Raw genomic sequence first — 72,089 nt, forward strand, 5'->3', positions numbered from 1 at the left:
AATTGTCTATATAAAACCTATTTCAATTAATCAAGTCTTAACAAGTTTGATTGCTTAACATGTTGGAAACACTTAATCATGTAAATAAAAATTTCATTTAATATATATAAACATGGAAAAGTTCGGTTCACTACAGTACCTACCCGTTAAATAAATTTCGTCCCGAAATTTTAAGTAGTTGGAGGTGTTGACGTATCTTCTGGAAATAAGTGCGGGTATTTCTTCTTCATCTGATCTTCTCGTTCCCAGGTGAACTCGGGTCCTCTACGAGCATTCCATCGAACTTTAACAATTGGTATCTTGTTTTGCTTAAGTCTTTTAACCTCATGATCCATTATTTCGACGGGTTCTTCGACGAATTGAAGTTTTTCGTTGATTTGGATTTCGTCTAACGGAATAGTGAGATCTTCTTTAGTAAAATATTTCTTCAAATTTGAGACGTGAAAAGTGTTATGTACAGCCGCGAGTTGTTGTGGTAATTCAAGTCGGTAAGCAACTGGTCCGACACGATCAATAATCTTGAATGTTCCAATATACCTTGGATTTAATTTCCCCCGTTTACCAAATCGAAAAACACCTTTCCAAGGTGTAACTTTAAGCATGACCATCTCTCCAATTTCAAATTCTATATCTTTTCTTTTAATGTCAGCGTAGCTCTTTTGTCGACTTTAGGCGGTTTTCAACCGTTGTTGAATTTGGATGATCTTCTCGGTAGTTTCTTGTATTATCTCTGGACCCGTAATCTGTCTATCCCCCACTTCACTCCAACAAATCGGAGATCTACAATTTCTACCATAAAGTGCTTCAAACGGCGCCATCTCAATTCTTGAATGGTAGCTGTTGTTGTAGGAAAATTTTGCTAACGGTAGATGTCGATCCCAACTGTTTCCGAAATCAATAACACATGCTCGTAGCATGTCTTCAAGCATTTGTATCGTCCTTTTGATCTGCCCATCAGTTTGTGGGTGATAGGCAGTACTCATGTCTAGACGAGTTCCTAATGCTTGCTGTAATGTCTGCCAGAATCTTGAAATAAATCTGCCATCCCTATCAGAGATAATAGAGATTGGTATTCCATGTCTGGAGACAACTTCCTTCAAATACAGTCGTGCTAACTTCTCCATCTTGTCAACTTCTCTTATTGGAAGAAAGTGTGCCGATTTAGTGAGACGATCAACTATTACCCAAATAGTATCAAAACCACTTGCAGTCCTTGACAATTTAGTGATGAAATCCATGGTAATGTTTTCCCATTTCCATTCCGGGATTTCGGGTTGTTGAAGTAGACCTGATGGTTTCTGATGCTCAGCTTTGACCTTAGAACACGTCAAACATTCTCCTACATATTTAGCAACATCGGCTTTCATACCTGGCCACCAAAAATGTTTCTTAAGATCCTTGTACATCTTTCCCGTTCCAGGATGTATTGAGTATCTGGTTTTATGAGCTTCTCTAAGTACCATTTCTCTTATATCTCCAAATTTTGGTACCCAAATTCTTTCAGCCCTATACCGGGTTCTGTCTTCCTGAATATTAAGATGTTTCTTCAATTCTTTGGGTATTTCATCCCTTAAGTTTCCCTCTTTTAAAACTCCTTGTTGCGCCTCCTTTATTTGAGTAGTAAGGTTAGTAGCTTTTACTTGAATAGGTTCTCTGTCCTTTCTGCTCAAGGCATCAGCTACCACATTTGCCTTCCCCGGGTGGTAACGAATCTCAAAGTCGTAATCATTCAACAATTCAATCCATCTGCGCTGCCTCATGTTCAGTTGTTTCTGATTAAATATGTGTTGAAGACTTTTGTGGTCGGTATATATAATACTTTTGACCCCATATAAGTAGTGCCTCCAAGTCTTTAATGCAAAAACAACCGTGCCTAATTCCAAATCATGCGTCGTATAATTCTGCTCGTGAATCTTCAATTGTCTAGACGCATAAGAAATTACCTTTGTTCGTTGCATTAATACACAACCGAGACCTTGCTTTGAGGCGTCACAATATATCACAAAATAATCATTCCCTTTAGGTAATGACAATATAGGTGCCGTAGTTAACTTTTTCTTCAACAATTGAAATGCTTTTTCTTGTTCATCCTTCCATTCAAATTTCCTCCCTTTATGCGTTAATGCAGTCAAGGGTTTTGCTATTTTGGAAAAATCTTGGATGAACCTCATGTAATAACCAGCTAGCACTAAAAATTGGCTTATGTGTTTCGGATTTTTCGGGGTTTCCCACTTTTCAACGGTTTCAATCTTTGCTGGATCCACTTGAATACCTTCTTTCTTCATTATATGACCGAGGAATTGAACTTCTTCCAACCAAAATGCACACTTTGAAAACTTAGCGTACAGTTTTTCTTTTCTTAACAACTCTAGCACTTTTCTCAAATGTTCTTCATGCTCTTGGTCATTCTTTGAGTAAATAAGTATGTCATCGATGAAAACAATGACAAACTTGTCAAGGTATGGTCTATACACTCGGTTCATGAGGTCCATGAACACAGCTGGTGCGTTAGTAAACCCAAATGGCATAACCATAAACTCGTAATGACCGTAACGCATCCTAAAAGCAGTCTTTGGAATATCATCCTCCTTCACCCGCATTTGATGATACCCAGAACGTAAATCAATCTTCGAGTAAACCGACGAGCCTTGTAGTTGATCAAATAAGTCATCGATTCTCGGTAGTGGGTAACGGTTCTTGATGGTAAGTTTGTTCAACTCTCGGTAGTCGATACACAACCTAAATGTACCATCCTTCTTCTTGACAAACAAAATAGGAGCTCCCAAAGGTGATGTGTTTGGTCGAATGAAACCACGCTCTAAAAGTTCCTGTAACTGACTTTGTAATTCTTTCATTTCGCTGGGTGCGAGTCTGTATGGAGCACGAGCTATTGGTGCAGCTCCTGGTACAACGTCTATTTGAAATTCAACGGATCGATGTGGGGGTAATCCCGGTAATTCTTTCGAAAATACATCAGAAAATTCTTTTGCGACGGGAACATCACTGATGTTCTTTTCTTCAGGTTTAACTTCCTCGATGTGTGCTAGAATGACGTAACAACCTTTTCTTATTAGTTTTTGTGCCTTCAAACTACTAATAAGATTTAACTTCGCGTTGTTCTTTTCTCCATACACCATTAAAGGTTTTCCCTTTTCACGCATAATGTGAATAGCATTTTTATAACAAACGACCTCTGCTCTCACCTTTTTCAACCAGTCCATACCAATTATTACATCAGAACTCCATAACTCGACTGGTATTAAATCAATTTTAAACGTTTCATCCCCCAGTTTAATTTCTATATCCAGACATATATTATCTGCTGAAATGAATTTATCATTTGCTAATTCGAGTAAAAATTTACTATCTAAAGGCGTCAATTGGCAACTTAACTTAGCACAAAAATCTCTACTCATATAGCTTCTATCCGCACCCGAATCAAATAAAATATAAGCAGATTTATTATCAATAAGAAACGTACCCGTAACAAGCTCCGGGTCTTCCTGCGCTTCTGCAGTATTAATATTGAAAACTCTTCCGCGACCCTGCCCATTAGTATTCCCCTGATTCGGGCAATTACTTCTAATGTGGCCGGGTTTTCCACATCCATAACAAACAAAGGCGGCATTACTTGTTTCGCCACTATTTGTTCCTTTAGTTCTGTTAAACTTTGGTCCGTAGACCTCACACTTTTTTGCACCATGGCCAGTTCTTTTACACTTGGTGCAAAATGTCGTACAGAACCCATTCTGGTGGTACTCTTCACACATTTGGCATTTTTGGTTTTTGTTGCCATTGTTGTTATTGAGGTTGTTGTTGGGATTATTATTGTTGAAGTGCCCCATTCATATACAATATAAATGATTCACAATAGTTGATTACATCACGAGGTAATTGACCTCTATATGATACATTTTACAAACATTGCATTCGTTTTTAAAAGACAAACTTTCTTTACATCGAAAGTTGACGACAAGCATACTATTTCATAATACCTCAAACTATAATTGACTTAATAATAATCTTGATGAACTCGACGACTCGAATACAACGTCTTTTGAAATATGTCATGAATGACTCCAATTAATATCTCTAATATGAGCAAATGCACAGCGGAAGATTTCTTTCATACCTGAGAATAAACATGCTTTCAAGTGTCAACCAAAAGGTTGGTGAGTTCATAGGTTTATCATAAAACAATAAAATTCATCATTTTGATAGACCACAAGATTTAAATCCTGCATGGTACAAATGGGCCCAAATCTTATACCCACCTGTAATGTACATACGATATCTTTTAAATACAGTACACCTTTCTTGTGTACGAAATCATCTTCATAAATCTTAGTAACCGTACACATATCTTGTGCACAAAAATAACATACACATAACCTGTGTATAAAATCATTCTCTCAATACATAACATTCACTTTTCATTGCTTTCATAGCTTGGCTTGGTAATCGACCTTAACATATAATGCGCATAATAATATCCCCAAAACAGAACATCTCGTCTGTATAATAATCATATAAACTTCGAAGTATTAAACACCATGCCCACTAGCCCTTCCGTCTAGTGAACATTCTGGGTGGGGGTGTTAAACCCGATAGCTACCTTTAGGATTCGCGTGAATTAGGGCCATACTCGATTCCAATTCTTAGGTTACCAAGCAATAATAATCAGGGAAAAATATTCATATCAATTGTGGCAATTATCACGTCCACATAATTCGATGGTGGCAATTATCAAGTCCACATAATTCATTCGAGGAATGTTTAGCTTGTGTCTATCTCGTCAAACATTTATAAAAGCATTTCATGTATTCGCAGTTCAAAAATGTATTTCAAAAGCATTTATTAAAGTAGTTGTAAAAGTAGCGCATGTATTCTCAGTCCCAAAAATGTAAAGAGTAAAACGGAATCAAATGAACTCACCATACTGTATTTTGTAGTAAAAATACATATGACGTCATTGAACGAGTATAGGGTTGGCCTCAGATTCACGAACCTATATCATGTATATATATATTAACACATATAATGGAAATCACATAATTTCATTTATTAATATATATTACTTATATATTTGTAGTTATATAGAATTTTAATTAAATTCCATTTGAAAACATATACTTATTTTTGTATCTTAAATTATATTTTATATATATTTATTTTGTATATATATTTAAAATGGTTAATATCTATATATTTAGTTATATTAATATATGTATATAAGTAATTAATAATTTGTTATATGTAATATTTTTATAATTAATGTTAATATGTTTATTCTAAGATTTTATGTAATACTAATATAATTATGTATCAATTATGTTTTTTTGTATTTAATATTTTTTGTAAAATAATGTTAATAATAATAATTAAAATCATGTTAATGATAAAAAATAATAATAATACTAATAATTATAAATAAAATGATAGTTTTAATAAAAATGTTAATTTTTAATAATAATGAAAATTTTAATAACTAGAATATTAATAATCTTACTACTAATGATAATAATTTTACTAATAATGATCTTCATAATAATAATGATAATAATAATAATAATATCTATAATAATAATAATTCTAATACTTTATAATAATAATAATAATAATAATAATAATAATAATAATAATAATAATAATAATAATAATAATAATAATAATATTAATACCTAATATATATAAAAACACGCGTTTTTATTAGGGTTTCCCCAAATTTAGATCGGGTTAACAGAGCAAAACCCAGAGAAGAATCTCATCATCGAATCAATCGATCAATCGTCGTATTTATCATTAACAATTTCATCAACAGTAATCATCGATGACTAGCAGGTCCTCGATTCGTAATCACTCTCGTTCAATATCATCATTAGTCTCCTTCATCATCGTCAATCATCATCCTTTATCAATTGATTCATTAATTGATTAATCAATTTGTGATATAGGTAATTGATTCATTATATCCATTTAATTCTTCATCTCACTATATATATATATATATATATATATATATATATATATATATATATATATATATATATATATATATATATATATATATATATATATATATATATATATATATATTCTGTATATGTATATATATTCTTATGTTTATTTATTTATTTATTTATTTTCTTAGATATGGATCAAATATGAACAATAATAAATGATATTCCTGGTGAGTTTGGATTTAGTGTATTAACACCAAAGGTCTTGATTCCTTCTCATTCTATCAATTTAAAAAAAACAAGCAGTAATATTTTGTTATGAATTGGAGGTGGTTATTGTAATTTAGTTCTTGATTGTTCTTGTTAATAATAGATATAGATGTTGATGATTAGGGGTATTTTGATGTTTTGTCACAATTAGAAAATAGAAACGTACCGCAATAGTTGGAATATTTTTGTTTATGATGCAGGTTAATAGAGATATATCTGATGGTGGTAGCAGCAGGTAACAAGCATTAAAATGGGTTGGGTTTGGTTTGGTTTTGGTATTGTTTGAGCAAAAAGTGTAGCAGTAAGTGGATTTGTTCATGAGGTTATGGTATTGAGCAGGACATTTGTCAATAGGTAGAGGATGATGTATTTAAGGTTGATTCTTGAGTTTATAGGTTATGGCTTGATAATTAAATAGTAGCTGCAACCAGTGAGTAGCAGGTTGGTAATTTGTGGTTTAATGGTGACAGTTGTTTTTGTATGGAATAGAAACAGAAAGACCAAGCAGTAGCAACAAAACAGCAGCCTTTAGCTGCTTTGGACGGCTGTCCTTGAACAGATACATCGGCAAAAATATGAGTTGCATCAGTAGGTTGCAGTAATGGTTGACTCGTGGTGGTGTTATTTAACAGAAAGTAGTAACAAGAGTAGGTGGGGGTCGATGGCATACATCATCAGCAACATAGAGTGGTAACATGATGGTCTTTGTGTGAGGATTAGACATAAAGGAACATTGTAGCTGCTTATGGTGGTGGTTTTGGAAGTGTGATGGTTTATGTTAGTTCAAGATGGTGAGGGTGAATTGAAGGAGAAAAGTGATTAAGTTTGATGATGGTCATGGAAGTTTATGTAAGTGTTTGTGTTATGTATATGTATATGTATATATTATATAAAGAGAATGAATGATTGTGTAGGTATTGGTTTCTTTCTTTTATGATTGAAATATTCAACATAAAATGATTTTTGTGATTTAGATATGGAACGGAAAGGATTCTTGTGATGTAATTGTTTTTGGTTACTTGTGGGAAAATGAGATAGAGATAAAGTAATTGATAGATGGTTAGTGGGTTTGGTTTGATTTATTACATGTGTATATGTCTAATATATGCATATATGTATCTATATAATAGATAGCAGAAAGATATGAATGTAAATATAATACTATGATATTACTAAATAAACAATCACACAATATAAAGCCATCTCAATTATCAATTTGAATTCAATTAATCACATTATAGCAAATGTTTGTTTGGATTTTATGTTGACACTTATTTGATATCATTATTTTCGATAGAAATTTAAAATAATATAATCATTGGTTAAGTCATAAACTGTCTAATAATTTCTCCTAATAATATTAAGTGGATGTGGACTGTTGCCATCCCATATACATACTATCATTATTATTATTAAGGATAAAAGGTTTTACTTTATCTATCAACTGTCATTTTACGTTTAATTGAGAGTCCACAATTTAACCGTATGATGATGTTATTGGGTTTTGTAAATTGGTGAGCAAACATGGGTTAACGCATGTATACTCTCATGTATACACTTAAATCCTCATATTAGTTTTTGTTATATATTCATGAACAGTTCAAAATTTTTGTTACTCAACCTATCATACTTTGCTTATCGTGTCGGGAACATATAAAGATTAAGTTTAAATTTGGTCGAAAATTTTCGGGTCGTCACAGTACCTACCCGTTAAAGAAATTTCGTCCCGAAATTTGAGTGAGGTCGTCATGGTTAACGATAAGAATGTTTTCATGACGAAAATGAATTGATAAAATAAAATTTTATCCTCGTTGCGTGATATAGGTAAGATAATTCGATTATTCGAAGAGTACGAGTGAAGCTATTACAAAATAGTGAACTGAGGAAAATAAGATTCTTCTTGACTTTTGATGTAGTCAGGGTTGAATTTAGAAAATAGGGTGTGTCTTAACTTTTGACGTTGTTTTAGTTGAATTCTGGAATTCAAGAGATTTAAAGAAAATCTTCGAAATCTAAAAGATTTTTTCTACGAATAAGAAAATTAAGATCTCTATAATTAAATACGGTGATCTGCCTCGATTACTCTGTCTGATATTTCCATTATAAATTAAACTGTTCCATTATTCTCACCATCCCTATACTTTCTTTCTTAGTTCATACATTCAAAAGATTGTGAAAATGCTTAATCCAGTTCTAATCCTTGTCCTTATCCTAATTATCATTTCTGTCATCCTTCTTTTCAATCTTCCATCAGAAAAATCTGTTTACTTTTACTATTACCTTGACACTATTCTTAATTCTACTTATTGGGCTTTATATTTTCTCTTATATTTTGGAGCTCTTTGCCTTTTTATTCTCTTCTCGTCCTCTAGTAAAGCGAGTATCGGTCCAGAATTCGTAAGTATGGAACTTCGAATGAACTTAATGTTCTAAACAAGAAAGAACGTAATAGCACGATTTGATTTGTCAAATTACCAGAATCACTGAGAATAGAACTATCAAGAATATACTTTCTTGATATGTTCAGAAGTTAAGCAGAACGAAAGAGTTATGTAACATGGCACATGATGACGTTATGATCTGTGAATCATCAAGTCCCCTTAGAAACTCAGCATGACTTACTGTAATATAATCACGTTGATCAAGTGTCATTATATTATACTAATTCATGCATCAATTTCTTTACATTTCTCCAGAATTCATTCATAACTTAAACTTAGATTTTACAGAAGTTTCCAATATAATGAAACACGGGAAGTAAGAAGAGGTATATAATTTCGAACTAGATTATTTATGAAAATATCCTTAGAAATATCGAAGATATTTATGATGATATTTTGGAATTTCTAAGTTCGAAGGTTGATGAAGAAGGATTTTTCCACAAGATTTAATATGAGTACGGAGCAAGATATTTTTTAAAGATTTCATCGGATATAGAATCATCTAGATTCTTTATGTACAAGTTTAGCCCTTGTGATTTGTTCAGAGTCTCCTTCATGGTTTCGCATAATTCGCTTTTCGGTACTAAATTTTCTATTGAGCGTTTCCAACATTCCATTCTTTATCATCATACTTTTGACTGTTAAATTCATCAACAGTTTTCGCTGCTTTATCATCTTTCTCAAAATTCAAAGAACTGATTCGTAGACTAGAGTGTTGTACAGAATTTCAGAATGGGAGATCATAATTCTAAGAGATAAATGTTATATGTATACATATAACTGTTGATGTAGGAACGCTACGAAATCTGAGAATAATGGTTGATGATTCCCGGTAGTCGGTATGGAAATTATTGTTACAAGATGTAGATGGATATATGATAGGGTTTTAATGAATGAATATATTGATTTTTCATAAAGTCAAAGATTAATGGAGTTGCTCGTAAGTTTACTGCTAATGTGGTAGGATATAAACGGTTCGCCGGTAACGATGACGAAAGGGCAATCGTATACATCAAGGTTATAATAAGACTAGTACGATTGAAAAGTCGAAGTTGACTTGCTGGAGCTGTGACAAAATTGGCTAATTTGAAAAGGATTTGCATTGTTATTTTCGAAAATAACAATGCCAAAGGATCTAGCACAAATACGTGTTAAATGTTTACTCAGATTCTGAATGTTTTTAGGTGCATAACTATATGCATCAATCTTTTCTTCCATAGATGATGTGTGGTTGGTTCATTCACTCGCTTGAGGTGTTTTCAAGAATCATTAAAGGGTTGAACGCAGATTGTAATCGTCAAGATACAAATGAGGTTTAAGATGAAATCAAGTGGCAAACTTGAAGAATTGTTTAGTTTCATATGTTATAATCAATATTTTAATTCATTTTAATTGTCCAATGTTGGTAGTCCTCAGTTGATAGTCCACAGTTAGCAATTCAATAATTCATATATAGTTTATAATATTCGAATTAATTAATACGTATCGTGACCCGTGTACGTGCCTCAGACTCGATCACAACTTAAAGTATATATATTATTATAGAATAAATCTCAACCCTGTATAGCTAACTCCAGCATTACTACATATAGTGTCTATGGTTATTCCAAATAATATATATAGATGCGTCGATATGATATGTCAAAACCTTGTATACGTGTCCCGATATTTAAAGTGCGTAAAATAAATAACAAAAATTAAATGACGATAAATAAAATTACGAGAATTTAAATTGCGATAAAATAAATTGCGATAATTAAATGTACAATAAGGAATTAACAGTTAGCTAGGAACAGTTAGCGTGGATTCTTAACAAAATTTCTCATAGTTAATTTGTTTGTTTCTAACAAATTTTATTTTTGTCCAATGTTTTCTTCATTATGCCACTTGTTGGATTCTGATAGGTCAAAATCCAAATATGAAATTGAATGAAAATGGTTATTCTGCGGTGAACGGATACGTATATCTGTGGGTGTAAATAGGATAGTAAATGACTTTTGAATCAGATTCGAAGAATGTACAGTGTAACTTATTAATGTGAAATCTAAATATTTCTCGGGTATTACCTAATCATATACATAGCATTGTATATGTATATTTTATTGGCTAAAGGCCAAAGGCAAAGCTATGCAACATTCGCTGAAAATAAGTGCAGCGGTTATGTTTTCGCATTAATGCAAGACCGCGGTTTAATCCGCTGAGTTTCTGCGAATAGTTAAGTAACTCGCAGACCGCGGATATTTCGAATCCTATAAATAGGGAGCTTGGCCTCTCATTTATGGGTTGTTGATTCTCTGCCATTTTGCCTAAGCCTTTGTAATTTCCACTTGTGATCTTGCCCAAGGGATTTTTACACTGCGTAAAGGTGAATTAAGCTAATTACAACCAAGACCGGGTCAGGGTGGTTGATCACTTGATAGTTAAAGTGAAAGACGATCATCGGGGCCCAAAATAATCATCAAACATTCCATCCTCCATTATAATCTTATTGCACTCAATCTGTAATTAAGTAACATCGCTAATTAAGGATTGATCAATTGGCGCCATCCGTGGGACAAGTTTTAGAAATTAACCTGAAAATTTTTTGTTTCATGCCGTTAAACAATTAATTCGACGGTTTAATTGCAATCGTGTTTTTGTTGTGATGATTTGCAGGTGCTTTTACAATACGCAATCAGTCGATCTGCTCGACAATCATGATGACAAATGCAAAGCAAACTGGTAGTTCTGCGAATGCTGATGCACTGCCTGGTGATTCGCAGAACGTTGTGATATTTCCATTACAAACAAATGCTAGTATAACCGCGGGAAAATCGGTTCAAGAAGCGATCACTAAAACATCTGCTGAAAATAATGCTAGTGACTCGCAGCCAGAAGTTGCTGCTGAAAAATGATTGCGCGAAGAACTTTGCTGCAAAATCGCAATGAAATAATCGCTGATGGGAAGCGACCAAAACCTTTGTCTAGAAAATCTAGTCTGCGAACTGACAAAATTGTTGGTACTACAATCGAGCAAGCTAAGAGAGATGCTAAGCGTAATTGTGAATCTCGCATACCGCCCACTTACTTATGGCCATTGAATGATTCAGGATCACAAGTTGATCGTCTAGTTCTTGAGCATAATGATAGCGACAGTGACAATGCAGAAGACCGCATTCATTTGAATTCTACATATAAATCAAAAATGGCAAAAGCACCAAGAGAAGAGAGCGAATTTTCTGATGATTCGGACAGCGTAGGCGAGTTTGTTAAAAATCCACAAGTTAAGTGAAAGCGACCACCAACACCTTTCCCTCGCTATGGGGGAGAAGTTGACACATCTGACGCTGCTCGCAGAGAGAATGCTCAGAATTTTTTGGCGGATGCTTTTAGAAGCATTGCGCCAAAGTCCATGCAACATAAGTTTGATCAGCCAAACTTTTTGCAAGATATGCTTACCAAGTTTTATGTGGAGAACGCAGATACTCGCACAAAGAAGGCAACAGAAATCACTACTGCTGCGGACAAGTTTGCCCAGCATATTTCTGACTATCCAATTGTTTCTCCGCTGATCGTGCCAGCAACTCTGGGAGTCTATTCAGGTCTAACTGATCCTTTGGATTTTCTACAATGCTTCGAAGGCGTAGTAAGCACTTATAACTGGGATGAACCAGTCGCGTGTAGAGTATTCCCCATGGCCTTGCAAGGGTCAGCAAGGGAATGGTTTCATAGTTTGCAATCTCGCAGTATCGTTGGCTTTGTAGATTTGCGCGAATTTTTTTTGCTGCAGTTTCAAAATCTATTACCGCAGAAAAAGACGCACATAGAATGTCATGATATTAAGCAAGGCAACAAGGAGACTTTGAACGCATTACTTACGCGGTACATTTATGAGTGCCAAAAAATTCCCCCGTTGAATGAAGATCATAAAATTTCTGGTTTTTTGCATGCTATTAACCCACAGCGACATCCTACTCTTGTGCGGAGATTGCGAAGAGACGTTCAGCCAACTTTTTCAAAAGTTCAATAGGAAACATATGATTATCTCCGTGGTGGAGAGGATAGAAATATAACCCCTGCGTGTGGATGGGGTAGAGACAAAAGTTGGCGAGATGACAATGACTCTTTTCGCGATGGTAACAGTGATAATTACCGCGGATCAGGTTTTCCGCGAAGAAATGGCGGCGGTGGATACCCGCGAAATGAGAGGTTTCAAGGCCAAAATGATAACCATGGATATGGCCGCCGTGATCGCTATTCTACGCGAAAGTGGAGCAATGAATCATTCAACATCATTCAGACGTTAACAAAAACGCCCAAGGAAATTTTGTTGCAAGAAAGAGTTGCTAAGTCTTTTCCTGCCGCAGCCTTTGGGAGAAAATAGCAGGCGCGATAGATCAAAATTTTGTGTTTTCCATGACGATTAAGGTCATGACACCAATCGTTGCAGAGATTTGGCGGAATTCATCGTAGAAGCGTACGAGCAAGGCAAACTGGACCATTTAATCGCACAAAACACCACGAATGCGATTATAATGCCTACAGAAGCTAACACCTCGAATGCGTCAAATGTGGTTGAGCGAAAGGCTCCCGCAGTAAAAAATCTGGGAGTAAAAATGGTGAGCAGAAAAGAAAATCAGCGCGGAATACAGGTAATCAATGTGGTAGAAGTGCAGGGCGAAACGTCGGTAATGCAAATTTTAGAACAGATTGTCAGTTGGAAATGTCCTTCTATTAAGTTTCCTCCTGTAAGTTTGACCGCGGATGATGGTAAACCTGTAGTGGTTTCATGTCGCATTGCAAATACTGGAATAATGATAATGAAGGTACATGTGGACACGGGTAGTAGTGTCGACGTCATGTACGAACAATGCTTTAGCAAGTTGCCCGCGAACATTCAAGCTTTGATGAAACCTACTGCGGTTTCACTTGCCGGGTTCTCAGGAGAGTCATCCTGGCCCGTAGGGCAGTTAGAATTACAAATGGAGTTAGTTGATGATAGCGATGAGTCGCTAAGGCACCAAGCTTTATTAAATCTGTACATAATGTGAAATCAATCGTGATTCAATATGATACTTGGGCGCACAGCTTTGCGCATGTTTGGCGCTATACCATCTACCATACACGGTATGCTAAAATTTTCTGCCAACAAGGGCATTGGCACGCTGATTTCTGCAGAAGTGGAGTCATTCTACGCCATGATTATGGCAAATGCAAATTTTTGTATTGAAGGACGTTCAGTTAATCCTGAGTAGTATGAAAATTTAAAAAAGTTGTAATAAGATGCTAAGGCAAAATTCATAAATGCATGGTATTAAGTTGCGAATATCATAGTCGTGTTTATGTTTTGAATGCAAAATAGTAATGAATAAAGCAAAGTTAATTTCTGTGTTAGTAATTGTTTCTTTACAAAGCGAAAACACTGCGTGTGGCCACGCGTAGTGTTTATTTCGCAGAATGCGATTACTTGCCTTTTACAACACTAAGTTAATGTTTGTTCTGCGGATATTTTAAGTAAGGTGGCATGATTTTCGCAAAGCATAGCCTACTTAAGTGTTATGAAAATGCAACACTGCATTGCGGAATAGTTTGCTAAAAACCAAGTGATGAAATTGCCCACTTGTGTTAATTTGAAAATAATTGCGAAAGGATAACACTTCCTATGTATTTGATCTTGCCAATACTTAGATGATTCGCAATGCTAAATTTGCCTAAGGATCGTTATGGCGGACTTAGAAGATTCATAACGTATAAGTATATACGCATACAGATTGTTTCGCAAAAGTACACATTTATTATGTGCACAACAATAAAAGTTGGAAATTGCAAAGGACAAATCCGTGTTATGAATATTGATAATAAAGCACTATATAAATAAAAGAAGTTGCAACTGCAAACTGTGAATAAGTGATTAATATTAAGCGTGTACGCAACGCGGATTCTTACAACAAACGCAATTCGTAATTGCGAAAATACATTCAAAAACAAATTAGTTAAGGAAAAACTAAATTTCTAATGCTTTAATATCTGCAAATGAAACGCCTTCGCGCTGGCTGAGCTCCTCAAGGACAGGTATGCTAATTTTCTCAACCTCCTTCTTCGCCCTCTCGAGTATTTCGCGAGCATCATCGGTGGCGCATATTTCTTTCGCCATGTCAGAAGGAAGAGGTTGCGAAAGATCGCCAAGTTTGCATAATAAATCATACCACTCACAGCGAGTGGCAAGCTTTGCTGCTTGAGCATATGTTTGAAATTTTTCAGTGACTGTCTCGGAGTCTATCACTTTATCCGCGAATGTTGGGAGATACTTGACTAACTGTGCGAACTCATGTTCCGCGACTTCTGCCCTTCTTTTAAGTTTGGCGTTCTCTTCCATCACCTTTTCAAGGCACGTCTCAGCCTTTCACACCCTTCTCTCTTGTGCATTGGCAGCTTTCACTGCTTTATCATACTAGTCTGACATCTCAGTGAAGCGCTCCATGCTGTCGACTGTCAGATAAATTGCATTGTAGCAATTATGTAGTCGTTGTCTGGCAGCCTCGGGATAAGACAATTTGCGATATTGCTCCCTTGTTTCTTTAGGAACAAATTTATAAAGCCTTTGGTATAGTCTAAAGGCCCGATTTGCTGCGGCAGTTTCTTCCGCATCGTCTTCTCCTTCCTCTTCCTGGTTGGACGATTCTGCGTCAGATGGAAGAGATAAATCTTCATTCCCGGGTTCATTAAGAACATTTGTAGGGATTCTCCCTCTAATGTTGTAAAGCGGTGTAGCTTCAGTGGATGACTCTGGAAGAATAGCTATAAACAGATAAGCAAATATTGCAAGTTTATGCTAAAACAAACCATGTGTAATCAAATAAATACTGTGAAATAGCATTTGCTTACTTGCTTCTTGTTCAAAATGAGAGCGTAGACGTTTCTTGCGTGGAGTGGGGGTAGTTTCTGCAACCTTACGCTTGCCGCGGTCCTCGCCTCTCGCAATATAACATGTATTGATGATCGGTTCATCAATAAGAATAATGTCGCCGTCGCCATTCTTTAGGCGACGGGCAGGGCTAATCCTGCTTATATCAGCGGACCTCATGATAAGGTCAAGTGCAACCGCTGCAAAAATAAAAGCGCATAGTATTATGCAAAGCGAAAATATTGCGAAAAATGTAAGTGTATTACGTTAATATACTGCGATAAATTTCAGCGACATACCATTTTTTGATTGGTCAACCAAAAGCGCATCATGGTCGCTCCATGGCCATTGAATTGACACTCTGCCAATGTACAATGGTACATTCGAATAAGTTCGTAGAAATATGCCTGCGTTTTTTAGTGTCTTGAGAGTGTCATTCTCAAGATCATTGAGTACAGGCCTCTCATTAAGGTCAGGATTAAGCTCTGTACAACACGTTTTTGGTATGTTGCTGTCCACATACGCGGTGTCGTTGATGTAAAAAACGAACTGCGCCAATTGCCTATTGAGTCCTTGGGTGAAGTCGTTATGCCAAGTTTACTGCGAAAAGAAAACCACCCAAAATCGTATAGCACTAGGCTATTTCACATACGAAAAACATTCAGCAGTAGTGGTTGGCCAGTGGCATTGCAGTACATCTCGAACAGCACAATTTTGTTAATCGCGTTAGGATGCAACTGTGCCATAGCGATATTATAGTATTCGCAAACACTGCGGAAAAAGGGGGTAAGTGGAAATCGAAGGTTGCCTTGAGAAATGGCAGCCTCGTAAACAGAAATCATTCCTTTAGGGGGAGTATCGGCTCGCTGTTCTACCGCAGGCGCGGTAGGAACAAATTGAGCAAGTGGCGGATACCATTCTTATAGGGTTTGAAGTTTTGTTTCCGTCATATAGGAAACATAGCCTCCTGGAGTGTGCATAGATGAAGAGGAAGCCATTGATGGTAAGAAAAGCTAAATCGGAGGTTGAATTGATGAAATTGAAGGTTCAATTGGCTAATTGCAAAGTACGATTGTGATTGGCAGAATACGATTGAATGCGAATTTGGGAGAGAAAGGTGTAAAGTTTTTATGCGGAATAACCAGCTATTTATAATAAGGATTAGGGCGAGCAAGTTAAAAGGATAATCATTGCATTTAAATGGTTGAAATTACTGCAACGTGTAAACGGTAATTTTCTAACCGTTACAGCGTGCTGATTAGACAGATTGGCGAAAGTTACCGTTGTAATTACGCGTTGAGCTTAATAAAAACAACGGTAATAAATGGGCGGTAAAAAATATAAAATATTGGTTGCGAAATATTTTACGGAGCACTTCTTTATTTTTAGAGTTTATCATGATGCATTTGCTTCGCGAAAATGTATCATAATAAAATGGGGGGACTTGATCATATACATAGCATTGTATATGTATATTTTATTGGCTAAAGGCCAAAGGCAAAGCTATGCAACATTCGCTGAAAATAAGTGCAGCGGTTATGTTTTCGCATTAATGCAAGACCGCGGTTTAATTCGCTGAGTTTCCGCGGATAGTTAAGTAACTCGCAGACCGCGGATTTTTCGAATCCTATAAATAGGGAGCTTGGCCTCTCATTTATGGGTTGTTGATTCGCTGCCATTTTGCCTAAGCCTTTGCAATTTCTACTTGTGATCTTGCCCAAGGGATTTTTACACTGCGTAAAGGTGAATTAAGCTAATTAACAATCAAGACCGGGTCGGGGTGGTTGATCACTTGATAGTTAAAGTGAAAGACGATCATCGGGGCCCAAAATAATCATCAAACATTCCATCCTTCATTATAATCTTATTGCACTCAATCCGTAATTAAGTAACATCGCTAATTAAGGATTGATCATTACTTACCCTTCACCATTAATCGTTTGTACAAAAGAATTTTTAATTACAATCTTTATGAAAATATACTTACATATATATTCTCTTCAGATGTAATCATGGATTTAATGAGTCAATATGATATTAAACTCATTTGATTTACTGTTAAAACAAGAATATATAATCTCTAAAACATTAGAGATTACATAATTGCTATGTCGAACGAAGATAAATGATGTAGAACGTCATGTAGAATGATGATTATACTCGAGGTACAGAATGAGATGTTGAAGCTGGTGATGCGGATGTTGTTGTTGGTGGTACTAGTGCTGAGGCTGGTGATATTACTGGTGTTGGTGATACTGCTGGTGCTTGCAAATTGTGTACCGTGCTCTCTAAAGTTAACACTCGAGCTCGGAGTTCTTTAACTTCTTCTACTAACCCTGGTTGGTTATCAGTGTGAGGTAGAGGTCGGATATCTTCTGTAGTTCCGTTAATGGTAGCCTCAAGACGAAAAATTCTTGCAAAAAGGGTATAAACGGTGTTGCGAACAGGTTCGCCGGTGAGCGGGTCGAGTACTCCAAGGTTAGGTGGTAGATTCGGTTCATGATATGGAGTACCTTCTTCCCTTCTCCATAAGGTGAGTATGTCGCGAACCCACCCCTATTTTATCCAGTAATCACGGTAGTTGATTGGTTGGTGTGCTCCTGTCACGCTGTCTTTAGAGTCAGAGGAACGTGGTCGATTCGTAGAGGCCATCTTACGTGATCACAGAAAATATTTTTGATATGAAGAGTTTAGTAATAGTAATTGATAGTTAGATGTATTCTCAATGCATAATATGCATAAATATATATAGTACCAGGGTCCCTTAAATTACATAAAAATTTACGAGAGATATCAGGCAAGGTCTACAGTAACAGATACACTAAGATATGAATTGTCAGATACGCTAAGATATGAATTTTGTCTATACACTATTCATGCAGTCAATGCAGTAAAACGTATCTAGACTAAGAATAATGAGCAGATAATTTTCTAAGGATGATAAACAGATGATTTTCGACAAAAATGATAAACAAAACTTTTCACATGCAGACACGGTCGAAGTCCAGACTCACTAATGCATCCTAACAACTATCAGTTATACACACTAATGCAAGACCTGGTTCGCTAAGACCACCGCTCTGATACCAACTGAAGTGCCCCGTTCATATACAATATAAACGATTCACAATAGTTGATTACATCGCGAGGTAATTGACCTCTATATGATACATTTTACAAACATTGCATTTGTTTTTAAAAGACAAACTTTCTTTACATCGAAAGTTGATGACAAGCATACTATTTCATAATACCTCAAACTATAATTGACTTAATAATAATCTTGATGAACTCGATGACTCGAATACAGCGTCTTTTGAAATATGTCATGAATGACTGCAATTAATATCTCTAATATGAGCAAATTCACAGCGGAAGATTTTTTTCATACCTGAGAATAAACATGCTTTCAAGTGTCAACCAAAAGGTTTGTGAGTTCATAGGTTTATCATAAAACAATAAAATTCATCATTTTGATAGACCACAAGATTTAAATCCTGCATGGTACAAATGGGCCAGAATACCCACTTGTAATGTACATGCGATATCTTTTAAATACAGTACACCTTTCTCGTGTACGAAATCATCTTTCATAAATCTTAGTAACCGTACACATATCTTGTGCACAAAAATAACATACACATAACCAGTGTATAAAATCATTCTCTCGATACATAACATTCACTTTTCAATGCTTTCATAGCTTGGCTTGGTAACCGACCTTAACATATAATGCGCATAATAATATCCCCAAAACAGAACATCTCGTCTGTATAATACTCATATAAACTTCGAAGTACTAAACACCACGCCACTAGCCCTTCCGTCTAGTGAACATTCTGGGTGGGGGTGTTAAACCCGGTAGCTACCTTAAGGATTCGCGTGAATTAGGGCCATACCCGATTCTAATTCTTAGGTTACCAAGCAATAATAATCAATGGGAAAATATTCATATCAATTTTGGCAATTATCACGTCCACATAATTCGATGGTGGCAATTATCACGTCCACATAATTCATTCGAGGAATGTTTTGCTTGTGTCTATCTCGTCAAACATTTATAAAAGCATTTCATTTATTCGCAGTTCAAAAATGTATTTCAAAAGCTTTTATTAAAGCAGTTGTAAAAGTAGTGCATGTATTCTCAGTCCCAAAAATGTAAAGAGTAAAAGAGAATCAAATGAACTCACCATACTGTATTTTGTAGTAAAAATACATATGACGTCATTGAACAAGTATAGGGTTGGCCTCGGATTCACGAACCTATATCATGTATATATATATTAACACATATAATGGAAATCACATAATTTCATTTATTAATATATTACTTATATATTTGTAGTTATATAGAATTTTTATTAAATTCCATTTAAAAACATATACTTATTTTTGTATCTTAAATTATATTTTATATATATTTATTTTGTATATATATTTAAAATGGTTAATATCTATATATTTAGTTATATTAATATATGTATATAAGTAATTGATAATTTGTTATATGTAATATTTTTATAATTAATGTTAATATGTTTATTCCAAGATTTTATGTAATACTAATATAATTATGTATCAATTATGTTTTTATGTATTTAATATTTATTTGGTAAAATAATGTTAATAATAATAATTAAAATCATGTTAATGATAATAATAATAATAATAATAATAATACTAATAATTATAAATAAAATGATAGTTTTAATAAAAATGTTAATTTTTAATAATAATTAAAATTTTAATAACTAGAATATTAATAATCTTACTACTAATGATCTTCATAATAATAATGATAATAATAATATCTATAATAATAATAATAATAATAATAATAATAATAATAATAATAATAATAATAATAATAATAATAATAATAATAATAATGATAATAATAATAATAATAATAATAATAATAATAATAATAATAATAATAATAATAATAATAATAATAATAATAATAATAATAATAATAATAATAATATTAATACCTAATATATATAAAAACACGCGTTTTTATTAGGGTTTCCCCAAATTTAGATTGGGTTAACAGAGCAAAACCCAGAGAAGAATCTCATCATCGAATCAATCGATCAATCGTCGTATTTATCATTAATAGATTCATCAACAGCAATCATCGATGACTAGCAGGTCCTCGATTCGTAATCACTCTCGTTCAATATCATCATTAGTCTCCTTCATCATCGTCGATCATCATCCTTTATCAATTAATTCATTAATTGATTCATCAATTTGTGATATAGGTAATTGATTCATTATATCTACTTAATTCTTCATCTAACTATATATACTTATATATATATATATATATATATATATATATATATATATATATATATATATATATATATATATATATATATTCTGTATATGTATATATATTCTTATGTTTATTTATTTATTTATTTTTTTTCTTAGATATGGATCAAATGTGAACGATAATAAATGATATTCCTGGTGAGTTTGGATTTAGTGTATTAACACCAAAGGTCTTGATTCCTTCTCATTCGATCAATTTCAAAAAAAAAAAAAATAAGCCGTAATATTTTGTTATGAATTGGAGGTGGTTATTGTAATTTAGTTCTTGATTGTTCTTGTTAATAATAGATATAGATGTTGATGATTAGGGGTGTTTTAATGTTTTGTCACAATTAGAAAATAGAAACGTACCGCAATAGTTGGAATATTTTTGTTTATGTTGCAGGTTAAATAGAGATATATCTGATGGTGGCAGCAGCAGGTAGCAAGCATTCAAATAGGTTGGGTTTGGTTTGGTTTTGGTATAGTTTGAGGAAAAAGTGTAGCAGTAAGTGGATTTGTTCATGAGGTTATGGTATTGAGCAGGACAGTTGTCAGTAGGTAGAGGACGATGTATTTAAGGTTGATTCTTGAGTTTATGGGTTATGGCTTGATAACAAAATAGTAGCTGCAACTAGTGAGTAGCAGGTTGGTGATGGGTGGTTTAATGGTGACAGTTGTTTTCGTATGGAATAGAAACAGAAAGACCAAGCAGTAGCAACAAAACAGCAGCCTTTAGCTGCTTTGGACGGCTGTCCTTGAACAGATACATCGACAAAAATATGAGTTGCATCAGTAGGTTGCAGTAATGGTTCACTCGTGGTGGTGTTATTTAACATAAAGTAGTAACAAGAGTAGGTGGGTGTCGATGGCATACAGCAGCAGCAACATGGAGTGGTAACATGATGGTCTTTGTGTGAGGATTAGACAGAAAGGAACATTGTAGCTGCTTATGGTGGTGGTTTTGGAGGTGTGGTGGTTTATGTTGGTTCAATATGGTGAGGGTGAATTGAAAGAGAGAAGTGATTAAGTTTGATGATGGTCATGGAAGTTTATGTAAGTGTTTGTGTGATGTATATGTAAATGTATATATTATATAAAGAGAATGAATGATTGTGTAGGTATTGGTTTCTTTCCTTTATGATTGAAATATTCAACATAAAGTGATTTTTGTGATTTGAATATGGAACGGAAAGGATTCTTGTAATGTAAGTGTTTTAGATTACTTGTGGGAAAATGAGATAGAGATAAAGTAATTGATAGATGGTTAGTGGGTTTGGTTTGATTTTGTACATGTGTATATGTCTAATATATGCATATATGTATCTATATAATAGATAGCAGAAAGATATGAATGTAAATATAATACTATGATATTACTAAACAAACAATCACACAATATAAAGCCATCTCAATTATCAATTTGAATTTAATTAATCACAGTATAGCAAATGTTTGTTTGGATTTTATGTTGACACTTATTTGATATCATTATTTTTGATAGAAATTTAAAATAATATAATCATTGGTTAAGTCATAAACTGTCTAATAATTTCTCCTAATAATATTAAGTGCCATCCCATATACGTACTATCATTATTATTATTAAGGATAAAAGGTTTTACTTTATCTATCAACTGTCATTTTACGTTTAATTGAGAGTCCACAATTTAACCATATGATGATGTTATTGGGTTTTGTAAATTGGTGGGCAAACATGGGTTAATGCATGTATACTCTCATGTATACACTTAAATCCTCATATTAGTTTTTGTTAAAATTTTACACTTATACATTCATCATATTATATATATACGTTTTATGATAAGTTTAATTATATCGTAAGTTATTTTACATATCAACTACATCATATAACAGTTTGGTAATGTATTTCAAGTTGTTATATATGCATATATATATATATATATATATATATATATATATATATATATATATATATATATATATATATATATATATATATATATATATATATATATATATATATATATATATATATATATATATATATATATATAAATACACACACACACACATTTAATTACAATTAGTTGTTCGTGAATCGTCGAGAAAAGTCGAAGGTCATATTGAATTCATGAACAGTTCAAAATTTTTGTTACTTAACCTATCATACTTTGCTTATCGTGTCAGGAACATATAAAGATTAAGTTTAAATTTGGTCGAAAATTTCCGGGTCGTCACAATTGTTGTTGGAACGGTTGTTGTAGTTGTTGTTGTTGGGACGTTTGTTGTAGTTATTGTTGGGATTGCGGTTATTGTTGCGATTGTTGCTGCGGTTGTGGTTGTAATTGTTGTTGTTGTTGTATTGGTGACCATTGTCACTGGTTTCTTCCCACTTTCTCTTGAGTTGTTTCGTGTTAACTTCTTCTGTCGCCTGCTCTTTAATTCTTCCCTCAATCTGATTTATGAGTTTATGAGCCATTCGACTTGCCTTTTGTATGGAAGCGGGCTCGTGTGAAATCACATCTTCTTGAATCCTTACTGGTAACCCTTTTATAAACGCGTCGATCTTCTCTTCTTCATCTTCGAACGTTCCTGGACATAATAAGCACAACTCTGTGAATCGTCGTTCATATGTGGTAATGTCGAACCCTTGTGTTCGTAACTCTCTAAGCTCTACCTTGAGCTTATTGACTTCGTTTCTAGAACGGTACTTCTCGTTCATCAATTGCTTGAATGCAGACCACGGTAGTGCGTAAGCAGCATTTTGTCCTACTTGTTCAAGATAGGTGTTCCACCACGTTAACGCAGTACATGTGAAGGTATGCGTAGCGTACTTAACTTTATCCTCTTCAGTACACTTACTTATGGCAAACACCGATTCGACTTTCTCGGTCCACTGTTTCAATCCAATTGGTCCTTCAGTTTCATCAAATTCCAAAGGTTTGCAGGCAGTGAATTCTTTGTAGGAGCATCCTACACGATTTCTTGTGGAATTAGTTCCACTGCTAGATCCATAGTTATTGTTATTTTGCATCGTAGCCTGTACTGCGACTATGTTTACTGCAAGGAAAACACGGAAGTCTTCCTCGCTCATGTTCAAATTCTGACGAGTCGCCGGTGCCATTGCCTTCAAAAATAGCCAATTCATTGTCACAATCGGATCGCGATGACCCGAATGCTCAGAGGGCTTGCAGTCCATAAACTGCTTGAATGTACACTTTTTCTTCTCCTTCACCACTTGCTGAAACATAGGAGCTTGAAATGGATTCGTTGTCGCGTACTGATATTGAAGAGGGTACTGATATTGTTGGGAAGATTGATATGGCACTTGAGATATAACTTGAGGTTGAGACTGGAATGGTTGAGAAGCACTACCCGATGTGCCAGATGTATACTGAGTACCAGTAAACCCTGAAGGTATCGGTGGATCATTAGCTTCAGACACCACAGCTGAATGCCTAATGTGGGCCTCTAATTCCTTTACCTTTTCTTGAGTTTCCTGTAATTGACTTTCCAGCTGATGAACATATTCATCTGGATCACTTTCGGGACTATGTTCCACTGATGACGCTCTAAATATTTCGGGTTCGGGAGTCACAGGGGCATTGTTATTTCTGGTCTGGTCAGCCATACCTATCTGCAAACACATCATCTCACAAAAGCTTAGCTGATAACCTGTTAGCACCTATCACTAAGCACAATCACCTAGTCACATATCTCTACATTCACTTATTCCCCACTCGGATGTTTGACACGACACATTCATAAGTTTGGTAGTAAGTCACGTACACAGTGCACATACTGCCAAACCTATGCTCTGATACCAAGTTTTAACACTCAGATTTTTTTTCTTATAATAATACACAGCGGAAGTTACATACATATATTAGTCACATATAAAGTCGTATTACACAAAATCACCGGTGTTACTTAATTAATACAAACTATTTAACCATATTGTTTATTACAAAACATCAGAGTTATACACTGTGTCAAACATCTTCACTTGCCTTGCAAAACCCACCAAAAGCTGTTAATCTATATCTGCAGAGCAAAACACGGTGGGGGAATTAGCATAACGCTAAGTGAATGACAATATCTAGGTGGACATCACTACAAGCATCAAGCACAGCTTAAAGGCACTGGTCACTAATCACTTAAAGCCATAAACAAGAGGACCGGCAACCCGTAGCTGATCAAGTTGGAATATACCGATAGCCCTCATTACTGAGTCACTGGTATAGTCTTCCAAACGTGACGCACTCGTCATTCACACTATAACACCAATCAGTAATGCTTGGACCCAATACTACTGCCCGATACCAAGGTAAATAACATTGACCTCTTACGTCGCACAAAACACCTCGACGCACGTCGCACAAAACACCTCGACGTTCACTGGGTGCGCACATAGTCACATATAGTCACTGCACTGGTCACAGACTCATTACATAGTCTAATTGTAAGCATGACACGGATCACTATAATTGTCACTGTATAATCATATCCATAAAGATAATCCCACTCACCTGGAAGCACAAGCACTCAGTTGTCTTATATCACTGAGTCTTCACCTTTTCGTTTATCACCTGAGAATCATCACAAATATCTCAAGTTAGTATAGTTTTCAAGTGTTGAATTGCGCTTCACATTTAACAGAAAATATTCACGAAACATATATACACATATTCCTTACTCAAAATCACTAAGATTTAATACTTATACACAAGATTTAGGGTCAAAGTACCAAAATCCCCAATTTATACCAACATGAACCCTAAAATTTAAATCACCATTTTTTACATATTTACACAAATCAAGCATACCCGAATCATGTATATAGCATAACCAAGCTATAACTACTATCAATTTAAGCATATACACATCAAATCATAAGATTTGATCATTACTCCTAATCATATACAAAGTAATAAAACTCAATATAAATCAATATAGTTCAAATTGATAGAGCTCGTTCACATATGGTTGATTAATAAATTAGATCACAGTTATATTTAATAATCAATTGTAAAAATAACCGTTATGTAACAAGATTTAAGCACATAGCTTTAAGTTCATAAAACATACAAAATCCTAACTTGATCAATTAAAATCATAAGAAATAAACCTTGTAATAGTCATGGAGTCTCAAGAAGATATTCGCATCATAATTGTAAAATTCATAGCAAGAGATTTAGATGACTAGAATTTAAGAATGAGAGCATGGATGTGTTTGTATGCGTGTGTTATTGTCACTATATTCAGTAAAATGAAAATAAGAACAAATTAGAAATATTAGTCAACAAGTAGTAGGTAAGTGAATTGTAGCTAATAAGGCACGCGTACATAACCGCCTTACAATTTTAGCACTTATATTTTAATAGGTATTTTATCCGAGATCTGAAACACAACGTACCTCGTTAAGCAGTCCTAACGAGGTCCAAATCACTCAAACAAATATTTTCCTTGACCGTCGTCATAAGCACATTCACAAGTTCACATAATAAATTATCAACTCATAAGTTATTATTTCACTCCTTATAATTAAATCATATAAATTACTCATAATTTAAATATCATATCTAAATTATAATAATAAAATACCACGATATACCTATTTCATTTAGACCCATAACTAGGGTGTTATAAATCTACCCCCTTAAAAAGATTTCGTCCTTGAAATCTGGCCACGGTTAAACAGATGAGGGTATTTAGAGGTCATCAACTCCTCGGTGTCCCATGTCAGATTGGTGCCTAAACTATGCTTCCATTCCACACGCACCATGGGAATCTGCTTTTTACGTAAATTAGTTACTTTTCTGTCGACGATCCTCACTGGTTCTTCCACCAATTTCTTACTTGAATCTACTTTCAGATCTTGGAGCGAAAGAATTTGATTTTCATCGTCCACTTTACACTTACGAATATAGCAGATGTTGAACGTGTCAGGAATACCAGCTAACTCTGGAGGAAGATCTAACACTACGGTTTGATCGTTTAGCACTTGACGAATTCTAAAAGGACCAATGTACCTTGGAGCTAATTTTCCTCGTTTGTCGAACCGAATTACACCCTTCCATGGCGACACTTTTAAATACACACGTTCACCCACGGTAAACGTCATTAGTCGTCGACGAGGATCTGCAAACATCTTTTGTCGATCTCTAGCAGCTTTCAGCTTTTCACGTGCGATAGTCACTTTTTCCGCAGTCAGCTGCACAATTTCTGGACCCGCAAACTGTTTCTCACCTGCCTCTAACCAACACGATGGAGTTCGACACTTTCTACCATACAACATTTCATAAGGCAGCATTCCAATACTTGAATGATAGGAATTGTTGTAAGCAAATTCGATCAATGTCAGATGATAATCCCACGATCCACCATACTCTAACACACAAGCAATTAACATATCCTCTAAAGTCTGAATAGTTCGTTCACTTTGACCGTCAGTCTGAGGATGATAAGCTGTAGTAAGGTTGACACGAGTACCCAAATTTTGTAGTAGACTATTCCAGAAACTAGACACAAATCGGTAATCTCTATCTGACACAATAGACAACGGTATACCATGTCGTGATATAATTTCATTTAGGTACAACTGAGATAATGTGGTCAATGAAGCTGTTTCACTGGTAGCTAGAAAATGCGCACTTTTGGTTAAACGATCCACTATTACCCAAATCATGTCATTTCCTTTCTGGGTTCTGGGTAGTTTTGTCACAAAATCCATGGTGATATTTTCCCATTTCCACTCTGAAATCTCTAATTGACGCAAGGACCCATACGGTTTCTGGTGTTCTGCTTTCACTTGGGCGCAAATATGACACTTTCCAACGTATTGCGCGATGTCTGCTTTCATAGTTGGCCACCAATATAACACTTTTAGATCATGGTACATTTTCGTACTACCGGGATGCACAGATAATTTCAATTTATGCGCTTCATTTAAGATTAAATCTCGCAATCCACTAAGCAACGGTACCCAAACTCGTTCACGGTAAGTCTTTAATCCTCGAGAATCATTCATCAATTCTTCTTTTCTTTTCACCATTAACTCAGATTTCAAATGTTCATCTTGTAATGCTTCGAGTTGAGTTTTCTTTAATTGATCCACTAAATTAGACACAATCTCAATTCGCATAAACTTTACACTGTCAGCGGATTTCTTACGACTTAACGCGTCAGCCACAACATTTGCCTTGCCAGGATGATATCTGATTTCACAGTCGTAATCTTTAATTAGTTCTTACCATCGTCTCTGACGCATATTCATCTCTTTCTGTGAAAAGATATACTATAAACTTTTATGATTGGTGCAGATAACACAATGCGTACCATAAAGATAATGCATCCACAACTTTAACGCAAACACTACTGCAGCCATTTCTAGGTCATGTGCTGGGTAATTCTTTTCACTTAGTTTTAACTGTCGAGACGCATACGCAATTACACGATCTCTTTGCATTAATACACAGCCCAAACCGGATAAAGACGTGTCGCAATACACAACGAAGTCATCGGATCCCTCGGGTAAGGCTAACACTGGCGCTTGACACAACAAACTTTTCAAAGTCTGAAACGGATTTTCCTGTTCATTACCCCACTGAAAAGACACATCCTTTCTAGTTAACTATGTCAAAGAACTTGCAATCTTTGAAAAATCTTTAATAAATCGTCGGTAGTAACAGGCCAATCCTAGAAAACTCTTGATTTCTGTCGGATTCTTTGGTGAATTCCAATTCATCACAGCTTCAATTTTAGACGAATCCACTTTTATACCATCTGCACAGATAATATGACCCAAAAATTGAACTTCACGTAACCAGAACTCACACTTTGAAAACTTTGCATACAATTATTCACGTTTCAAAAGTTCCAACACTTTTCTTGAATGCTCAGCATGCTCGGATTCGGTTTTGGAGTACATTAAGATGTCATCAATGAACACGATAACAAACTTATCCAAAAACGGTTTACACACTCTATTCATAAGATCCATAAAAATTGCTGGAGCATTGGTTAACCCAAAAGGCATCACTAAGAACTCATAATGACCATAACGAGTACGAAATGCAGTCTTAGGAATGTGAGATTCAGCAACACGAACCTGGTGATATCCCGAACGTAGATCTATTTTCGAAAAGAAGTAAGCTCCTTGAAGCTTATCGAATAAGTCATCTATCCTCGAAAGCGGATACTTATTCTGCAGTGTTCTTTTATTTAATTCACGATAATTCATACACATTCGGAGCGTACCATCTTTCTTTTTCACGGATAACACTGGTGCACCCCACGGTGAAGAACTCGGACGAATGAACCCGCGGTCCAACAATTCTTGAATTTGAGACATCATTTCACGAATTTCTGAAGGAGCTAATCTATACGGAGCTTTAGCAACCGGCGTAGCCCCTGGCACTAACTCGATCTTATATTCAACTTCCCTGATTGGCGGTAAGCCTGGAAATTCATCTGGGAACACTTCTGGATATTCAGACACCACAGGAATATCGGACACTACTTTATTTTCTTTCTTTACATCGATCACATAAGCTAAGAAAGAATCACATCCCTTAGACAAAGATTTCCGAGCTTTCATCATCGACAATAATGGACAACGGAACCCACCACGAGCCACTACTCGTTTCCCACCAGCCACCGAAAAAGAGATAACTTTCCTATCGCACTTAATACTGGCCTTATGGTTACTAAGACAATTCATGCCTAGCACTACATCAAAGCTTGGTATAGGCATCACTAAACAAGTCACGGGGAAAAGACTACCCTCTATGTCAATAGTAATTCCAGACACAAACTTTGTAACTGGAACTGTCCTACTGTCACCCACATCGACGCTTAAGGGTTCATTTATGACACTAACAGGCACATTTAACTTAGCACAAAATGTAGTTGACACAAACGAGCAATTTTCTCCACAGTTAAATAGTACACGAGCCGGCACATAATTTACTAAGAACATACTAGTGATTGCATCATCAGTAGCAGTGGCAGCGTCTATTAACATCTGAAAGGCTCTAGCTTCAGGTTGTGGAGGATTCTTGCGCTTCTGCCCTACAAAGGAAGCAGATGATCCCCAGCTGACATAGCACGTACCCTTGACCCGAACCCCACCCCGGAATAACTCTTTCTTGCAGCTGGACACTCTGCAGATCTGCGACCCTCTTTTTGACAATTCCAACACATATTATTCTTAAATGAATAATCTTGAGGCTCATGTCCCACTGTACCACAACGCAAACAATGTTTCGTCAAGGTTGTACACTACCCACTATGCGAAGACTTACACATTCTACACCATGTCTTCTGACTGCTTGACACTGCTCCACCCTGGCTAGATTTCCCTTTTGGCTTAAACCGACTTGATTTCTTTAATTACTGGCTAGACTGACTTGCCGCTGGTTTCACTTGCGACACACTTTCAGTTTTCACACTTCTGGCTGCCTTAATATCACTTTCAGTTATCTTTGCCAACATATGCGCTTGTGACAAAGTCGTAGCAAGTCTTGCAATCATGCGATACTCAGGTCGCAAAATTTCTACAAACCGTTGCACTCTGGACTGTTCGTCAGGTATCCACTGATGCACGAACCTTTACTTGTCCATAAACTGCTCAAACACTTCATCGACTGTCATTTCTTCAGTCATCGTCATTTGCATGAACTCTTGCTTCAATCAATTGATATCAAATGCGGTGCAGTACTGCTCCTGGACCTTTGCAGAAAATTTTTCCCACGTGACCCGATTGAGTTGCTCTTCGAACAACGGAGCAGTAATTGTATCCCACCAAATCATAGCTCGATTCTTTAACAGACAGCTGGCATAAGTTACCCGCAATTCTGGTTCACATTGACAGGCTTTCAATGCCCGTTTAACTTCCCTTAGCCAATTCATTGTCACAATCGGATCGCGATGACCCGAATACTCAAAGGGCTTGCAGTCCACAAACTGCTTGAATGTACACTTTTTCTTCTCCTTCACCACTTGCTGAAACATAGGAGTTTGAAATGGATTCGTTGTCACGTACTGATATTGAAGAGGGTACTGGTATTATTGGGAAGATTGATATGGCACTTGAGATATAACTTGAGGTTGAGACTGGAATGGTTGAGAAGCACTACCCGATGGGCCAGATGTATACTGAGTACCAGTAAACCCTGGAGGTATCGGTGGATCATTAGCTTCAGACACCACAGCTGAATGCCTAATGTAGGCCTCCAATTCCTTTACCTTTTCTCGAGTTTCCTGTAATTGACTTTCCAGCTGATGAACATATTCATCTGGATCATTTTTGGGACTATGTTCCACTGATGGCGCTCTAAATATTCCGGGTCCAGGAGTCACAGGGGCATTGTTATTTCTGGTCTGGTCAGCTATACCTGTCTGCAAACACATCATCTCACAGAAGCTTAGTTGATAACTTGTTAGCACCTATCACTAAGCACAATCACCTAGGCACATATCTCTACATTCACTTATTCCCCACTCGGATGTTTGATACAACACATTCATAAGTTTGGGAGTAAGTCACATACACAGTGCACATACTGCCAAACCTATGCTCTGATATCAAGTTTTAACACCCCAGATTTTATTTTATAATAATACACACCGGAAGTTACATACATATATTAGTCACATATAAAGTTATATTACACAAAATCACCGGTGTTACTTAATTAATACAAACTATTTGACCATATTGTTTATTACAAAACATCAGAGTTATACACTGTGTCAAACATCTTCACTTGCCTTGCAAAACCCACCAAAAGCTGTTAATCTATATCTGCAGAGCAAAACACTGTGGGGGGAATTAGCATAACGCTAAGTGAATGACAATATCTAGGTGGACATCACTACAAGAATCAAGCACAGCTTAAAGGCACTGGTTACTATTCACTTAAAGCCATAAACAAGAGGACCGGCAACCCGTAGCTGATCAAGCTGGAATATACCGATAGCCCTCATTACTGAATCACTGGTATAGTCTTCCAGACGTGACGCACTCGTCATTCACACTATACCACCAATCAGTAACGCTTGGACCCAATACTACTACCCGACACCAAGGTAAATAGCATTGACCTCTTACGTCGCACAAAACACCTCGACGCACATCGTAAAACACCTCGATGTTCACTGGGTGCGCACATAGTCACATATAGTCACTGCACTGGTTACAGACTCATTACACAGTCTAATTGTAAGCATGACACGGATCACTATACTTGTCACTGTATAATCATATCCATAAATACGATCCCACTCACCTAGAAGCACAAGCACTCAGTTGTCTTATATCACTGAGTCTTCACCTATTCGTCTATCACCTGAGAATCATCACAAATATCTCAAGTTAGTATAGCGTTCAAGTGTTGAATCGCGCTTCACATTTAACAGAAAATATATATACAAAACATATATACACATATTCCTTACTTAAAATCACTAAGATCTAATACTTATACACAAGATTTAGGGTCAAAGTACCAAAATCCCCAATTTATATCAACATTAACCCTAAAATTTAAATCACCATTTTTTACATATTTACACAAATCAAGCATACCCAAATCATGTATATAGCATAACCAAGCTATAACTACTATCAATTTAAGCATATACACATCAAATCATAAGATTTGATCATTACTCCTAATCATATACAAAGTAATAAAACTCAATATAAATCAATATAGTTCAAATTGATAGAACTCGTTCACATATGGTTGATTAATAAATTAGATCACAGTTATATTTAATAATCAATTGTAAAAATAACCATTATGTAACAAGATTTAAGCACTTAGCTTTAAGTTCATAAAACTTACAAAATCCTAACTTGATCAATTAAAATCATAAGAAACAAACCTTGTAATAGTTATGGAGTCTCAAGAAGATATTCGCATCATAATTGTAAAATTCATAGCAAGAGATTTAGATGACTATAATTTAAGAATGAGAGCATGGATGTGTTTGTATGCATGTGTTATTGTCACTATATTCACCAAAATGATAAAAAAGAACAAATTAGAAATATTAGTCAACAAGTAGTAGGTAAGTGAATTGTAGCTAATAAGCCACGCGTACATAACCGCCTCACCATTTTAGCACTTATATTTTAATAGGTATTTTATCTGAGATCTGAAACACAACGACTGCTTAACGTGGTCCAAATCACTCAAACAAATATTTTATGTGACCATCGTCACAAGCACATTCACAAGTTCACATAATAAATTATCAACTCATAATTTATTATTTCACTCCTTATAATTAAATCATATAAATTACTCATAATTTAAATATCATAGCTAAATTATAATAATAAAATAACACGATATACCTATTTCATTTAGACCCTAACTAGGGTGTTACACGTTGGGACTCACGCTTCTCTGACCATCGCCCTGTTTGTGCAAAATTTTTTGTATTTTTTACGTAATTAAATAAAGGTGAGTAATTTTGAAATATTAGCTGATGTCGTCTGGGTTCTTGATTATCACGATCTAAATGAAGACTAAAACGCATCGTTTTAGGCAGACAATAAAGACCGAAAGAGAAGCATGATAATCAACTTTGAAGTTCTTTTAACTGTAGATAGCAGTTTTGCAAGTATAACAGAAGAATCAAGAAATGAAAAGAAAAAAGTACTCCATAACATCTTTTTGAAACTGTATCTAAAGTAGTTTATATATGACTATTAGCAAGTTAGCTCAATCTGTGCTTAGAAAAATCTCAACCTTTATCACAACAATACTACATTACTCTTTGCATATTTGTTACAAGTTCTTTAAACACCAAGGGTTTATGGTGTACCGTTATGTAAGACTGCTAGCAACGGTAGCATGGTTGGGGCTCTGTTGCAGCGCCCTTCCAACGGCGCCGTTTCTAGCCAAAGCGGTTGTGGCCGCCGTTGAGTGGCGGTGATGGATTATACCACCCTTTGACAGATTGAAGCACGCGGTGAAATTTTAAAAAAAAATGAAATAAAAGTACCTTTGGGACTACACGTTTGGCTTTTTTTTTCTTTCTTTCCTATATATACTAGAACTATTTACTCATAATTTTCATACTTAAAACTACATGGATTTGACATTCCTTTTTTGGTCCTGCATATTCATACAACGGCATAGACGTTTTAAATCAATCGGATTTATTTAAAGATTTATTAAAAGATGAGTTACCTCCATGTAACTATACTGTTAATGGGTTGCAATTTATTAGAGGATATTATTTGGCGGATGATCAAACATATTTTCACGGGGTCAAGGTGAACTTACGCTTGAGTGTAATAAGGAGGTTTAAGGACTAACAATATTCGAACCTCCGACGCTTAGTCGTGGATAACCCACATCGGTATCATTTCGATCTCGACAGGGTGGCCGATTTGAGAGTCCATCAACAACCTAGCATACGAGGTTGAGTGGCCCAAAGAAATGAAGGTTTCATAGTTCAATACATACCTGAAAGTCTTAGAGAAATCGTAAGAAGCTTTATTCGTATGGTAGAGATTTGTATGCTTTTAGTTTACATATTAGTAAACGAATGAATGTATGTGTCTAGGTTTTTATGAGCTATGTATTTATAGGCTCACGAATTAGGGTTTTGGTAGAATCTCTTCCCTAATTAAATGTAATCTCATCCTTAACTAACTTTCGTTATTTAAGGAATAGAATCCGTATTGATTATATCGTACATTCCTCTAGAATGTACCGGACCCATATGCAAGTAAACGAACTCGCATAAGATGGTATAGGGGCATAATGTGCGGCTATACCCGTGACACACGCCTTTGTGTGTGATTTAATGCCTTGATGCGCATCCGCACAGCCTTGCGGATATGCGTATCATTAAGTCCCCCCAGTTCGATGTTATATACAAATGAAATAAAGTGTATGACGTCGAACTAGCAAGAAATAATGGTTATACAATTGAGCTTTGCAAATTCGCTAAACCAGATAAGCATGCTTAATAGTGCCAATATAAGTATTAGTCAGATTTTAATTGTAACCGGACTGCTCTGTTAGAGTATTTAAATATATTTGCGTAACCGGATACTGTTGTAGCATTTAATGCAATGTATGCGTGCAGTCACCAACATGTCTTTTCGGCTGTAATACCAATGACCGAGGTGACAACTGTCACTGCTTACTGAAAAGGTAATGATTGTAATTATGCAACCGCCTGTTGATGCTAACATGCACCGGACCTCTTAACAAGGTAATTAGCCTTAGATTGATACACGTGTACGGCTATTATTATACCCGTGTTTCCTTTTAAGTCTTCAAATTTGCTCTATAAATAGCCTTTTGGCTTTTTCATATCTCACCATCTTTTTCCTTTTTGAGACAATCTTCTCTGGTCATCTTCTCTGCCAACACTTTGAAAAAGGTAAATCTTATATTTTTATGCTTTTGCATATTGCATCCCTATCCAGCAAATCTTTCCTAACACGTGGTTTTGACCATTCGTACAGCAGATGAAGTTGGAATCATACACGCTTAACCCGACTGTTGACTCGGGTAACCAGTCAAGTTCACCAGCCACCCGGTCAGATTCAATACCGTCATTGTATCATACACCCGATACAGGGGGATTTTGTAACCAAAAAAGGTTACCTGGCGGAGGTATGAATTTCATCCGACGACCGTTAAATTTTCCTAAAACATTATGGCATTATATACCATGTTTATTATTTTTGCAGGTCCAAGCTGTTCAGCTCCGCCATCAAAGCGTGTATGTACCAACCCAGATGGTCTTTCTCAATTAATTCCGAATGTCGATGAACTCCTGAAGGTGTCCCTACCAGCATTCGCCCAACAATTTTCCTTCCTTCAATCGTGTGCCCCCCAATCGTTGATTCAGAAGCTTTCATCTCTTTCTCCTATCGAGGAGCTATATATCGACACACACAAAGTCTACCGCCTTTGCACATCCATCTCAGCCATCACCCACAGAGGTTATGCTGCAACAGGAGAATGCCAAGCTTACTGCTCAACTTGCGGTTGCTGTGACCACACACAAGCAGGCTGAGGAGCGAGTTAATGTCATGATGTTCAAAAGGAATCAGGAGGAGGACCAGCACATGGCTGAGAAGGATTTCATGGAGTCTGAGATTGCGGCCCTTTTTGCGAAGCTTAAGGAGGCAGAAAGCGATGTCGTGTTTCTGAATGAAAGCTTCATCGATTGGATTTCGGCACAGGAGTTCTGGGGCGCTAAAAACGGTGTTATTAAAGCACAACACGACATTCTCTGGCAGGGCATTCTGACAATTGTTCAACACGCTCTTGACTGCCAAGCGATCGAGCAGCGTTTTGGTGCAGCCATGGTTGCTGCCCGCGCGTATGAGCGTACCCTGTTTTGGAATGTTATTTGCCGGGAGATGTGCGTACCTCCAGTAACTCCCCCTAATATTGCCGAATTGCTTGTTGATAGGGCCAAAGAAAAGTGTGATGAAGCCTGTTCCCAACTCCAACATATTCCAATCCCCCGCCTTGAAGCTCTTGTTAATGATCCCAATGTCTCCTCTCCAGAGATAGTGTCCTACAAACTCGATTGAGTTTGTTAAGTCACCTTGGGTGGTTACTTCCTACCACCCATGGTGGCTTATTTTTTGCCAGCGAGGGATGGGCCTTGCAGTCTCGGAGGTTTCGCATCCCTATAATATATTTTCTTTTTTCCGTTTACAGCGGGGTATGCTTCTAATCGCTGCGTGCGAGGATGGCATATCCTCCTTAGTGTAGGGCAAACGTTCTCGCCAATTGCCCCCCCTTTTTATTTTTTAGCTTATAGCTTATATTAGGTTGAATTTTGGTATGTATCCCGCTTTTATTCTAAGCGGTTGATTTTACACTCTCCGATTGTAAATGATATCTTTTGATTTAATATAATTTTATATTTCTATTACTTTTATGGTTAAGTTGCATTTATTGTGTTTTTACGAAATCAAAATGGCGGTTATAATGATTTGTTACAGTATGATGCATTCAATAACTCATATGTAGAATAAATGCCATGATTTCATGACGGGAGCGACCCTTCAATCATTTCATGATCTTTTTACTCTTGCGCCAACAACCCAATGTTGCACGCGTACTAAAGCAAACCAATGCTTATAATTTTATACTCAAGACTTTTATAAATTTTTTTTATAAGTATGTGCGCATATACAATCCAATGTAACCTACCCGCACTATAGACAAACCAATGTCTATACTCAAGAGTCTTCCGGCCACGCCAATGTTCGGGTTATTCAAACAAGTAACCAAACTTGTAATTTATAGTCTAGACTGTGCAAGTCTCCGTCTTGCGTGGTGTACAAGCGTTTGAAACAACCCAATGTTTTACTACTGTAACCATTAAAAATGGTATTAGTAACCAAACTAAACTATGCCACTTGAGACTCGGAGTGCGTCCCTGTGCAGCTTAAGGGGCATGCAATCAACAAATGTAAGAATATATAAGTTATTGGCTTAAATTGCATAATTCAATTTATTTCAAACATATGTTTTGATCAGCACTTAGCTGTCATGTTTACAATGGAAAAAAGAAAATTCACATGATAAAAACTTTAAACAGTTGTCTGGGGTGATCAATCCCTCTGTGAGTTTTTACATGTAGCACCGTTTCAGTGTCTCCGCATGCCAAGTGCGTTTTATTACTCTTCCATCCAAACTTGCTAGTCGATACGTCCCTGTATCGCTTACGCCAATAATCTTGTAAGGTCCTTCTCACTTAGGTCCGAGCTTACCCGTATCTTCTACCCTGCTTGCTTCGTTTTTTTCGCCATACCAAATCGTCCAATTGGAAAGATAATGGTTGAATGCGCTTGTTATAGTAGCTTGCGATTTTTTGCTTGTTGATTGCTTCTTTTATTGCCGCCATTTCTCTGCTCTCTTCAACTAAGTTTAGATTTTCACACAGTTCTTCACTGTTGCTACTTTCATCGAAGGAAGCAATGTGCATTGTTGGCACATTTATTTCGGCGGGTATTACAGCCTCGGACCCGTACACCAAACTGAAAAGTGTTTCGTTAGTTGCGCCTTTTGGAGTTGTGCGGTGCGCCCACAAAACGTTAGACAGTTCGTCTATCCAACCCCTTCGGTACAATCCCAATCTTGCTTTGATTCTCAAAATGATATCCCGATTCGTAACCTCACACTGACCATTAGCCTGAGGGTGTGCGACTGACGTAAATGTTTGTTTTATATTCAATTCTTGGCACCAGTCACTAAAAGGGTTTCCCTCAAATTGCGTACCATTATCGCTCACTATTTCATTTGGTATTCCAAACCGACAGACGATGTTTTCCCATACGAAATTTCGAATTTGCTTGCCCAAAATTGTCTTTAGTGGTTTGGCCGCTACCCATTTCGTGAAATAATCAATGGCCACTACCAGAAATTTTACACCCCCTGGTCCTGCGGTAAATGGCCCTACTATGTCGATTGCCCATTTGCAGAACGGCCGTGGGGATGCATCCGGTATCATAGGATGTCGCGGAGCCTTGCTTACTGGTGCATGAAGCTGACACGATTGACACTTGCGAATTACCTCTGCGGCATCTCTATACATTGACGGCCAGTAATATCCAAGCCGCATTATTTTGGAAGTGACTGTTTTGTGTCCTGAATGCAAAGCGCACATTCCCTCATGTACTTCCCGTATGATCGACTCCGCTTGAGTTGGATTGAGGCACCGCAAATGAGGCCTCAGAAAAGATTTTCTGTATAGGACTCCCTTGTCTAACAGATACATTGGTGCTTTCATCTTAATCTTTCTTGCTTCACTTAAATCTATCAGCAACGTACCTTTAGTTAGAAATTCTATTATTGGTGTCATCCAACTTCGCTCTTCTTCTTCAACCGTAGCTGAAATACTATTCTCTTAAATAGATTTTATCTTAACTTCCTCAACCCAAATTTCTTTCTTAAAATGACTGAATGTTAACGCGGCTAACTTGCTTAACGCATCCGCCTTTTTGTTCAGCGTCCTTGAAATCTGAGTTATCTGGAACAAATCGAAGTCAACTGCTAACTCTTGCACTAGCCCCAAGTATTTTTGCATCGATTCATCATGTGCTTCAAATATTCTGTTAATTTGGTTTGCAACTAACTGCGAATCAACGTATACTGAAAATTATTTAACTTCCAGATGTTTTGCTACCCGCATCCCAGATAACAATGCTTCATATTCGGCTTCGTTATTTGTGACGGGGAAGCTGAATCGCAGTGCGAAGGTATATTCTTCCCCCTCTGGACTTTTTAGGACTATTCCTTCCCCTGCGCCTTCTGGACCACAAGCCCCATCTGTGTGCATTTCCCACAGTTGTTCGGGCGGAGGTGGTATTTCTTTTGATTCATGCGAGACTTCGATATCTCCGGCTATTTCAGCCAGATAATCTGCTAGGACGTGTCCTTTTACCGCACTTCGTGGTGAGAAGCTTAACTCATGTTCTCCCAATTCAATAGCCCATTTGGCCATGCGACCAGAATTTTTTGGCTTATATAGCACCTGCTCAACAAGTATCAGCGAATGTGAATTTGCTAGAACTTATCAAGCAATTTCGTATTTATTGACAACAACAAGTTGTGTGTCATACCTGCTTTATCGGCTGATCTGTTAGAACCCTTATTGGGTGCGCTTGGAAATATCTCCACAAGCGTCTAGCCGTATGCACGAGTGCATAAACTAATTTTTTGATTGCAGGATAATTTAATTCGCTCCCTGTCAAAGCTTTGCTAACGAAATACACAGGCATTTGCACCTGTCCACATAGCATAATTATATATTTGAATGCCTATTGATGGAAAGTTAGCTATATTTAATTTTATAGTGCGTACCTGTCCTCTGTCCGCTATCAACACTGAACTTATTGCTTCTTTTGATGCCGCCAAGTACAGTATCAACGTTTCTCCAGCAATTGGCGCAGTCATTGTAGGCAGCTCCTTCAGCAATTTTTTCATTTCCTGAAACGCCGTTTCTGCTTCCTTCTTCCACTTGAAATCTGTTTTCTTTAAGCAATTCTTTAATGTCCCAAAAAATGGGAGTGATCGCTCTGCGGACTTTGATAAAAACCTGGTTAGTGCCGCCAGCTTACCTGTTAAACTTTGGACTTCTTTTTTATTTCTTGGTGATGGTATATTCTCAATTGCCTCTATTTTCTTTGGATTTGCACGTATTCCGCGCTCAGTTATTATGTGACCAAGAAATTTTCCTTCTTCTTCTCCGAAACTGCACTTCGATGGGCTGAGCTTCATATTAATCTTTCTTAACGACGCGAACATTTCTAATATATCCTCCAACAGACCTTGTTCTGTTGTGCTTTTTATTACTAGGTCATCAACGTATGCTTCCAAGTTTCTCCCAATCTAACCTTTGAAAGCTTCATCTATTACCCGCTGATATGTTGCTCCGGCATTTTTTAAACCAAATGGCATCTTTGTATAGCAGTATATGCCTTGACTTGTATGGAAAGCAGTTTTGTCCTCATCATCCGCTGCTATCTGTATTTGATGGTATCCTTTGTACGCATCCAAAAAACATTTGTATCGGAAGCCGGATAAAGATTCAACCTTCCAGTCTATTTCTGGCAGCGGATAATTATCCTTAGGACATGCTTTATTGATATCCGTGAAGTCAACACACATACGCCAGGACCCATCGGGCTTTTTTACCAGCACCGGGTTTGCTACCCACGTTTGGTACCTTACTTCTCGCAGAATATTTGCTTTGACCAACTTGTCGACTTCTGCTTTCAGCCATTCACTCCTTTCGGGGGCCATACCGCGTTTCTTTTGATGCACCGGCGTCAGACTAGGATTTGGATTAAGCTTATGCTCAACAATTTCTCTTGGTACACCCGTCATATCTGCTTCTTTCCATGCAAATACTTCCGTATTGGCGGCCAATATATTACTAAGCTTAAACTTCGTTTCATCAGACAATCCTCCACCAATTTTAATTTTTTGCTCTGGATGACGTGGGTTTGCAATGATCATGCAGCTTCTAAGTTGTTGTGCCTCACTCGGCTGTTGCTCTGCATGTTCAACAGCTGCAACGCTTGCATCTTGCTTTTCTGACCTGATAGTTGCAATTCCCAATGGTGTTGGGAACTTGATAAGGCCATGTATCGTGGATGGGATTGCCCCTAATTTTTGCAAGGTCGTGCGCCCCAAAAGCACATTATACTTCGAGTATGACCTTACGACGGAAAATTCTACCGTCGTGCTCCTCATTAACTCTTTATTGTCATCATCTACCAACTCCAGCTCTAACTCGATGATTCCGACTGGCCATGCGGACTCGCCAGAGAATCCTGATAACGCAGTGTTTGGAGCCACTAGTTTGGCTTGCACAGTCCCTAGCAACAAGCGGAAGCAGTGCTCGTACATAATATCAACACCGCAACCGGTGTCTACATGTAATCTCTTGATGATATACCCACAACTTTTGACGTGCCCTTTGATTTTGATGGGCGCATCAGAGGGTTCCTGTACTACAGTTGAGAATGTGATGGGTGTGCTTTCCCATTTTTCGGATACTTCTAACTTGCGCTTCTGATTTGTCTGCACGCTTGTCACCATGTTTATGGTTTTATCTGTTTCTTTTTCATCATTCTTCTTTTGCCATGGGTATTCTTTTTGTTTATCGCCCTGCGATATTGCACTTTTCTTCAAGTGTTGTATCCTTCCTTTTTTGAGTTCAGCATCCACTCTTTCAATTAAGTGTCGACATTCGTTAGTCTCATGACCATAATCATCATGAAAATCACAAAACTTGCTTTTGTCTCAGTTTCCATATTTTGACAAAGGCACTGTGGGGTCGAAACTCTTACTCACTGCTTCTGTGGCCAAAATTTCTTTTGGTGTTTTTGTGAGGTCTTTTATTAACGTCACATTTTCATTGTGGCCGCTTTTAAACTTCTGGCTTCCTCCCCCTTTATTGTTGTTGAACTTGCGATACTTGTCATTGTGATAGGTACCACCCCTGAGCTGGCCGTTACCGCCATAATGTTTACCCGACTCCGGACCTCTTCCCTGCACCCGATAATAATCATCATCGATGTCCATGTTTGAAGAGGTACCTCTGCAGTTCTGCTTTATATCTTCTTGTGCCCGCATGTAATCATGTGTTTCTTTAATGGCTTCCGAGAAAGTTTCTGGCACTCTTCTCTGTAACCTTTGCCATAAAGACAGGTGTCTGTCCGTATCTATGCAATGAATAAAGCCGAATATCTTCTGGCTTTTTGGTAAATCTTGTATCTTAGCCACCTCTTTTGTATACCTGTCTATTATTTCCCCCAACCTTTCTTTCGATTTTTGCTTAATGTCGTGATATTCGACATGCGTTCTTTTACATGCGCGCAAATTGTGAAAATTTAATAAGAATCTTGAGCGCAAATCTGCAAAGCCCGTAATGCTGTGGGATGGCAAATTATTGAACCATTCTCTTGCCACTCTTTGCAATACTATTGGTAGCATATGACATGCTACCGCATCACCCCAACTGTGTGTTCTTGCGGTTCCTTCAAATTTTTGCAGAAAGTCATCTGGATCTGATAACCCGTCATAACTTCCGAGTGTTAGAGGCAACACCGGTGCGACTGTGAAGGGATGATTAGAGATGTGCGGTATAAACTTTTCTGTTGTAGGGGCTAATTCAAAACTTTGCTTAGCTTTTTGCCCTTGCATTACTGCAAACCAATTGCTCATGAACTCTTGTACCCGTGCCGGCTCATTGAAAGCGGGTGCCAGGTGTGGTGGCGTAACTTGCTGTAATTGAGATATAAAGCTATTTCACTGAGGTGCGACATAGTGCGTTCCGTTGTATTGATTATTTGTGGTAGTTTGAACTGATTGCGGAGGCGCACGCGCCGTTGACCTTTGTTGTGGTGTCAGCATGATGTATGAACCATCTGGATTTCTCAGACCCATTTGCCTGATTTTTTCCTGAGCTTTCTCGGTTGTGACCCTTTCAATTGGTGCCTCGGGTTCAACTGAGGTGATAATGGGTATTGTACCTACACATGTAGTTTTAACTTTGAAACCTGGTGGAACCGTTTCGCTTGGAGAACCAAAGCTCATGATTTTTGGTGACAGATCGTCGAATGGCTTAAAACCAGTTCCTGTTTCCAGTAAACTCCCATCGGTAGTGTGCCACCATCCTTTAGATGACTCATTCGGGACTGTTTCTGATGTAACCGGCCCTATTCCAACACTTGGTGTTGATGGAGGCTTTGATGTGCCTTTAGTTGGTGCTGGCGGCGTTGACGGTGTGTTCGTAATAGACACTGTAGGTGTTTGAAACCCTGGACTTCCTGGAGAGTCCAATCGCCCTTGACTCTTTGCACCCTTACTTCCTCCACCCATTCTTGCTGACAATAGAGAAAAAACCTGAAAGTGACCGATTAGTTAAACAAAAAAGTTTTTATGGAAAACAGTACGTATAATAAATCGTATACAACATAAATTCCCATCTTCCTTGTTTCATGTAATCACTCCCACGGATGGCGCCAAATGATCAAGAATATTTTCACGGGGTCAAGGTGAACTTACGCTTGAGTGCAATAAGGAGGTTTAAGGACTAACAATATTCAAACCTCCGACGCTTAGTCATGGATAACCCATATCAGTATCGTTTTGATCCTGACAGGGTGGCCGATTTGAGAGTCCACCAACAACCTAGCATACGAGGTTGAGTGGCCCAAAGACATGAAGGTTTCATAGTTCAATACATACCTGAAAGTCATAGAGAAATCGTAAAAAGCTTTGTTCGTACGATAGAGATTTGTATGCTTTTAGTTTACGTATTAGTAAACGAATGAATGTATGTGTCTAGGGTTTTATGAGCTATGTATTTATAGGCTCACGAATTAGGGTTTTGGTAGAATCCCTTCCCTAATTAAATGTAATCTCATCCTTAACTAACTTTCGTTATTTAAGGAATAGAATCCGTATTGATTATATCGTACATTCCTCTAGAATGTACCGGACCCATATGCAAGTAAACGAACTCGCATCAGATGGTATAGGCGCATAATGTGCGGCTATACCCGTGACACACGCCTTTGTGTGTGATTTAATGCCTTGGCTGCGCATCCGCACAGCCTTGCGGATATGCGTATCATTATCGGATGGAATTTATCCGGAATGGTCAATTCTAGTTAAATCTTTTAAAAATACTATAGATCCGAAGGCAAAGAAATTTAAAAGATTTCAAGTGTCCTTGAGAAAAGATATTGAACGAACTTTCGGTATACTTCAAGGTCGATTTGCAATTATTAAAAATCCGGTCGACAATTCTATATAAGCAAAATTCATAATATTATGTATACTTGTGTGCTCTTACATAATATGATAGCTGAAGATAATGACCGTGCATTTTGTGGACTTGAAGTAGAATATCCGCCAGTGCATCGTTCCCGACAATTAAACATTCAAGAACGAGTTGAACTACATATACGAATGGATAAAGAACTAAGAGATAAAAGCAGTCATCATTTTCTAAGAGATAATCTTATCGAACATATTTGGAGTCTTCCACCAAACCACTGCATTCAGTGTGATCCGACTGTCGGACCTTCAACCATTCCCGAACATGTCTCTATTAGGACCCCGAAGTTGTATAGTGTTAATGTGAAATAAGCTTAAATGAAGGTTCCTTAAAAGAGGGCTATATAAGGAACCTAAGTAGTCCTAATTAGATAGCCATTGCATTGTAACTGAGTTCTAGAAGCTGTGGAATGTAATTTGTACCGATTCTCTCTCTCTCTCTCTTACCGAATCTCCTTCTCACCTACCGAATCTCATTCTATCTTATCATTTCTCTCAATATCAAAATGATCTGACCTATCATTTGGTATCAGAGCTTCCAGGGAGTGATATTACATGACTAGATCAAACCAGAGATTGAAGATTACAGAATCTGAACACACTCGGTATTTTGAATCAGACTCGGTATAATCGAATCTGATAATCTGACGTTCAGATTCCTGTGATAAGTTCAGCGAAGGTGTATTAGGTTGATTAGAAAGAGTTTTGATCATCATTACAGCTTTTTAACATCAATTATGGAGAATCAAGTTGATTTTTAGAGTTTGTGGCTAAAACTCTTGGTATTCATCATTTCTAGCTTGATTCTGTAGTTAAGTAAAGATTTGAGGTTTCAGTTGTGATCGTGAGGTGTTTAATCACATTTCTGACGGTTTAATTTCATCAATTCTTCAAGTTTTGAAGATTTGATACACATTCGGTATCGTAACTGCCATACCGAATCTGCTTCAAGTTAATAATTCTCATTCAGTGTGCAGATTGTGGTGTGTTTGTGATTCTATCACATTCGGTTTGGTCATACGCAGCTAGTTGGTGTGATTTGGGAAAAGATTTGTTTGAAATTCTAACTTTTCATACTTAGACTCGGTATTATCAACTGCTATAGTTGACATTCAGTATTCTATACATTCGGTATCTTTGTTATTTTGTGTGATACTAACGTGTTTTCTTGTGCAGCAAGGTTACAGAATCTAATTCAAAGGGATTGAATTGTGTTTGAACTTCATATTCATACAAAATCTGACTACCGAGTCAGATACTGAATCTGAATCTCTGTATCACTTAATTCATTGGTTTAAGTGTTCTCAGGCTTCAAGTCTTATGGTTACCGAATCTATACTGAATATGGGTGTGTTACTTGTATTTCTGATCAGTTTCTGTTACAGAATCTGGTTTACCGAATCTGCTACAGTACAGAATCTATACCGAATCTGCTACAGTACCGAATCTGTTACCGAATCTAACATTCTTGTTAGATTGTTGTGATTTTTCATCTTAGATATGTGTAATACCGAATTTTTACCGAATCTACCTCATTTTCAAGATGTCTACTCGAGATACTTTGATCATTGGATCAGATTCCCGTCCTCCAGTGTTGTTTGATGGCAAGTACACTCAGTGGCTTCACCGTATCACTCAGTACATAAACTACAAGGGTGAGAAAACAAAGTACATATGGGCTTCTCTGAGAGATGGTCCAGTTGTACATTATCATCCGGATACTGGTATGCCAATTCCAGTATATGAACTTTCTGGTGATAAATGTGAGAGAGCTCAGGGTGACATAGAGGCAAAGAACATTGTTATGCAAGCTATCCCGTATGAATTGTTTGAAAATGTTGATAGCAACACAACAGCAAAAGATATATGGGATGAGATCAAACGACAGCAAGAAGGTTATGACATGTCAGATGTTACTAAACTGAATAAGGCTCTGGGATTTTATGAAGACTTCAAGCTGGAATCTGATGAACCACTCAAGGATACCTACCGTCGTTTCAATGGTGTTCTCAATGAGTTGAAAAGGTGCAAGATCATAAAAGTAAATGCTGAAGTCAACATGAAATTTCTCAAAAAGCTCAATGCTGATTGGCTTCCTTATGGAACCATTGTTCGATCAACCAAAGAGATTGACAAGATGACTATTCATGTGCTTGTTGGAGTTCTTATACATTACCAACCTAAAGTGTCTAAACTTCAAGAAGGAAGGAAAGAGTCATCTCCAAGTGATCCTCTTGCTCTCATTGCCAAAAAGAAGAGCAAATCATTTACGACTTCCAAAAGCATGTCCAAGAAAGTGCTTGTTGAAGATTCAACTGATTTTGAAGAATTGAATCTGTCTGATGTTGATGATTCTCACCTTGAATTAGTCAAGATGGCAGCCATGTTCACAAAAGCCTTGAACAAATACAAATTCAAAGGCAAATCAAGCAATCAACGCAAGAATTCATCATCTTCCTCGTACTACAAGAAAGCTGATCAATCAAAACAACAACAATGTGCTGATGATTCCAAGAAGGATGATTCAATATATTTCAATTGTGGCAAAGCTGATCATTACTCTCGTGAATGCAAAATGCCTAAGAAGAAGGATGCAGCTTACTACAAGAAGAAAATGTTGTTGGCTAAGATTGTAGAAACAGGGGGAGAGCTGAAACCGGTTGATGATACTTGGTTTAACTGGACTGACGATTCAGATTCAGAGGTTGAATATGAAAATGTTTGCAAGGTGACTATGCTCATCAAAGCTACGGAAGCAATGGATAATTCTGACTCAACATCTGATGATGATGAGGTACAATCATCTGAAATTCCACCTGATTTTATCAAAGTGCAAAATGACATGATGAAGAATTTGGTCTCAATGTCAAAAGAAGTCAAAGGTTTAAAATCTGAAAACAAGGTTTTAAAAGATAAAATCAAAATTTTTGAGACCAAACCATCTTCATTTAGATTACAATCGGAACTGCAAAGATTGACTGTCCAACTCAGCTCCAAGGAAACTGAGTTGGAAGATCTTAAAAAATCAGTTCATCCGATTAAGGTCGAAAGGACAAATTATCGTCTAAAATTGGAACGACTTGCAGAAAAAGTTCAATTTCTAGAAAAAGATCTTTCTGATTTGAAAACTCAACATAAACCCACACTTTCAAAGCTAAACAAGAAAATTATTCAATTGGAAAACAACATCATTGAAAAGGACTCTGAAATCTCTTCGTTGTCAAAAGAGTCTTTTGAAATAAAAGCACAACTTGCTCGATGAAATGTCCCATTCATATAGATTATAAACGTTCCATATTAATTGATTTCGTTGCGAGGTTTTGACCTCTATATGAGACGTTTTTCAAAGACTGCATTCATTTTTAAAACAAACCATAACTTTTATTTTATCGGCAAGGTTAAAAGGACACCACCTAGATTATCCAGAAATAATAATCTAAAAATATCACACTTACACACTACCAATACATATTGGTTTACAATATTAATTTGTTACAACAAAGTAAATCTCGAATGCAGTTTTAAACAATATTATACAAGCATGCTGACACTAAATCTTGTCCATATTTTAGCATGCAACAGCGGAAGCTCTTAATAATCACCTGAGAATAAACATGCTTTAAACGTCAACAAAAATGTTGGTGAGTCATAGGTTTAACCTATATATTTATCAAATCGTAATAATAAACCACAAGATTTCATATTTCAATATACATCCCATACATAGAGATAAAAATCATTCATATGGTGAATGTAGTGACCCGAACTTTTCCATGTTTATATATATTAATTGAGATTGATATTTACATGATTAAATGTTTCCAACATGTTAAGCAATCAAACTTGTTAAGACTTGATTAATTGAAATATGTTTCATATAGACAATTGACCACCCAAGTTGATCGGCGATTCACGAACGTTAAAACTTGTAAAAACGACATGACGATATATATATGGATATACATATGGTTAACATGAGATTATGATAAGTAAGTATCTCCATAAGTATATTAACAATGAGTTATATACATATAAACAAGACTACTAACTTAAGGATTTCGAAACGAGACATATATGTAACGATTATCGTTGTAACAACATTTAAATGTATATATATCATATTAAGATATATTAATATATCATAATATCATGATAATATAATAATGTAACATCTCATTAGATATAATAAACAATGGGTTAACAACATTAATTGAGATCGTTAACTTAAAGGTTTCAAAACAACACTTACATGTAACGACTAACGATGACTTAACGACTCAGTTAAAATGTATATACATGTAGTGTATTTAGATGTATTAAAATACTTTTGGAAGACTTCAAGACATATATCAAAACACTCATACTTAACGAAAATGGTTACAGTTACTTTCCCATTCTTTTCTTTCATCAAGAATTCTAGTCGTATTCTTACCCGTATTATACACAGCTTCAAAACGTACTTACTATGAGTATATACCAATAGGAACTAGCATGGGATTCCACTCTTGATTATGTCATATATGACTAATCAATTTTAACTTCTACCATGAGCTAGTCAACTAACTAGAACTCCTTTTAACCCCACTCACCACTCACCAATTACCACACATCATTCACTCCATTTCACTTCCAATTCTCTTTCTAATTCTCTCTCAACACACACACACTATTATGAACGTATTTTCCAGTAGTTAATCATCATCTTCATCAAAAATCACTTCAAGAATCAAGCTATAATCATCATAGGAAGAACACTTCAAGAACACTTCAAAAATCCCTTCAAGTTTACTAATTTACTTCCAAGCTTTCTAATCCATTCCAAGTAATCATCTAAGATCAAGAAACCTTTGTTATATACAGTAGGTTATCTTTCTTATTCAAGGTAATATTCATATTCAAACTTTGATTCAATTTCTATAACTATAAACTATCTTAATTCGAGTAAAAATCTTACTTGAACTTGTTTTTGTGTCATGATCCTACTTCAAGAACTTTCAAGCCATCCAAGATCCTTTGAAGCTAGATCATTTCTTGTCACTTATAGTAGGTTTACCTACTAAACTTGAGGTAGTAATGATGTTCATAACATCATTCGATTCATATATATAAAACTATCTTATTCGAAGGTTTAAACTCGTAATCACTAGAACATAGTTTAGTTAATTCTAAACTTGTTCGCAAACAAAAGTTAATCCTTCTAACTTGACTTTTAAAATTAACTAAACACATATTGTATATCTATATGATATGCTAACTTAATGATTTAAAACCTGGAAACACGAAAAACACCGTAAAACCGGATTTACGCCGTCGTAGTAACACCGCGGGCTGTTTTGGGTTAGTTAATTAAAAACTATGATAAACTTTGATTTAAAAGTTGTTATTCTGAGAAAATAATTTTTATTATGAACATGAAACTATATCCAAAAATTATGGTTAAACTCAAAGTGGAAGTATGTTTTCTAAAATGGTCATCTAGACGTCGTTCTTTCGACTGAAATGACTACCTTTACAAAAACGACTTGTAACTTATTTTTCCGACTATAAACATATACTTTTTCTGTTTATATTCATAAAATAGAGTTCAATATGAAACCATAGCAATTTGATTCACTCAAAACGGATTTAAAATGAAGAAGTTATGGGTAAAAAACAAGATTGGATAATTTTTCTCATTTTAGCTACGTGAAAATTGGTAACAAATCTATTCCAACCATAACTTAATCAACTTGTATTGTATATTATGTAATCTTGAGATACCATAGACACGTATACAATGTTTTGACCTATCATGTCGACACATCTATATATATTTCGGAACAACCATAGACACTCTATATGTGAATGTTGAAGTTAGCTATACAGGGTTGAGGTTGATTCCAAAATATATATAGTTTGAGTTGTGATCAATACTGAGATACGTATACACTGGGTCGTGGATTGATTCAAGATAATATTTATCGATTTATTTCTGTACATCTAACTGTGGACAACTAGTTGTAGGTTACTAACGAGGACAGCTGACTTAATAAACTTAAAACATCAAAATATATTAAAAGTGTTGTAAATATATTTTGAACATACTATATATGTATATATTGTTATAGGTTCGTGAATCAACAGTGGCCAAGTCTTACTTCTCGACGAAGTAAAAATCTGTGAAAGTGAGTTATAGTCCCACTTTTAAAATCTAATATTTTTGGGATGAGAATACATGCAGGTTTTATAAATGATTTACAAAATAGACACAAGTACGTGAAACTACATTCTATGGTTGAATTATCGAAATCGAATATGCCCCTTTTTATTAAGTCTGGTAATCTAAGAATTAGGGAACAGACACCCTAATTGACGTGAATCCTAAAGATAGATCTATTGGGCCTAACAAACCCCATCCAAAGTACCGGATGCTTTAGTACTTCAAAATTTATATCATATCCGAAGGGTGTCCCGGAATGATGGGGATATTTCTTATATATGCATCTTGTTAATGTCGGTTACCAGGTGTTCACCATATGAATGATTTTTATCTCTATGTATGGGATGTGTATTGAAATATGAAATCTTGTGGTCTATTGTTACGATTTGATATATATAGGTTAAACCTATAACTCACCAACATTTTTGTTGACGTTTAAAGCATGTTTATTCTCAGGTGAATATTAAGAGCTTCCGCTGTTGCATACTAAAATAAGGACAAGATTTGGAGTCCATGTTTGTATGATATTGTGTAAAAACTGCATTCATGAAACTGATTTCGATGTAACATATTTGTATTATAAACCATTATGTAATGGTCGTGTGTAAACAGGATATTTTAGATTATCATTATTTGATAATCTACGTAAAGCTTTTTAAACCTTTATTTATGAAATAAAGGTTATGGTTTGTTTTAAAAATGAATGCAGTCTTTGAAAAAAACGTCTCATATAGAGGTCAAAACCTCGCAACGAAATCAATTAATATGGAACGTTTTTAATCAATAAGAACGGGACATTTCAGTTGGTATCAGAGCATTGGTCTTAGAGAACCAGAATTTTGCATTAGTGTGTCTTATCTAGTTTGTTAGGATGCATTAGTGAGTCTGAACTTCGACCGTATTTACTTGAAAAATGATTGCTTAACAAATTTTGTTGGAAACTATATATTTTTAACATGTGAATATTATGTGATATATTAATCTCTTAACACGTTTGATATTATGTGATAGATGTCTACCTCTAGAACAAGTCCCATTGACTCACCTAATAATAATGAAGAGTCAAATGTAAATTGGAATGATTCGTGGACTGATTCACAAGTTCCCGAAGAGGAACCGGAAGAAGAGTCGGAACCGGAAGAAGAATCGGAACCGGAAGAAGAATCGGAACCGGATGAAGAAATAGAACCGGTGGGGGAAATAATAAAACGGTTAAGTAAAAGAAAATCCTCAACCAACCGACCAAGGTTAATTATGGTCAATGGTGTTTCCGCCAAGGAAGCAAAATATTTGGAGGATTACCAATTCTCCGATGAATCGGATTCCGACGAGAATTCCGATGATGTTATAGAAATTACCCCAACTGAATTTAAAAAGGCAAAAGAAAATAATAAGGGAAAGGGCATAAAAATAGAGAAATCAAATTCCAACCCCGATGAACTTTATATGTATCGTCAACCCCCGAAGTCCTTAAGTTGTAACAATGACCCGGGAACCTCTAAACCACCAGGTTTTTCTAAACCAATGTGGAAAACGACGGCTCATATTAGGGGAACATCATATATCCCTAGAAACTTGGCAAAACGAACCAAAATCGAAGAAGAAGAAACAAGCGAGTCAGAATAAGATAGTTGTATTCGTGTGGTGTAATATATGTAATATAGTGTGCTTATGCTTTATGATATATGTAAAAATTGCTTGTATTAATAAGTATTTTTTTTTATGAATCTAACTCTTGTCTATTTTACAGTATAAAAACACAAAATGGATAGACAACCCAATATTTTAAGAGACCTACCCGGAGACATGATCGATGAAATCTTGTCTAGAGTTGGTCAGAATTCTTCGGCACAACTATTTAAGGCGAGATCAGTTTGTAAGACATTCGAAGAACGTTCCAAGAATGCCTTGGTTTATAAAAGGCTTTCGTTCGAAAGATGGGGGATATCACATTGGGAAATCCATAAGTTACGATGTGTTTACTTTGACGCATATATTGCGGGGAACCTAAATGCTATTTTACACAATGGGTTAAGAAATTATTTTGACTCAATATATCCGAATATTGGATTTCGTGATTTAGAAAAAGCGGCTAACATGCAACATAAAGAAGCATGTTATGCTTACGGATTAGTAATGTTCGCTTCTCACCAAAGTGAGAACAAGAACATCGGGCTACAACTATTAAACAAAACGTTCCTACAAGTGACGGAGTCGGTAATTGGGGTAAGAAATGAGGTTTTTAGATTGTTACGGGACTGTTGGACATTACGTAACCCTCGTCCCTTTGACGACGTTACAACACGCTGTCTTATCAACGGCCATAACGGTTATGTTCCACAAGATCAAGGATGGGAAGTAATCCTAGTAAAACCAGAATGCATGACTTGTTTCTGGACGTATGAATTACGTGTCTTTATTGCCTTTGCTGAACGACTTGTATACTAGCTAGAATTATCTTCACAACCATCTTGTATCAAATTTATTGTGTGCTATATTTCATGCTATATGTAAAATAAGCGGTATTGTAAGTTTGTAAAATATTGTGTAAAAGTTTGAACGCGAAATATTATTATAACCAGTTTTTCATATAGAATTGTAGTAGTTGAATTGTATATTAGCTACTAAGTATGAACTTAATGGGTAGGTACTACCCGAACTTAAACTTATAAAACGCTAATATGAAGAAAAAGCTTTTATAAATGAGTTCATATTATGCTACGAAATACTATTAACTACTCTTAATATTCTGTATGATTAACTTGTTCCATTTGACTATTTTGAAGGAAATGGCACCGACTACTCGACACACCGTGAATATGAATGAAGAGGAATTCCGTACTTTTCTAGCTTCAAACATAGCCGCAGTACAGGCTGCGCTACATACCAACAATAACCTTGGATCTAGCAGTACAAGAAATCGTGTAGGATGCACCTACAAAGAATTCACTGCCTGTAAACCTTTGGAATTTGATGGAACCGAAGGACCGATCGGATTGAAACGGTGGACCGAGAAGGTCGAATCGGTGTTTGCCATAAGTAAGTGTACTGAAGAGGACAAAGTGAAGTACGCTACCCATACCTTCACAGGTTCTGCGTTAACATGGTGGAATACCTATCTAGAGCAAGTGGGACAAGACGATGCGTACGCACTACCATGGTCAGCATTCAAGCACTTGATGAACGAGAAGTACCGTCCCAGAACCGAGGTCAATAAGCTCAAGACAGAACTTAGAGGGTTACGAACCCAAGGATTTGATATTACCACGTACGAAAGACGATTCACAGAATTGTGCCTATTGTGTCCGGGAGCATTTGAAAATGAGGAAGAGAAGATCGACGCGTTTATGAAAGGATTACCGGAAAGAATCCAAGAAGATATAAGTTCACACGAGCCCGCCTCCATACAACAGGCATGTAGATTGGCTCATAAACTAGTGAACCAGATTGAAGAAAGAATTAAAGAACAGACTGCTGAAGAGGCCAATGTGAAGCAAGTCAAAAGAAAGTGGGAGGAAAACGGTGATAAGAATCACCAATACAACAACAACAGCAATTACAACAATAATCGCAACAATTATCCCAACAATCGCAACATCAATCGCAACTACAACAAACGGCCCAACAACAACAACAACAACAGCAACTACAACAATCATCCCAACAGCAATAATAACCGCAACAACAACAACAATCAGAAGCAGCTATGCCAAAGGTGTGAAAAGTATCACTCGGGGTTCTGCACCAAATTTTGCAACAAGTGTAAAAGAAACGGTCATAGCGCGACGAAGTGTGAGGTCTATGGACCAGGGGTTAATAGAAAGAAAGGAACAAATGGTGTCGGAATGAGTAATGGCAGAGCAAGTAGTGTCGGAGCAAGTTATGCCAATGTAGTTTGTTATAAATGTGGAAAACCGGGCCACATTATTAGAAATTGCCCGAACCAGGAGAACACAAATGGACAAGGCCGCGGAAGAGTTTTCAATATTAATGCGGCAGAGGCACAAGAAGACCCGGAGCTTGTTACGGGTACGTTTCTTATTGACAATAAATCTGCTTACGTTTTATTTGATTCGGGTGTGGATAGAAGCTATATGAGTAGAGATTTTTGAGCTAAATTAAGTTGTCCATTGACGCCTTTGGATAGTAAATTTTTACTCGAATTAGCAAATGGTAAATTAATTTCAGCAGATAATATATGTCGGAATTGAGAAATTAAACTGGTTAGCGAAACATTTAAGATTGATTTGATACCAGTAGAGTTAGGGAGTTTTGATGTGATAATCGGTATGGACTGGTTGAAAGAAGTGAAAGCAGAGATCGTTTGTTACAAAAATGCAATTCGCATTATACGAGAAAAAGGAAAACCCTTAATGGTGTACGGAGAAAAGGGCAACACGAAGCTACATCTTATTAGTAATTTGAAGGCACAAAAACTAATAAGAAAAGGTTGCTATGCTGTTCTAGCACACGTCGAGAAAGTACAAAATAAAGAAAAGAGCATTAATGATGTTCCCGTCGCAAAAGAATTTCCCGATGTATTTTCGAAAGAATTATCGGGATTACCCCCACATCGATCCGTTGAATTTCAAATAGATCTTGTACCAGGAGCTGCACCAATAGCTCGTGCTCCTTACAGACTCGCACCCAGCGAGATGAAAGAACTGCAAAACCAATTACAAGAACTTTTAGAGCATGGTTTCATTCGACCAAGCACATCACCGTGGGGAGCTCCTGTTTTGTTTGTCAAGAAGAAAGATGGTACATTCAGGTTGTGTATCGACTACCTAGAGTTGAACAAACTTACCATCAAGAACCGCTACCCACTACCGAGAATCGACAACTTATTTGAACAACTATAAGGCTCGTCTGTTTATTCAAAGATTGACTTACGTTCCAGGTATCATCAAATGCGGGTGAAAGAAGATGATATTCCAAAGACTGCTTTCAGAACACGGTACGGTCATTACGAGTTTATGGTCATGCCGTTTGGTTTAACTAATGCACCGGCTGTGTTCATGGACCTTATGAACCGAGTGTGTGGATCATACCTTGACAAGTTTGTCATTGTTTTCATTGATGACATACTTATTTACTCAAAGAATGACCAAGAACACGGTGAACATTTGAGAAAGGTGTTAGAAGTATTGAGGAAGGAAGAATTGTATGCTAAATTTTCAAAGTGTGCATTTTGGTTGGAAGAAGTTCAATTCCTCGGTCACATAGTGAACAAAAAAGGTATTAAGGTGGATCCGGCAAAGATAGAAATTGTTGAAAAGTGGGAAGCCCCGAAAACTCCGAAACACATACGCCAGTTTTTAGGACTAACTGGTTACTACAGAAGGTTCATCCAAGACTTTTCCAGAATAGCAAAACCCTTGACTGCATTAACGCATAAAAGGGAAGAAATTTGAATGGAAGGATGAACAAGAGAAAGCGTTTCAGTTATTGAAGAAAAAGCTAACTACGGCACCTATATTGTCATTGCTTGAAGGGAATGATGATTTTGTGATTTATTGTGACGCATCAAAGCAAGGTCTCGGTTGTGTATTAATGCAACGAACGAAGGTGATTTCTTATGCGTCTAGACAATTGAAGATTCACGAGCAAAATTATACGACGCATGATTTGGAATTAGGCGCGGTTGTTTTTGCATTAAAGACTTGGAGGCACTACTTATATGGGGTCAAAAGTATTATATATACCGACCACAAAAGTCTTCAACACATATTTAATCAGAAACAACTGAATATGAGGCAGCGTAGGTGGATTGAATTGTTGAATGATTACGACTTTGAGATTCGTTACCACCCGGAGAAGGCAAATGTGGTAGCCGATGCCTTAAGCAGGAAGGACAGAGAACCCATTCGAGTAAAATCTATGAATATAATGATTCATAATAACCTTACTACTCAAATAAAGGAGGCGCAACAAGGAGTTTTAAAAGAAGGAAATTTAAAGGATGAAATACCCAAAGGATCGGAGCAGCATCTTAATATTCGGGAAGACGGAATCCGGTATAGGGGTGAAAGGATTTGGGTACCAAAATTTGGAGATATGAGAGAAATGGTACTTAGAGAAGCTCATAAAACCAGATACTCAATACATCCTGGAACGGGGAAGATGTACAAGGATCTCAAGAAACATTTTTGGTGGCCGGGTATGAAAGCCGATGTTGCTAAATACGTAGGAGAATGTTTGACGTGTTCTAAGGTCAAAGCTGAGCATCAGAAACCATCAGGTCTACTTCAACAACCCAAAATCCCAGAATGGAAATGGGAAAACATTACCATGGATTTCATCACTAAATTGCCAAGGACTGCAAGTGGTTTTGATACTATTTGGGTAATAGTTGATCGTCTCACCAAATCAGCACACTTCCTGCCAATAAGAGAAGATGACAAGATGAAGAAGTTAGCACGACTGTATTTGAAGGAAGTCGTCTACAGACATGGAATACCAATCTCTATTATCTCTGATAGGGATGGCAGATTTATTTCAAGATTCTGGCAGACATTACAGCAAGCATTAAGAACTCGTCTAGACATGAGTACTGCCTATCATCCACAAACTGATGGGCAGAGCGAAAGGACGATACAAATGCTTGAAGACATGCTACGAGCATGTGTTATTGATTTCGGAAACAGTTGGGATCGACATCTACCGTTAGCAGAATTTTCCTACAACAACAGCTACCATTCAAGCATTGAGATGGCGCCGTTTGAAGCACTTTATGGTAGAAAGTGCAGGTCTCCAATTTGTTGGAGTGAAGTGGGGGATAGACAGATTACGGGTCCGGAGATTATACAAGAAACTACCGAGAAGATCATCCAAATTCAACAACGGTTGAAAACCGCCCAAAGTCGACAAAAGAGCTACGCTAACATTAAAAGAAAAGATATAGAATTTGAAATTGGAGATATGGTCATGCTTAAAGTTGCACCTTGGAAAGGCGTTGTTCGATTTGGTAAACGAGGGAAATTAAATCCAAGGTATATTGGACCATTCAAGATTATTGATCGTGTCGGACTAGTAGCTTACCGACTTGAGTTACCTCAACAACTCGCGGCTGTACATAACACTTTCCACGTCTCGAATTTGAAGAAATGTTTGGCTAAAGAAGATCTCACTATTCCGTTAGATGAAATCCAAATCAACGAAAAACTCCAATTCATCGAAGAACCCGTCGAAATAATGGATCGTGAGGTTAAAAGACTTAAGCAAAACAAGATACCAATTGTTAAGGTTCGATGGAATGCTCGTAGAGGACCCGAGTTTACCTGGGAGCGTGAAGATCAGATGAAGAAGAAATACCCACATCTATTTCCAGAAGATTCGTCAACACCTTCAACAGCTTAAAATTTCGGGACGAAATTTATTTAACTGGTAGGTACTGTAGTGACCCGAACTTTTCCATGTTTATATATATTAATTGAGATTGATATTTACATGATTAAATGTTTCCAATATGTTAAGCAATCAAACTTGTTAAGACTTGATTAATTGAAATATGTTTCATATAGACAATTGACCACCCAAGTTGACCGGCGATTCACGAACGTTAAAACTTGTAAAAACGACATGACGATATATATATGGATATACATATGGTTAACATGAGATTATGATAAGTAAGTATCTCCATAAGTATATTAACAATGAGTTATATACATATAAACAAGACTACTAACTTAAGGATTTCGAAACGAGACATATATGTAACGATTATCGTTGTAACGACATTTAAATGTATATATATCATATTAAGATATATTAATATATCATAATATCATGATAATATAATAATTTAACATCTCATTAGATATAATAAACAATGGGTTAACAACATTAATTGAGATCGTTAACTTAAAGGTTTCAAAACAACACTTACATGTAACGACTAACGATGACTTAATGACTCAGTTAAAATGTATATACATGTAGTGTATTTAGATGTATTAAAATACTTTTGGAAGACTTCAAGACATATATCAAAACACTCATACTTAATGAAAATAGTTACAGTTACTTTCCCATTCTTTTCTTTCATCAAGAATTCTAGTCGTATTCTTACCCGTATTATATACAGCTTCAAAACGTACTTACTATGAGTATATACCAATAGGAACTAGCATGGGATTCCACTCTTGATTATGTCATGTATGACTAATCAATTTTAACTTCTACAATGAGCTAGTCAACTAACTAGAACTCCTTTTAACCCCACTCACCACTCACCAATTACCACTCATCATTCACTCCATTTCACTTCCAATTCTCTTTCTAATTCTCTCTCAACACACACACACACTATTATGAACGTATTTTTCCAGTATTTAATCATCATCTTCATCAAAAATCACTTCAAGAATCAAGCTATAATCATCATAGGAAGAACACTTCAAGAACACTTCAAAAATCCCTTCAAGTTTACTAATTTACTTCCAAGCTTTCTAATCCATTCCAAGTAATCATCTAAGATCAAGAAACCTTTGTTATATACAGTAGGTTATCTTTCTTATTCAAGGTAATATTTATATTCAAACTTTGATTCAATTTCTATAACTATAAACTATCTTAATTCGAGTAAAAATCTTACTTGAACTTGTTTTTGTGTCATGATCCTACTTCAAGAACTTTCAAGCCATCCAAGATCCTTTGAAGCTAGATCATTTCTTGTCACTTCCAGTAGGTTTACCTACTAAACATGAGGTAGTAATGATGTTCATAACATCATTCAATTCATATATATAAAACTATCTTATTCGAAGGTTTAAACTCGTAATCACTAGAACATAGTTTAGTTAATTCTAAACTTGTTCGCAAACAAAAGTTAATCCTTCTAACTTGACTTTTAAAATTAACTAAACACATGTTCTATATCTATATGATATGCTAACTTAATGATTTAAAACCTGGAAACACAAAAAACATCGTAAAACCGGATTTACGCCGTCGTAGTAACACCGCGGGCTGTTTTGGGTTAGTTAATTAAAAAATATGATAAACTTTTATTTAAAAGTTGTTATTCTGAGAAAATGATTTTTATTATGAACATGAAACTATATCCAAAAATTATGGTTAAACTCAAAGTGGAAGTATGTTTTCTAAAATGGTCATCTAGACGTCGTTATTTCGACTGAAATGACTACCTTTACAAAAACGACCTGTAACTTATTTTTCCGACTATAAACCTATACTTTTTCTGTTTATATTCATAAAATAGAGTTCAATATGAAACCATAGAAATTTGATTCACTCAAAACGGATTTAAAATGAAGAAGTTATGGGTAAAACAAGATTGGATAATTTTTCTCATTTTAGCTACGTGAAAATTGGTAACAAATCTATTCCAACCATAACTTAATCAACTTGTATTGTATATTATGTAATCTTGAGATACCATAGACACGTATACAATGTTTTGACCTATCATGTCGACACATCTATATATATTTCGGAACAACCATAGACACTCTATATGTGAATGTTGGAGTTAGCTATACAGGGTTGAGGTTGATTCCAAAATATATATAGTTTGATTTGTGATCAATACTGAGATACGTATACACTGGGTCGTGGATTGATTCAAGATAATATTTATCGATTTATTTCTGTACATCTAACTGTGGACAACTAGTTGTAGGTTACTAACGAGGACAACTGACTTAATAAACTTAAAACATCAAAATATATTAAAAGTGTTGTAAATATATTTTGAACATACTATATATGTATATATTGTTATAGGTTCGTGAATCAACAGTGGCCAAGTCTTACTTCTCGACGAAGTAAAAATCTGTGAAAGTGAGTTATAGTCCCACTTTTAAAATCTAATATTTTTTGGATGAGAATACATGCAGGTTTTATAAATGATTTACAAAATAGACACAAGTACGTGAAACTACATTCTATGGTTGAATTATCGAAATCGAATATGCCCCTTTTTATTAAGTCTGGTAATCTAAGAATTAGGGAATAGACACCCTAATTGACGCGAATCCTAAATATAGATCTATTGGGCCTAACAAACCCCATCCAAAGTACCAGATGCTTTAGTACTTCAAAATTTATATCATATCCGAAGGGTGTCCCGAAATGATGGGGATATTTCTTATATATGCATCTTGTTAATGTCGGTTACCAGGTGTTCACCATATGAATGATTTTTATCTCTATGTATGGGATGTGTATTGAAATATGAAATCTTGTGGTCTATTGTTACGATTTGATATATATAGGTTAAACCTATAACTCACCAACATTTTTGTTGACGTTTAAAGCATGTTTATTCTCAGGTGAATATTAAGAGCTTCCGCTGTTGCATACTAAAATAAGGACAAGATTTGGAGTCCATGTTTGTATGATATTGTGTAAAAACTGCATTCAAGAAACTGATTTCGATGTAACATATTTGTATTGTAAACCATTATGTAATGGTCGTGTGTAAACAGGATATTTTAGATTATCATTATTTGATAATCTACGTAAAGCTTTTTAAACCTTTATTTATGAAATAAAGGTTATGGTTTGTTTTAAAAATGAATGCAGTCTTTGAAAAAAACGTCTCATATAGAGGTCAAAACCTCGCAACGAAATCAATTAATATGGAACGTTTTTAATCAATAAGAACGGGACATTTTAGTGAACACCTGGTAACCGATATTAACAAGATGCATATAAGAATATCCCCTATCATTCCGGGAAATCCTTCGGACATGATAAAAATGAATTCGAAGTACTAAAGCATCTGGTACTTTGAATGGGGTTCGTTAGGTCCAATAGATCTATCTTTAGGATTCGCGTCAATTAGTAAATCGGTTTACTAATTCTTAGGTTACCAAGCAAAAGGGGCATATTCGGCTTCGATCATTCACCCATATAATGTAGTTTCAATTACTTGTGTCTATTTCGTAAAACATTTATAAAACTGCATGTATTCTCATCCCAAAAATATTAGATTTTAAAAGTGAGACTATAACTCACATTCACAGATTTTTGTTGGGATTTAACAAGTTTCATAGTGCTTAAAACCTTTTAAGAATCAAATTAAAGCGGAAGCATGAAAATATTACCAATTGAACTTGTTAATCTTTAACCTTTTAAAGTTAAATCCCAATTAGGATCAAGTTGTGAAACATACTTACAAACTACAAGTAAGAAAGGAGTTTATACCTTCTCCTAGCTTGTTGATAGATGATGATGAAGATGATGATGAATGGAGCTCCAAAACTATGAAACCTCAAGTAGTTATACCCCAAACTTTGCACCAACACCTTGTACTTTGGTTAGGATTTATCAACACTTGAATCAAACTTCCAAAAACCAAATTTAGAACCCTCTTTTCTCCCTAAACAGCCCACGGCCTGGACAGCCCTTTTAGAGGGTTTTTGTGCAGTTTTTTTTGGAGTATGTTGCATGTATCACTTGAAAGAATGAGTCAAATACTTGGTAGAAGTGTTAGTTATGCTCATGTGGTGTTGTGTAGTATTAAAAGTAACAAAACAAGCATGTGTGCCCTTCCTTGGAGTCCCAAATTCTGCACCACATAATGTTTTATAATAATACTTGTAGGTTTTTTTTTTTTAAAGTTTATAAACCTTTTATAAACTTATGTATTATTTTGTTACTTATACATTTTATAAAACCTTTTATAAAATATAACACAATATAATCATTTAAACCCATAAATAATTATATATATAAATTATCCAAATAATTTATCTCAAGTGATAATATTTTAGAAACCTGATTTTCTAAAATTCAAGTGTTGCGTATTTGTTTAATGATCCAATCGTTAAGATCAAATACGTAAGGTGTCGGTAAGTTTGTTATTGGGTATGACCCGACTTGGATCATAACACATTAGCCACATTAATTTAATATGTCTCTCGGGCATACGAAATACCTTCAATCTCCCACTTGCACGAGAAACATAAGAAATTAATGCAAGTGACGGATACCACCTAACGACCGTCCATCACCCCCAATATGTTATGACTTTGTGCCATTCAATAACATCATCCCTTTCGAGTTCCCTATTCGAACTGATATATATAGGTGAATCTTTCATTATATCCTTTCATCCTAGATGTCATGTTAAATCCAAGAGATACAGAGTGATCACTCTCTTATAGATTTAACTTTTCAGGCCTTAGACATCTGACTCTCAACGAATAAGAGGGACAAATTCCATCTTGACTACATACGTCCTAGATATACACTTTGTAATATACCTGAGTTCTTCCTTATGTACTACCATATTTCAGAATAGCGAAGGAAAGAATCAAGGCACAATACTTGGTGAATATCCGAACCCAATATGTATCTCAGGTCAGAGGATACAATGATATTCGCCTTTACTCAAGATTACATGTGATCAACCACAAAGGCTCTATACAGTAATTCTTGAGAGCGGGTCTTCCAATATTTGTTTCCCACAAATATCTATGAACCTTGGTTGCAACCTTGCCCCACATTCAGCCTATGAATGTATACCAATCCGAGTTCATAATAGTCTAAACCTCACACTTGTTCCCACAAATGTGATCGACTACGGAAATTTAGAATAATTGCTTATTCATGGATGAAATATGCAAAATAGGAACATAACTCAAATAAATTAACACCATAGTTATATTAATGAGTTTGAATAATTTCGTTCCGGTACAATACTTAAAACAGATCATAACCAATCACTAGAATATCGAAGCCCTAATGCACTAACATGCCCTTCATGTTTTGCTCCATGTAAGAGCTTCGTGAGTGGATCCGCTATATTAAGATCTGTGTGAACCTTGCGAATACATATCTTTCCTTTTTCAACTTCATCCCTTATGTAGTTGAATCTCCGCTCAATGTGACGGGTCTTTTGGTGTGCACGAGGTTCCTTGATTTGGGCAATCGCACCCTCGTTGTCACAAAAGATCTCAAGAGGGTCCGGAATGGAAGGGACCACTCCTAAGTCGTCGATGAATTTCTTCATCCATGCAGCTTCCTGCGCTGCCAATGAGGTGGCAATGTACTCTGACTCTGTAGTGGATAACGCAACAACATCCTGTTTTGAACTCTTCCAAGAGACCGCACCTCCATTTAATGTAAAGACATAACCGGATTGTGATCGAGAATCATCTCGATCAGTTTGGAAGATCGCGTCCACGTAACCTTTTACAGCGAGTTCCTCCTCACCAGACCCGTATATTAGAAACATATCCTTAGTCCTTCTAAGGTATTTCAATATACTTTTAACAGCAACCCAATGACTGTTTCCTGGGTTATTCTGGTATCTACTTGTCAAGCTAAGAGCGCATGACACATCCGGTCTAGTGCATATCATTGCATACATGATTGACCCAATAGCAGACGCGTATGGGACATTCTTCATTCTCTCATGTTCATCTTTTGTGGTAGGGCACTGAGATGAACTGAGAAGTGTTCCTTTTTGAATAGGTACCAAACCTTTCTTAGAGTTCTCCATCTTGAACCTTTTCAAGACCTTTTCAATGTATGCACTTTGATTCAAACCTATCAATTTCTTGGATCTATCCCTGTAGATTCCAATCCCCAAAACGTATTGTGCTTCTCCAAGATCCTTAATGGAGAAGCATTTACTTAACCAAGTTCTAACACCTTGCATTGCCGGAATATCGTTCCCAAATAACAATATATCATCCACATATAATACAAGGAACATGATAGTGCTCCCACTAGCTTTCTTATATACACAAGCTTCATCACCATTTTTAATGAAGCCAAATTTCTCAGCTTCCTCATTAAAACGATGATTCCACATTCTAGATGCTTGTTTCAATCCGTAGATTGACTTCTTTAACTTGCATACCTTTTTAGGATATTTCGGATCAACAAAACCTTCAGGCTGAACCATATAGACATCTTCCATAAGATATCCATTTAAGAAAGCGGTCTTGACATCCATTTGCCATATTTCGTAATCATAATGAGCAGCAATGGCAAATAATATCCTAATAGACTTTAGCATTGCCACAGGCAAAAAAGTTTCATCATAGTCAATCCCTTGAGTTTGAGTGAAACCTTTTACTACAAGTCTAGCTTTGTATGTATCCAAGTTTCCATGTATGTCGGTTTTCATTTTGAAAAGCCATTTACAATCAACTAGCCTAGAGCCAGGAGGTTGCGTAACAAGTTCCCAAACTTGGTTGTCATACATGGATTGCATCTCAGATTTCATGGCTTCCTGCCATTTATCTTTATCAATCCTTGATAAAGCATCTTGGTAGTTTGTTGGTTCATCCAAATCAACTGTATAGCAACCATCTATGAGAAACCCATATCTCTCAGGAGGATTGCTAATCCTACCAGATCTACGAATGTCTTGTGTATTTTGATCATCCATTTGATCACTATCAACATTTTCATGTTGAGTGCTAGTGTCAACCAATTTTGTATCATGTACTTGATCTTGAACCTCTTCAAGATCTATCTTCCTTTCACTATTTCCTTCCATTAGGAACTTAGTTTCAAGGAATTCCGCCTTCCGAGCAACAAATACATTCTGCTCGGATGGATCATAGAAATAGTATCCCATATCATCCTTGGGATATCCTATGAAGATACACTTCGTGGATCGAGCATTCAACTTATTAGGGACGTAACGCTTAGGATAAGCTTCACATCCCCATACCTTTAAGTATGATAGAGATGGAGGTTTTCCAAACCACATCTCATGAGGAGTTCGTTCCACTTTCTTGGTTGGGGCTACATTTAAAATACGAGCCGCGGAGCTTAGACAATAACCCCAAAATGATAAAGGTAACGAGCTTCTTGCCATCATAGATCGAACCATATCCATTAGGGTTCGGTTCCTCCTTTCGGACAATCCGTTAAGTTGGGGTGTTCCGGGTGGAGTAAGTTGTGAGATAATCCCACAACTCCTAAGATGATCTTGGAAAGCATCGCTTAGGTATTCACCGCCTCTATCGGTACGAAGTACCTTAATTGTCTTGTTGAGTTGATTTTGTACTTCGTTTTGATATTCTTTGAATGCTTCAAAAGTTTCATCCTTGTGTCTTAATAAGTAGACATATCCGAAACGACTGAAGTCATCAATGAAAGTAACGAAGTATCTTTCACCATTCCTAGTCATGGGCTTAAAGGGTCCACACACATCCGAATGTATTAATCCCAATAAGTCTTTAGCCCTTTCATAGGTCCCTTTGAAAGGTGCTTTAGTCATCTTGCCTTGTAAACAGGATTCACATATATCAAACGAATCCATTTCATTTGATTTCAAAAGTCCATTCTTTTGAAGTGTATGCATTCGGTTCTTGTTTATGTGACTAAGGCGACAATGCCATAAGTAGGAATCACTCAAATCCCTTTTGAGTTTCTTGGTGCTTGTATGGTATATTGAGCTACTAGATGATGTGTCATCATGAACCAATTCATAAATTCCATTTGAAGGTAAAGCCTTAAAATAGAATACATTATCTAAATAAACGTGGATATCATCATTAACAAAATTAAGATTAAAACCACATTGTTTCAAACGGGAAACGGGAATAATGTTTCGACATAAATCGGGTGCATACAAAACATCTTTCAAAATAAGCTCCAAACCACTTGGAAGCTTTAACACAAAGTCTCCTTGAGCCTTCACTTGCACTTTGGCTCCATTACCCATGTAGAGACTTGATGTTCCCGTTTGCTTGCTACTTCCTTTGAACCCCTGCAATGAATTGCAAATGTGAGTTCCACATCCAGTGTCTAATACCCATGTATTAGAAGAAGTAATACTAAGCTCTATATATACCATATATATATTACCTGAGGATTACCCCGCATCCCTCTTTTCCTTCAACTCCTTAAGGTAGACCGGGCAGTTTCGTTTCCAATGACCCATCTCACCGCAACCGAAACACGGGTCTTCCTTGGGGTTTGCCTTTTCCGCAACCTTTTTCTTTTTATTCTTGTTCTTGGTTGGGGTAACCATCTTCCCCTTTCTCTTGCCTTGATAGGCGGGTCCTTTCCTCTTAGCCACCTTAGGCTTAGAGGTGTTATTACCTTTAGACCCACCATCATTGATCATTAGCACGGGTGAAGCCCTTTTACCCATGCTAGTTTCGGCCGTCCTTAACATGCCATGTAGCTCACCGATGGTCTTATCCATCCCATTCATATTGTAATTAATTACAAATTGGTCAAACCTCTTTGACAAGGAGTTTAGGATAAGATCGGTGGCTAGCTCATTAGATATGTTGAGGTTAAGACGGTTTGCACGATCAATGAGGCTCTTCATTTTGAGGACATAAGAGGAGACGGATTGGGTGTCATCCATACGACATGCATGTAGCGCTCGAACCGTTTCGAAGCGCTCAACACGTGCTTGTTGAAGGAACATCTCCTTCAATTGCGTTATCATGTCATATGCACTATGATGTTCGAAATCCTTTTGGAGTTCGGGTATCATAGTCCCAAGCATTAGGCAACCGACTTGCACCGAATCGGCACAATATTTGTCATAGTAAGCCATGCCCTCTACATCTTCTTCGTCCGGTTGGTCGGGAATAGGGTCTTCCAACACATACGCTTTATCCTCAAGTTTGAGGACAATTCTAAGATTACGGAACCAATCCATAAAGTTCGTATGGTTGAGTTTGTCTTTCTCGAGGAGAGACCTTAACGATAGGTTGTTCATGTTAATAGGTGCGTTAGGAATGTTGTTGTTGTTATTGGCGGCCATCTACAAGATTTAACAAAGTTCATTTAAGTATCGATTTTAAATTTAATAAACAATACCCTTTTATATTTTAATTGACTTATTAAATATTAGAATCCAACGGTAAACTAAATTTCGGTTAGGTGACCTTTATCCCGTCATTTGATTTAGCTAGGTAGTCATTATATGACAATTGCAATCCTTTTGCAACTTCTAAGTTATGGGATCATGCAATCCTTTTGCATGGCATATTTATCCCATCAACGCCTATTTGTTCCTCATGCTTCGGTGACCCTAAGTTCATGATTTCCAAATCAAGTCGTCCTACTTGCATAGACGTGTAAATTTAACATACAAGCGGTTAGGTGACCTTTATCCCACAAGCATGCGAAATTTGCCTTAATCATATTAGTTTGCTCATAATGGTTAGGTGACCTTTATCCCATCATGAGTTCCCTAATATTCCTAAGTGTCACACAAATAGGATGGCGTTAAACTTGTTTACCTTGTTAGTGAAAGGGATTTTGAGTTTTCGTTAATTCTAGTTTGAGAAAACTTTTGCACCATACACCAACATGCATTTAGTGTATGGTTTATTTGAAAATCCATTTTTCATATCTTGTAATTAAGCCAATTACTTAATATCAACCATTTTATATGTATGATCCTTATCATGTCCTTAATAACCGTTTATTAATGTCCTTTACCATTTCAATTTAACCATTTAAATTGTCGTTTTGCATGTTGTTAATAACGTCTAATTTAACCAATTAAATTTTAGTTTTGTTTGTTGTTAACTTGTGTGATTAACTTGTAGCATACAAACATACAATCCACAATCATACAATAAACAACCAAGCTTGCAAAACAATATGTTCACAATCAAGCCATTTTTGGTAAGCATTTTGTTTAGCCGAAAACAAAATGCCACCGGGTAAGGGTAATAAACAAAGTAGGAGATTTTAAAACTCCCACTTAATCTTGCATCCAAATGCTTCTTCATGTGTTCTTCAAGTCTTCATCATCTTCATCATTTTACAAAATATATCCTAATAAATTTTGTCTAGAAAATGAAAATACAACCTAATCTATTTTACATACCAAATATAAAATAAATTACATAACCAAATGAATATTATTACAAACCAAATTGCATGAATGATTACAACCATATTGAAATTTAATAAATCAACCAAACAAACATTCATTCAACCACAAGGTCTTGGCTATGATTGTGAACAACAACTTATGAACAAAATATAAACCAAATAAAAGAGCCCAAAACCCATTTTTGGGACTCAATAATTCGGCCATAATATGAACCCCACCCAAACCCGAAAATTTTTGCATTCTACTATCATGCATGTTCATAAAATGCAAAAATATAGTGGGTTTAATAGATCATCTCGAAGCATATTTCAACAACTTCGGCTCTAGATACCATTGTTGGGATTTAACAAGTTTCATAGTGCTTAAAACCTTTTAAGAATCAAATTAAAGCGGAAGCATGAAAATATTACCAATTGAACTTGTTAATCTTTAACCTTTTAAAGTTAAATCCCAATTAGGATCAAGTTGTGAAACATACTTACAAACTACAAGTAAGAAAGGAGTTTATACCTTCTCCTAGCTTGTTGATAGATGATGATGAAGATGATGATGAATAGAGCTCCAAAACTATGAAACCTCAAGTAGTTATACCCCAAACTTTGCACCAACACCTTGTACTTTGGTTAGGATTTATCAACACTTGAATCAAACTTCCAAAAACCAAATTTAGAACCCTCTTTTCTCCCTAAACAGCCCACGGCCTGGACAGCCCTTTTAGAGGGTTTTTGTGCAGTTTTTTTTGGAGTATGTTGCATGTATCACTTGAAAGAATGAGTCAAATACTTGGTAGAAGTGTTAGTTATGCTCATGTGGTGTTGTGTAGTATTAAAAGTAACAAAACAAGCATGTGTGCCCTTCCTTGGAGTCCCAAATTCTGCACCACATAATGTTTTATAATAATACTTGTAGGTTTTTTTTTTTTTTAAAGTTTATAAACCTTTTATAAACTTATGTATTATTTTGTTACTTATACATTTTATAAAACCTTTTATAAAATATAACACAATATAATCATTTAAACCCATAAATAATTATATATATAAATTATCCAAATAATTTATCTCAAGTGATAATATTTTAGAAACCTGATTTTCTAAAATTCAAGTGTTGCGTATTTGTTTAATGATCCAATCGTTAAGGTCAAATACGTAAGGTGTCGGTAAGTTTGTTATTGGGTATGACCCAACTTGGATCATAACACATTAGCCACATTAATTTAATATGTCTCTCGGGCATACGAAATACCTTCAATTTTTACTTCGTCGGGAAGTAAGACTTGGCCACTTGTCGATTCACGAACCTATAACAAATATGTACATATATATATCAAAGTATGTTCAAAATATATTTACAACATTTTTAATACGTTTTACTGTTTTAAGTTTATTAATTCAGCTGTCCTCGTTAGTAACCTACAACTAGTTGTCCACAGTTAGATGTACAGAAATAAATCGATATATATTATCTTGAATCAATCAACGACCCAGTGTATACACGTCTCAGGCTAGATCACAACTTAAAGTATATATATTTTTGGAATCAACCTCAACCCTGTATAGATAACTCAAACATTACTGCATATAGAGTGTCTATGGTTGTTCCAAATAATATATATACATGGGTCGATATGATATGTCAAAACATTTGCATACGTGTCTATGGTATCCCAAGATTACATAATATATTAGAATACATGTATGATACAATATGAGTTAGCTAGGATATGATTAATATAGATTTGTTACCAATTTTCACGTAGCTACAACAAGCAAAATTATCCAATCTTGTTTTACCCATAACTTCTTCGTTTTAAATCCGTTTTGAGTGATTCAAGTCGCTATGGTTTCATATTGAACTTAAGTTTATGAATCTAAACAGAAAAAGTATAAGTTTATAGTTGGAAATACATGTTACAAGTCGTTTTTGTAAAGGTAGTCATTTCAATCGAAAGAACGACGTCTAGATGACCATTTTGGAAAACATACTTCCACTTTGAGTTTAACCATGATTTTTGGATATAGTTTCAAGTTTATAAGAAAAATTATTTTCCCAGAAGGACAACTTTTAAATCGAAGTTTATCATAGTTTTTAATTAACTAACCCAAAACAGCCTGCGGTGTTACTACGACGGCGTATATCCATTTTTACGGTGTTTTTCGTGTTTTCAGGTTTTAAATCATTAAGTTAGTATATCATATAGATATAGAACACGTGTTTAGTTGATTTTAAAAGTCAAGTTAGAAGGATTAACTTTTGTTTGATAACAAGTTTAGAATTAACTAAACTATGTTCTAGTGATTACAAGTTTAAACCTTCGAATAAGGTAGTTTTATATATATGAATTGAATGATGTTATGAACATCATTACTAACTCAGGTTTTGTGGATAAACCTACTTGAAATGAGAAAAATAGATCTAGCTTCAAAGGATCCTTGGATGGCTTGAAAGTTCTTAAGTAGAATCATGACACGAAAACAAGTTCAAGAAAGATTTCAACTCGAAATAAGATTGTTAAAGTTATAGAAATTGAATCAAAGTTTGAATATGAGTATTACCTTGTATTAGAAAGATATCTTACTGTAAATAAGAAAGATTTCTTGAGGTTGGATGATTACTCAAAGTGGATTTGCTAGATTGGAAGTAAGCTAGCAAACTTGGAAGTGTTGTTGGTGTGTTCTTGAGTAGTTATTTTATAACTTGGTTTATGTATGGATTTATGAACTAGATTGAGCTAGATTTTGATGAAGATAATGAAGAACACTTAGAACAATGGAAGAACACTTGAGAGAGAGTAATGCATGTAAGTTGCAAAATGAAAGTGTTTGTGTACACCATAATTCACGTGAAACTTGATCAATCATATAGGCTCCATTAGTTTGTTATTTTGTGAGATATTTAATGCTAGATGTTAAATGATGGTTCCCACATGTGTTAGGTGACTCACAAGGGCAGCTAAGAGCTGATCATTGAAGTGTATATATCAATAGTAAATACATTTAGAAGCTGGGTATTGTACGAGTACGAATACGGGTGCATACGAGTAGAATTGTTGATGAAAATGAATGAGTATGTAATTGTAAGCATTTTTGTTAAGTAAAAGTACTTTGATAAGTTTCTTAAAGTCTTTTAAAAGTGTATGAATACATATTAAAACACTACATGTATATACATTTTAAATGAGTCGTTAAGTCATCGTTAGTCGTTACATGTAAATGTTGTTTTGAAACCTTTATGTTAATGATCTTGTTAAATGTTGTTAACCCATTGTTTATTATATCTAATGAGATGTTAAATTATTACATTATCATGATATTATGATGTATTAATATATCTTAATATGATATATATACATTTAAATGTTGTTACAACGATAATCGTTACATGTATGTCTCGTTTCGAAATCCTTAAGTTAGTAGTCTTGTTTTTACATATGTAGTCTCGTTACATATGTAGCTTTACTAGATCCGAACTGGGTAGTAGCAATGCAAGAAGAGATAAGTCAATTTGATCATTTGAAAGTATGGCGATTAGTTCCATGACCAACGGGTCAACGACCAATAGGGGTTAAGTGGATTTTTAAGAACAAGAAGGACTCTGATGGAATTGTGGTTCGAAATAAGGCACATCTTGTGGCCAAGGGATATCGACAACAAGAGGGTATTGATTATGACGAAACGTTTGCTCCGGTTGCTAGGATTGAGGCTATTCGTCTTTTCCTTGCATTTGCTTCACATATGAAGTTTACGGTGTTTCAAATGGATGTAAAAACTGCTTTTCTGAACGGTCATCTTCAAGAGGAAGTTTATGTTGATCAACCAGAAGGCTTTGTCGATCCCTTTCATCCAAACCACGTATACTACTTGGAG

The 72,089-nt window shown here is 36.0% G+C and overlaps 1 protein-coding gene across 1 annotated transcript; it reads right to left on the bottom strand.

Moving 5' to 3' along the window:
* Nucleotides 1-26,520: 26,520 nt before the first annotated feature.
* Nucleotides 26,521-30,533, bottom strand: LOC139864016 (uncharacterized). The gene is made up of 7 exons (XM_071852608.1): nucleotides 30,478-30,533; nucleotides 30,272-30,384; nucleotides 29,976-30,103; nucleotides 29,302-29,928; nucleotides 28,223-28,467; nucleotides 27,650-28,078; nucleotides 26,521-27,145 (listed from the first exon to the last, which is right to left on the bottom strand). The coding sequence occupies exons 1-7, from the start codon at nucleotides 30,531-30,533 to the stop codon at nucleotides 26,521-26,523; spliced, it is 2,223 nt and encodes a 740-aa protein (XP_071708709.1).
* Nucleotides 30,534-72,089: the final 41,556 nt, after the last annotated feature.

Source organism: Rutidosis leptorrhynchoides, chromosome 8 (genome assembly GCF_046630445.1).
Source record: "Rutidosis leptorrhynchoides isolate AG116_Rl617_1_P2 chromosome 8, CSIRO_AGI_Rlap_v1, whole genome shotgun sequence".
NCBI lineage: Eukaryota > Viridiplantae > Streptophyta > Magnoliopsida > Asterales > Asteraceae > Rutidosis > Rutidosis leptorrhynchoides.

What these genes read in the sequence shown, in the direction of transcription:
- LOC139864016 (XM_071852608.1), bottom strand. Translation starts at nt 30,533, where the DNA reads ATGACGATGACTGAAGAAATGACAGTCGATGAAGTGTTTGAGCAGTTT. An exon ending in GCAAGTGAAACCAGCGGCAA is followed by an intron (nt 30,104 to 30,271) that starts GTCAGTCTAGCC and finishes GTTGTGGTACAG; the next exon opens with TGGGACATGAGCCTCAAGAT. An exon ending in GCTTACCGCCAATCAGGGAA is followed by an intron (nt 28,468 to 29,301) that starts GTTGAATATAAG and finishes GTGTCTTTTCAG; the next exon opens with TGGGGTAATGAACAGGAAAA.